The sequence below is a fragment of the Lutra lutra genome, chromosome 1 (genome assembly GCF_902655055.1).
Source record: "Lutra lutra chromosome 1, mLutLut1.2, whole genome shotgun sequence".
Classification (NCBI taxonomy): Eukaryota; Metazoa; Chordata; class Mammalia; order Carnivora; family Mustelidae; genus Lutra; species Lutra lutra.
This window is the reverse complement of record NC_062278.1, coordinates 87,447,385-87,519,473: the sequence shown is the minus strand read 5'-3', so window position 1 is coordinate 87,519,473 and position 72,089 is coordinate 87,447,385. Positions and strand designations below refer to the sequence as shown.

General features: G+C 40.7%; 1 protein-coding gene and 1 pseudogene across 2 annotated transcripts; both read left to right on the top strand.

The window, feature by feature from the left end:
• The first annotated feature begins 21,018 nt into the window (after nucleotides 1-21,018).
• On the top strand, nucleotides 21,019-22,412 carry LOC125099881 (ras GTPase-activating protein-binding protein 1-like; annotated as a pseudogene).
• Nucleotides 22,413-26,905: 4,493 nt separating this feature from the next.
• On the top strand, nucleotides 26,906-59,897 carry SPTSSB (serine palmitoyltransferase small subunit B). Of its 2 annotated transcripts, XM_047729498.1 has the most exons (4): nucleotides 26,906-28,518; nucleotides 38,641-38,737; nucleotides 48,674-48,798; nucleotides 58,529-59,897. In XM_047729498.1, exon 4 carries the CDS (start codon nucleotides 58,561-58,563, stop codon nucleotides 58,789-58,791), a length of 231 nt encoding a protein of 76 aa, XP_047585454.1. In that variant the 5' UTR covers nucleotides 26,906-28,518; nucleotides 38,641-38,737; nucleotides 48,674-48,798; nucleotides 58,529-58,560; the 3' UTR covers nucleotides 58,792-59,897. The 2 variants fall into 2 exon arrangements, with proteins under 2 accessions (XP_047585454.1, XP_047585448.1); XM_047729492.1 differs by lacking the exon at nucleotides 48,674-48,798 and having other exon boundaries at nucleotides 26,912-28,518.
• Nucleotides 59,898-72,089: the final 12,192 nt, after the last annotated feature.

Here is a 72,089-nt window from a genome sequence, read left to right as displayed (position 1 = left end):
TTACTAGTATATACTTACTAATATACTATTACTAATATACTATACTTACTAATGTACTATAATATACTATCACTTATTAGTAAGTATATATATCACTTACATATTCTTTATAATTCTGAGCCTCCTGGCTGTAAGTTAAAAACTCAGTAACTGAAATGAGAGAGCAAGCTGTGAAGAGAAAGACCTTTGGAGCCAATACTGGCATGTCTGAGGTTAAAGCAATTGTGAAGGTGGACACCATTATCTGCAGAACATACCAGCTCCCTCACAAACCAGTGACCGTTCACTGCATGTCTCAACCAAAATGTCAAATTCAAGGTTTGTACACACACGGCCTGCTTTGGTCTCCCTTACCTCACAAGGCCTTTAAAGAACTCAGGAGCCCATATTCTTTGCCCGTCTAGATTGTCTGTATAAATCTTGACACAAAGACAGCCATCTCCATGGTAACCATAGATAAATCTAGACATGAGAGTGGCTTTGTATCACTTAAACAGAAATGAGAGAATCAGGTTCAAACTGTCTGACTTTTGATGCTAAAGATGTTGGATTCAAAAGAGAAAGTTATTTTAAATCTGTCCTCCATACCATTTAAATCAAGCAGACATATGATTTTCCCAGAGTTGAGTAGCTCTTGCTACTGATTGCGGGGACTTTCTGCTGCTGGTGGTGCTTGGGTACAGCAGGAGGGGTGTGTTCAGCAGGCAACAGCTAAAACACCACACAGCTTAGGAAGGCCTCCTAGTGAGGTCCAGAGCAGAGTAAGCCTCAGTGCCCCATTTAGAAATATTTGCAGGGTAGAGAAGAGAGCAGAGCATTGGCAAAAGTAAGGGTCTAGGCCGACTGGTTTTCCCAGACAACTGTGCTCCCTCCCACCCCTCTGCTAGAAGGCCAAATTTTCAGAGCTGTTTTAACTGCCTGGAAATCACAAGTTAGAGATGCAAGGAGAACAGCAGGTCAAGCCCAGCCCTTGGCTCCCTGGGGAGCTCAATCTAGGTAGCCCTGGTGCAGGAGGCACCCATAGTTCCAGCCTCGGCCAGGAGGCTCAGGCCCCTTCCCCGACTCCACCCTGCCTTCCCTGACAGATCGTGGTGGCCATTCAGCAAGGCTGGTCTCCAGGAGCAAAGCTCCTTCTGCTCCAGAAAAACAGGGACTCTGGGCGGAAATGGCAGGCTGACTGTGGACGTAGCTTAGTTTTTCACTTTAAAATATTGAGATATGTGATACATGGCCTGCTTTCATACTGCTAAACCTGATCCAGTGTCAATAATCAATTTCTGAGAAACACCAAGTCAGGGAAACATGTTCACCAAAGTCCAGTGACTTTGAAATTTTTGTAATTTTTGCAAATTTTTGCAGTTTTTGCAAGCAGCAAAAATTCAGAATATGGAAACTCTACTGGACAAATAAACAAATTGCTGGGGGCGGGGAGGAGGGGGGAAGGCAATACAAACAATAGATTAAAAGAGGCTTGAGAACCTCTTCAACCAGCCATAGGGTTCAGCCCTTACGTGGAATGGAGCGAGCTGACTAGGACAGTCACTCATGAGACATTCTGGTGATTTTAATACTGATTGGATGTTTGGCAGATCTAAGGAATTATTGTTAATTTCTTTAAATACGTGGTAGCAATATTAAGGTTACATTTTTAAAATTATCTTTTAGAAATATATACTGAAATATGAATGTATGACATGATACGATGTGTGGGATTTGCTTCAAATCCTCTGGCGGCAGGGAGAGGAGCGGGGGGATGGAGATGAACTAAAAATGGCCGGAATTGACCCCTGGTGTAGCTGGAACGTGAGATATGAGGGCTCCTGATACCACTCTCTCCAGTCTTACATAGATTTCCCTTCTTCCCTCCTTCCGTCCTGCCTGTCCTCCCTCCATACACTAGACCAAAGAAAAACAGGAGTAAGTTCCTGCAAATAAATGCAATGTGTTCAGATATTTGAGGAACTTAATCTTTTGGGTCAGATGCTTTCCCCATGTTAAATAGAGGTATTACCTATTTCAAAACATTTACTATATCAAGACAGTGTCTGAGAGAAAGCAACTCTGAATCCAGAATGTGCTTTAATTTAAATCTCACCTTACCAGCTGGGCGACCTTGAGCAAATCATTAAACCTTGTAGCACTTCCCTGGCAGTTTTCTCACTTGTCAACCTGTAATAAAACCACTTGGTGTGCTTTATTGTGAAGATCAGCAAGAATCTTTGAATGTGATAGGCTCTTAGCACACAGAATTTACAACAATTGGTTAGGCACTGTTATTCCAATTATTTTGGCAAAGATTTAAATTCTTTGTCACAGAAGACCTAATTCTTGATTTTCAAACTTTCACATTTCACCATTTTATTAAAGGTTTTGTTGCATTTATTTTGACAGTTAGATCCTCCTTTTAGTCTGAGGTAGTGGCTACAGAAAATAGTAAACAGTTTAAAGTTCAATGTTAAATGTTGCTCCAATAATGAAATCGCCCTTGACTCTTAAATTTTACTTTGTTCTTATGCCAACCTGTGACTGGATATTTCCTTCATATACATTTGTCCATAAGAGTAAACTTACATCAGTTGCCATAAGAAAAATCAGTCCACTCCGGGAGTTTAAAGAATGAATGTAAAGGAGGAATATTTATCATCAACACCCCACACCCTGCTTCCCCTGCAGAAAAGTGGGAGAAGTGTCTCTGCTCTGTGGAAGCCCCACCCCTCTATTGGCTCTTGGCTTCCCTCTCCTCTTTACCTCCTCAAGGACACCACTCAGCCATTCTCCCAGGCCTCTTCAACACCTTCATTCCCTTGAGTATAAAATACAAATACTATTTTCTACTTGAGAAACCCAGCTCTTCCTTGACCTCATGACTCCATTCAGGCCCTGCCTCATTGCTCAGCATTCTTGGCACCAAAACTCTAAAGTCCTCCCTTTCTACTCCCTCACCCACCCCTCTAATCATCTTTCATCCCCACCACACCCGAGAATCAAGTCTTGTCAAGGATCTTCAGCCACACCAAACCCCCAAAAGCCAGTTAATGGTCTCCATCCAACCTGACCTCTCAGTGCATTTTGACCCGGCTATCCACACTCATCTTCCCAATTTTTTCTCTTCTTTTCCACTGTTTTCTCTTAGCCTCTGAGGCTCCTTACTCCTTGTTTTCTTATTTCAACTCCCTTTTCCTTCTTCTGAACCCAGTTGCCAACCGTGGAAGCCCAGGGCTAGGTCTTCAGCCCTCTTTTCTTCCAGTCCTTCTGTTCCCACCTGTCCCCACACCCACCATAGATCTCTTCTAGGCCCATGAATTTAAATGCTACCATTCACTCATAACAACCTTATTTTTAACTCCAGCCCTGCCTTCTCCTCCAAGCTCTGGTTGCATAAATACATTTTTTTTAAATGCAAGTATAATTGACATAGTGTTATATTAGTTTCAGGTGTATAATATAATGATTTAACAAGTCTATACGTTTCTCAGTGCTCCTCACAATCAGTACTCTTAATCTCCTTCACCTGTTTCATGCATTCCACCCCCCCCCCCCACCACCTCCCCTCAGGCAACTACCACTTGTCTGTATTTAAGAGTTTAGGTTTTTTAAGTCAGGAAACTACAGGTCGGCAAGGATGTGGAGAAAGGGGAACCCTCCTACAGTGTTGGTGTGAATGCAGCTGGTGCAGCTACTCTGGAAAACAGTATGGAGGTTCCTCAAAAAATTGAAAATAGAGCTAACCTATAACCTAGCAGTTGCACTAGTGGGTATTTATCCCAAAGATACAAATGTAGTGATCCAAAGGGGCACGAATGTTTATAGCAGCAATGGCCACAATAGCCAAACTATGGAAAGAACCTAGATGTCCATCAACAGATGAATGCATGAAGATGTGGTGTATATATATCTCACACACGATGGAATACTATGCAGCCATCAAAAGAAAATGAAATTTGTCATTTACAATGACGTGGATAGAACTAGAGGGTATTTTTTTTTAAGATTTTTTATTTATTTATTTGACAGAGAGAGATCACAAGTAGACAGAGAGGCAGGCAGAGAGAGAGAGAGAGGGAAGCAGGCTCCCTGCTGAGCAGAGAGCCCAATGCGGGACTCGATCCCAGGACCCTGAGATCATGACCTGAGCCGAAGGCAGCGGCTTAACCCACTGAGCCACCCAGGCGCCCAGAACTAGAGGGTATTATGCTAAATGAAATAAGTCAATCACAGAAAGACAATTATCATATGATTTCACTGACATGAAGAATTTGAGAAACAAGACAGAGGATCATAGGGGAAGGGAAAAATGAAACAAGACAAAACCAGATAGGGAAACTCTTAATCTCGGGAAACAAATTGAGGGTTGCTGGAGTGGAGGAGCGAGGGAGGGATGGGGTGGCTGGGTGTTGGACATTGGGGAGGGTATGTGCTATGGTAAGAGCTGTGATTGTGTAAGACTGATGATTCACAGACCTGTACCCCTGAAACAAATAATACATGTTAAAAAAAGTCTAGGTTTTTTTTCTCTTTTTTCCTTTGTTCGTTCATAAATACAATTATTTAATTAACATCCACATTTGGGTATCCAATTGGCATCTCAAAGCTAACATTTCCAAGAGATTCCACATTTTCCCTCAATAAACCCCACCTCTTGATTATGTGCATGAAGGGGGAAAGGATCTAAGGACACCAATAGTTTTGCAAAAATCACTTTAAAATATTTGGGTTCTGTAAATCATTCAACAAACAGTATGTTACAGATGCTGAGTTAAGTGCGGAAGATCCACGAGAGATGAGACAGGACCACCACTGTCAAAAAACTCAGTATGGTATGTAGCCATTACTACTTACAGTTGTCCAAACTTGGCATCTTGTTGCTTTGCGTTTCCTCATTTGAAACATAATAAAAATAATTATACTTTTCTCATATGATCGTTATGTGAATCAAATAAAATACTATATATAAAACTATTCCAGTGCCTGGCACATAGAACCCACTGAATAACTTTTAATTTTTTTTTTAAGATTTTATTTATTCATTTGTCAGAGAGAGAGAGAGAGCACACACAAGAGGGGGAGTGGCAGACTGAGGGAGAAGCAGGCTCCCTGCCAAGCAAGATACCTGATGAGGGGCTCAATTCCAGGACCCTGGGATCATGACCTGAGCTGAAGGCAGACGCTTAACCTACTGAGCCACCCAGGCATCCCAATAAGTGGCTAAAATCGTTATGTCCTGTTGTCTCCTGAAATTCCAAGTGTCATTTTCTTTATGCCTCAAAGGGAGACAGGAATATAAATAAATATGGAAATTATGCAAGACACTTGAGAGTCATACATAAATTAGTGTAAGTTCTGAAAGAAAATGTTCTCCAACAAAAAGCCCAAACCAAACAATTGCTACATAAACATCCGCTGCAGAGGACATCTTTTTCTCCAGTCTATGCTTATTGCCTTTATCTTATTCATCTCTGTCTTCTGGTCCTCTCTTCCCTCTCAAGTATCCTTCATGAAAAAAGGCACTCCACGTCGAGAGACATCCTCATTCTTTCTTCCTCCTACACACGAAGGATCTGCTACCTTAAAAAGCTGAGCCAGCAGAGTGATGGTGTCTAAATGCCAATTATGGAAAGTCATAAAGGAAGCCTATCGTTTTGTTTCCTGTGTCAATACTTGGCAGGCACTCTGATTTCCAGACAGTAGGATTGTTTTGCCTCCCCGGCCACAAGCGAGGAGTCCTTAGAAGTCTGTCCTTCCCCTGGGTAGGCTGAGGGACCCGGGAAAGGAAACTGCCTTGAAGCAGGGCTGTTCTGCAGGGTTCAAGGTACCTGTGGAGCTCAGCTGTTTTCAATCGTGGTTCAGAATAGCTCAGTCATGTCATGAGCTGTTTGAAAATTCCCTTAGAAGCTCTTACTGAGGGACGCCTGGGTGGCTCAGTTGGTTAAGCAACTGCCTTCAGCTCAGGTCATGATCCCGGTGTCCTGGGATCGAGTCCCACATCGGGCTCCTTGCTCTGCAGGGAGCCTGCTTCTCCCTCCGCCTCTGCCTGCCACTCTGTCTGCCTGTGCTCGCTCTCTCTCCCTCTCTCTGATAAATAAATAAAATCTTAGAAAAAAAAAAAAAAAAGAAGCTCTTACTGACCAAGCTAATCATCCACCTGTAGTTTCTTCTAAGACTCATCCCCCTTTTTGGTAATTTTAATGTATCCTAATATGAAGTCATCCATATAGCAAATCTTATAGATTGTTTAAGGGTTTTTGGAAGCACACTGAACCTTATATATATTTTTTTTTCTTAAATTTTATTTTTTATAAACATATATTTTTATCCCCAGGGGTACAGGTCTGCGAATCGCCAGGTTTACACACTTCACAGCACTCACCATAGCACATACCCTCCCCAATATCCATAACCCCACCCCCCCTCTCCCAACCCCCCTCCCCCCATCAACCCTCAGTTTGTTTTGTGAGATTAAGAGTCACTTATGGTTTGTCTCCCTCCCAATCCCATCCTGTTTCATTTATTCTTCTCCTACCCCCTTAACCCCCCATGTTGCATCTCCTCTCCCTCATATCAGGGAGATCATATGGTAGTTGTCTTTCTCCGATTGACTTATTTCGCTAAGCATGATACCCTCTAGTTCCATCCACGTCGTCGCAAATGGCAAGATTTCATTTCTTTTGATGGCTGCATAGTATTCCATTGTGTATATATACCACATCTTCTTTATCCATTCGTCTGTAGTTGGACATCTAGGTTCTTTCCATAGTTTGGCTATTGTAGACATTGCTGCTATAAACATTCGGGTGCATGTGCCCCTTCGGATCACTACGTTTGTATCTTTAGGGTAAATACCCAGCAGTGCAATTGCAGGGTCATAGGGTAGTTCTATTTTCAACATTTGGAGGAACCTCCATGCTGTTTTCCAGAGTGGTTGCACCAGCTTGCATTCCCACCAACAGTGTAGGAGGGTTCCCCTTTCTCCGCATCCTCGCCAGCATCTGTCATTTCCTGACTTGTTCATTTTAGCCATTCTGACTGGTGTGAGGTGATATCTCATGGTGGTTTTGATTTGTATTTCCCTGATGCCGAGTGATGTGGAGCACTTTTTCATGTGTCTGTTGGCCATCTGGATGTCTTCTTTGCAGAAATGTCTGTTCATGTCCTCTGCCCATTTCTTGATTGGATTATTTGTTCTTTGGGTGTTGAGTTTGCTAAGTTCTTTATAGATTTTGGACACTAGCCCTTTATCTGATATGTCATTTGCAAATATCTTCTTCCATTCTGTCAGTTGTCTTTTGGTTTTGTTAACTGTTTCCTTTGCTGTGCAAAAGCTTTTGATCTTGATAAAATCCCAATAGTTCATTTTTGCCCTTGCTTCCCTTGCCTTTGGCGATGTTCCTAGGAAGATGTTGCTGCGGCTGAGGTCGAAGAGGTTGCTGCCTGTGTTCTCCTCAAGGTGAACCTTATATTACAGAGTACTGACATAAGTACTTTTTTTTTTTACCAAAATCTTTGCATGCCTGTAAATTATTAGAAAACTGAACTCAAATTTCACATCAAATCCCAAAGTGTGTGACCAAGAGTGCTATTCTTCTTTCACAGGTAGAAAAACTGAAACCCTGAGACATTACGAAATCCGTGACATGGCAGGAATGGGGTGATGGAAGCCTGATATAAAACGCTTTCTCCTTTTGTTTTTCCTGTGGACCTTCTTTAAGCATGAGGTCTCATCAGCATCCTGAACAAGGGGCATCCTCTTGAAGAGATTTGCATTTTTCCTGACAAGGGATGACAAGGACACATTTAGCTTCATGCCTTCTCCCAGCCCTCTTAAAGCAAGAGAGTCCCTCTGTGCCTCTCCTCTGATTTATTTTTGTGAGGACCTCACTGACAAGTAAACTTTCTTGCCTCTGTTCAGAGTCTATAAATAATGAATTACTGTCTCCCAAGATAAAAGGGAGGATTAGCTCTTCCACACAGTGCAAATCCCACAGAAGGTCAACAGGACATTGTGATGCTCCCTTCAGCCCACCCCGAGCACACAAGGGGCAGGTCTTGTGTCAGGAACTTCTTCATCAGGACCCAAGAGAAAAGCCTTAAACTGACTCCTTACAGACGGAAACAGACTCAGGGAGACAGAGTTGCGTGAGCTCCCACAGCAAGTGCCTGGCAGAGCTGGAAGAAAACAGAAGTCTGTTCCATTCTGTGTCCACCCTACTTCCCTTTTGTACCATGGAAGACAAGGCTGCTCAAGCATCTCCAGGACGTCTGAAGATCTGTAATCTAACCCATCTAGACCCCCTGCTCTGGTTCAACCCTTGGGCCAGCCTCAGAAATCCATTTACCACCCCTGAGAAACTAGGGCTTTGCCAACGGCTATCCCAGACTGGGCTGAATTCCTGAATTAGGAGGTGTGATTCTTTCTCCACCAAATATGAGTTAGGGGCAGGGGCGCCTGGGTGGCTCAGTGGGTTAAGCCGCTGCCTTCGGCTCAGGTCATGATCTCGGAGTCCTGGGATCGAGTCCCGCATCGGGCTCTCTGCTCAGCAGGGAGCCTGCTTCCTCCTATCTCTCTGCCTGCCTCTCTGCCTGCTTGTGATCTCTCTCTGTCAAATAAATAAATAAAATCTTTAAAAAAAAAAATATGAGTTAGGGGCAAATCAAGGCTGACTGGTCTTAGAAAATGGGAGGGAAGTAGAGGCTCTGGGACCAGACCAGGTTGTCTGCCTGGAATCATCATTTGCTGGCAGTGAAAGTGAAAAGACATTGCCCCACTTCTCTGAGCCCCAGCTTCCTAACCCAGAAAATGGAGACAGTAGAAACCTGATCCAACCGCATTACGCCGGGAATCAAAACAAGTAATGGAAATAGCCCAGGTGTCCCTCACCAAGAAATCATATAAACAAACTGTGGGTACCCACACAATAGAGTATTACTCATTAACAAAAGGGAACAAATCACTGATACAGGCAACAACACAGATGACTCTCAAAGGCATTACATGAAGGGAAAAGAGACACAAAAGACTGCAAAGATCCAATTTACATGAAGTTTCCTAGCAAGAAAAGCTAAACATTGATGATAGATATCAGGATAGTGGTTGCATGGGGTTGGGGTGGGAGGAATTGACTGAGAAGGGTAATGAGGAGAATTCCTGGGGTGATAGAAATGTTCTGTGCCTTGATAGAAGTGCATGCATTTGTTAAGACTGATAGAAACACACATTTAAGATCTATGCATTTCACCATAAGTACACTGTGCCTCAATAAAAAGGGCGATAACATTTAAAACCTTTGTAAATAGAAGAGCTGTGTACAAATGTAAAAGGCCACAGTCCTCCTTCCGTCACTTCTTGGTCAGACAACCTCATACAAGTGTCTTCTGGTGGCTCCCACCAAAAATCCACTTAGCCGAAATTGCCTTCTTTTAATAACCAACGTTTATGATTGGATCCGAACATAGGGAGTTCTGAGAAAAGCAAATAGCAGACAAGTAGAGGAACACTAAGTTTAGAGATAATGATTCATATTCTAATAGCAAAGTGGCATATGGGCCATTCCACAGCGTCTGTGCATTTCCTCTAAATCAGACTCCTAGATTTCCATAAGAAAGGGAAGTTGCTGTTTAAGATATAGCCAAGATAGCAAGCAGCAATAAAAAGAATAATAGCCACTTGTATTGAATATACTAGCCTCTTTCAAAATGTTTCTGCTCACAACAGCCCTGCAAAGCAAACAGCATTATCTCCATTTCACAGCTAAGAAAACAGAGGCTCAGGAGTGGCTGAGTTACTTGCCCTATGAAACAAGAAGTCAAATTTAGCATGTCTAACTCCATTGCTTCTTCACTCTACCCTGGTAGATACGGAGAGACCCAGTCTCACCTTCTAATTAGTTATCTTCACAGTTGTAGGTAATTTTATATCATTATAGAACACCGTAACAGTGATAGCTAATATTTACCGAACATTTATTATGTCTCGGGAATTCACCATGTATTAACTCACTAAATGCTTAAAATTCAGTAAGAGGTAGATATTATTAATAGCTTGATTTTACAACTGAAAAAACTGGCCATGAGAAATAAAAGAACTTTTCCAAGGTCACATATGTAGTAAGCAGCAGAGCCAGGATTTGTGCCCAGGCTGGCGGGCAGAAGCCACACGAGCATTCCAGTCCTTGCATTATCTCTTATCAATGCCGGGTAAGGGGTGGCTCACCTCCGAGAAACCCAACGTGCGAGGCATAACAGAGTAAGGTTAAATCTCTCATTTTGGAAAAGAGTAGAAAACTTTTCAAGTTTCCTAGGAACAATCTGCAACCAGAGGTTAGTCCTAGATTGCAAAACAATTGCATATCTCCTCCAATTTCTGTCCAACTCATAAGACTAGGTGGGTCGATCAGTACTTCTGCAGCAGACGCAACAACAACAGAATTTAACAAATCTTCACTGACAAGTATCCTAAAAAGCTCATCAAAACTGACCATCTTGTAGAATTTCATTTACCTACCTAATGGATCATCGCAACACCTCCAAAAGATGTGTTCAGACTCTCAGAGGAAGGGCTCACTGTGCCATAAGGGAGAAGGAAGCGTGTCAGAAAAGGAAGCAAGACAAGAAACCCAGGTGTTTCTGATACTTTCCTTCTTCTTCCTCCTTCTAGAGAATTACTGAGCTCAGGCTCCAACTCCTTTCACAGAGCTCCCAGATGTTAGCGGGCATCACAACCACCCGGAGGAAGGGCAAGTTCTAACAAGTCCCCAGGTGAGGTGAGTGCTGCTGGCCTGAAGACCACACACGGAGAACCAGTGCCCTATAATATTTATTGCTAAGAAGCCTCTGTTTAAATATCTCCAACCACAGGGGGCAAGGAGGTGAAATTAACACTACCCACTCACAGCACCTCAGTGGCTCAGTTGGTTGGGCGGCTGCCTAGGCTCAGATCATGATCCTGGAGTCTCGGGATAGAGTCCCCCATCCATCTCCTTGCTTGGCAGGGAGTCTGCTTCTCCCTTTGACCCTCCCTCTTCTCCTGCTCTCTCTCTCTCTCTCAAATAAATAAATAAAATCTTAAAAAAAAAAAAAACTACCCACTCCTTCAAAGCAAGAAGTTACAATTTCACTTACCAGCAATAAAAAGGCACATTTTAATTTTGTTCAGAAACAGCAAAAAAAGCCCAGCTCCAAACTCTCTATGAACAATGTTTGCACCTAGTCAGAAAAACAAAACAAAACATAACACCCTGAAGACCCAGCAGCTGATGTACAGGTTCTGCATAAACATGGGCGGCCTGAGTCTCAGCTGAGCTCATTTAGCTTAACAAGTCTCTAGCTCCAGTTCACAGTCAGCAGAAGAGATCAATAAAGCTCCATAATGCTTTTCCGTTCATCTCTGGACTTTCTTTGCACAAAATAATAAAAGATGAGCAAGGGTCAAGAGTGCAATAGACATAACCCACATCTGCCGGCTCATTAGTTCTCACTACAGTTATATAGAGTCAAGCAGCATTTTTTAAGGTTTCTGTGTTTTTCTGTGGTCATTTTGAAGAGACCCCCCCCCCCCCTCCATGCACACACACCTCAGTTTGTTACAATTCACCAAATCCTAGATATGAAAGGGGCCTTAGAAATCTTTTGGCTTCTCTTCCCATTGTTAGGGTATGGAGTCGACCACCCCTCAATTAGACAGAGAACACTCTTGATAATGCAAGTCACACAGCGAGGTTTATTTGACAAGCTTAAGCTTGGGCCCAAGTATACCAGACAAGCAGAGTAGGTACTTGGACCCCGAGGCTAATTAATGCAGGAGTTTTTATGGCTTGGGGTGGGGGAGGAGGAGAAGTTTCAGACTTTTCTGCAGTAGGCTGATTAGCTGTTGCTGGTTACAGGGTTAGGTACTTTCTTGGAAGTGTTTACAGGGTTAGGTTTTCCTGTTACTAAAGCAGGGTGGGGGGTCTCTGGAACTAAAGCAGGGTGGGGGTCCCTGGAACTAAAGTAAAGTAGGGGAAAGTTCAGCCCTTGAGCCTGAGATGTCTGCCCAAGCTAAGATGGCTGTACTTATGCTAACCCACTCTTACACCATCAGTCTATGGTGCACAAAACTTTCCTACAATATTTTTAGGAGATGTAAATATGACAGTCTTCAAAAAGACGAAGGCAGACCTACCAGAGTAATTTGCAGAGTAACTTTACCTGGATCCCTGACCTATTCACATGATATGATTGCTTTTTATAAAATAAATCCTTCAGGGGTGCCTGGGTGGCTCAGACCGTTAAGTATCTGTCTTTGGTTCAGGTCATGATCCTGGGGTCCTAGGATCAAGTTCTGCATTGGGTTCCCTGATGGCAGGGAGTTTGCTTCTCCCTCTCCCTCTGCTTCTCCCTCTTCCTCTGCTTCTCCCTCTTCCTCTGCCCTTCCCCCTACTCATGCTTTCACTCTCTCAAATAAATAAATAAAATCTTTAAAAAAAATCTTTCATAAGGGCGTCTGGGTGGCTCAGTGGGTTAAAGCCTCTGCCTTCAGCTCAGGTCATAATCTCAGAGTCCTGGGATGAAGCCCCACATTGGGCTTTCTGCTCAGCAGGGAGCCTGCTTCCTCCTCTCTCTCTGCCAGGCTGTCTGCCTACTTGTGATCTCTGTCAAATAAATAAATAAAATCTTTAAAAAAAATCTTTCATAAACTTCACTATTAAGGAAGTAAGACAACTAATAACCACTGAGTATCTGCTCTGTGCAAGGCAATGAGAAACTCCTTTTACAAACATCATTTTACTCATCCCATCAATAGGCAGCTAACTTTCAGCCCAAGTAATCTGCCTATCCAAATGTGCACTGAAACCAGCAGCAAGCCACTCAGGCAACTTTTGTGTCAAATTTAAATGATCCAACAGCTAAGTTGAAAAGTAAATTTCTAACACCTTCCATGTGTTAAATGACTAGCCTTGGCGAAAAGAAACATTAGCTTTAGTAATTAAGAGTAGGAAAGCTCTTTCCCAGTCAAGTCAGGAATGCTATTTGGTATTATGGAGAGGACAGGCATTTCAAAGGACATTGATTATTTCCTCATGAACAACAACAAAAAGCAAACCAAAAGGGCTGCAAGTGATACCTTTAAAAGGATACAGGGACGGATACAGGGAGGGTAGTGATCCTGTCCTTTGCAAGAGGCACAGAAGGTCAAAAACCTCCCCTAAGTAAAGGAGGGCTCAAATACAAGGGTATTATTTATTAGGATGGTAAAAAAGCCCTGTCTCCAGAGTGCATCTACCACTACACCCTTCCTCCCGTCTCTCATTCTCTGTCAATCTCCCTAGCTGAGCCACCCTTCATTCTCTTTTCATTCTAGGGGAGAACTGTCTGTGTGCATCCCCCCTCACCTTTCCAACACCCCATCGTCATTGTCCTCTCTCCCTCTCCCCGCCTACTAGTGGCCATAGTATAGAATTGAAGTCTTCAATTTCATAGTCCTTGATTAGAAATTTTTATAGTTCTTCCTTAAGAATGCCTCAGCTTTTTTTTTTTAAATGAGCTCCAGTCTTATTTAAAACTTCAAGGTTTATAATTACTAAAATTGTCTTGAAATCTGCTAAATCCAGAAAACCATGTTCTACGCCTCCGTGAAAGATAATTTTAAGATGAAATCGGGAAAAGCATGATTTCTGCAGATCTGGAGGAGTACGCACCACAGGAGGGTATGCGTCTAGGAATGCCTGACCTCTTGCAAAGCCAATCACTGAATTAAAAACAAAAAATCAAAGTCTTGATAAAAGAAAAATTCCAGTAGAGAAGACTTGGGGCAAATAAAATGTACCATCTCTGAGATACAGTGACTCAAACTATTACATTGTTTCAATGTAAAGAATGAAAACCTGAAACAGAAAAAAAAATGTTTTTTTAAGAGAAAAACAGTTTGTCTTAATATAAGATATTTTTCAAAAGTACAGGGAAATTTCTAGTGCTCATTTTGTTTCAAGTATTGATCTACCTCTTAATTGCTTCTTTCTTTGCTATTATTGATTTCAAAATCAGAAGGAGGGCTTTAGCATTTATTCATTTATTTATTCCTCAAATGCCTGGGGGGAGAAAAGGCTTCTGGCAGAAAGGATAGTGTTTTCTTGCCCCTGCAGCTTCTAAACTTAAAAGAGACAGGCTCTGAGCCAAATGCCTCAAAAGGGAGGACACAAATGTTGATATATTGCTGACTGAAATAACTTGTCCGGCTTATGAACATCAAGTACCAGAAATCTGTGCTCCAAGATTCCTTGCAGCTTCCGAGCTACTGCCAGGTTCTACCCTGGGTCCAAACTCACAGTTCCTTAAAATCAGGTCTTTGGTTGCTAAGATCAATGAGCCTGAGTCTGGCTCTCTTCTCCTGGGACTGAAATGTCCTTAGTTCTTAGAAGGACTTAAGTTTGAGTTCATAGTTTCCAAAGACCTGTCAAAGAGACTTCTGAGTAAACCCTCCACAAAAAATTGTGTCCCATCCAAACAGCGACTGCAGTAGAAATAACTTGACCCTTATAACCTGGAATTGATCGTCCATTATTTACACAATAGTTGGAGGAGAATTCCTAGGGACTCGATTACTCAAAACCAATTATTCTATTACTCAAAAATCTATTACTCAGCTTTCCTGAGAAATAACACTAATATGATTCGTTTCTTTTTAAGAAACCATAAGCCTCCTTGAAACTAAGATGAAAAAATAAACTCTTCCAGTTTTTCTTTAATATTCTCCTCAATTAAACTTGGATATTAGTGTGGAAGTGCAGCTTCATGATAAAAGCTTTGCCTTCCTACTATTTGCTATATCTAAGAAATGTCTAAATAGAAATGTGGAACTGCTTGATTTCCTCAAAAAAAAAAAAACCTCTATTATTTTGGTAATAAAATATCGGGGTAATGTGAAATAAAATTCAAGGAATGCAGGTATTTTACCGTAAATATTCATGTTACCTCCTACTGGGTTTTTACCAGAGCTGATGGCAAGTTAAAAGTGAAAACAAAATAAAACAAAACAACTTTTTAAAGATTACCTCTTATTCGCTAGCTAGGTCACTTCCTCTCTAAGGCACTTGCTCTCTCATTCTAACCTCAAATTCAGAGTTCAATCCTGTGGCTCAGCAAAAGCATGAATTTTATGGACCTCTAAAATAATTTGAATATAGTGGCATTAAAAATGTTACACCCACATAGGCCCAGGCTCTAGTTCATGGTATTCATTAAAATATTTCCCTTTCCTTTATTTCATTGGTTAGATTCTCAAACAACTGATAAGATAATAACAATGTGGCCAAGAGCAGTTCAACTCCCATCTTCATCTGCAAGTTCTTTTGTGTTTCACTCCCATCTCAGAAGCCCCCTATCCCTCTACCTACATTTTCCTGCAAAGAAGAAATCACAGATTTTAACCTGGCTTCCTTGAGGAATACTTCCTCATTTCTTTTTTAACCATTTACAATTGAAAATTTCTTCTTCTTGGGTCCAGGCTGCCATCGTCATTCCTCAAGCTCAGACCTGAAAGGTGTCAGTCAATCATGGTGATTCCTCCTAGGCCACAATGTCTCATACCCTTGTTGACAGGCATTGCTCTTATTTATTTACTTACTTACTCACTTACGTATTTATTTTATGTAGGCTCTACCCCAGCACAGAACCCAACGCTGGGCTCGAAATGACCATGAGATCAAAACTTGAGCCAAGATCAAGAGTTGGACATCTAACTAACTGAGCCACCCAGGTGCCCCTGACAGGCATTTCTCTTAATGCATCTCCTGTTTCCTCCATCAAAACTCTCAGTAGGCCTCCTTTGACCTCTCTTTCTTTCTTTTTTAAATTTATTGAGAGAGACAGAGACAGAGACAGAAAGAGAGAACATGAGTGGGGAAAGTGGCAGAGGGAGAGGAAAAGCGGGCTCCCCGAACGCCCCCCCCCCCATGGGGCTCCATCCCAGGATCCTGAGATCATGACCTCCACCAAGGCAGATGCTTAAATGACCAAGCCATCCAGGTGCACCCCACTTTCTGATGAGAGTTGTGTGATCAATAATATCTAACCAGGTCTAGATCTCTCCTCTTGGTTCATTTGGTTGCCTCACCTTGAAAATGTCTTCCTGGTTTGTAAGTGTTCTCTGTGAATGCTAGATAATCTGCTCTCCTTTCAGTTGCAGTAATTTATTTTTTTATTATTACTTTTAAATTTTTGTTCCAAGTTTTTGTTGGAATCCCAGTTAGTTAACATATAGTTTAAAGTTAGTTTCAAGAGTAGAATTTAGTGATTCAATACTTACATGTAACATTCAGTGCTTATCACAAGTGTCCTCCTTAATATCCATCACCCATTTAGTTGCAGTAACTTAATACCTGTGTTATCCCATCATGCCCTTCTCTATCAACTGCTCAACCGAATGCTTAATGGGATGCACAAGTCTAAAGCATGAGGAGACACAACTTTCTAGGAGGTGTCAACTTGTAAAAGAGAGATCTACCTCTGAAACACAAATAGAAAAGAGAGTCTAGAAGGTTTGCTATATGTTTAACTCCATCTCTGGTAGTCAGACTTTAACTTCTATTAAGTCAAGAGTCTTGTATTTTCACATCAATGAGTCACTGAAATGTGACATGGAGATAACTATAAGCCTTTTCTCACTTTTCTAATTTAGAAGCTAAAAAAAAAAAATACATCATCTGAGTGAAACCCTGCTTTTAGCCCTAAAGGAGCTGGATGATATGACAATATGCATTTTTAATGTAATTCAATAAAAATCATGTAGTGCCACCCTCCTTTTCCCCCCAATCTTCTCCACGTGCTTCTGGGTTTAAAAACTTTCAGAATTAATACAATACTAGTGGGAAATGTTGAATCATGGTCTCATTTTATGTTTGACATGGACTGAGTATCTTCAGCCATGCCAATTAACTTTCTTGGCCTCCATGTATTACCCATTAGTTAACTTTCTTATAGTAAAGTTGGACAGGAGGAGTTACCTCTTATTTAGCATTTTTGTTCTATTTGGGTCTTCAACTGACTAGATGAGGCCCACCAACTTTGGGGAGGAAAATCTGCTTTACTCAGTCTACAGATTCTAATATTAATCTCATGTAGAAACACTCTCAAGGACACATTCAGAATACTGTTGGGACACATTTCTGGGGAACCTCTGGCCCAGTCAAGTTGACACATAACACTTATCATCAGAGTGGCCAAAATTTTTGAATGATCCAACCATTTTACTTTGGATTTTGACATGTAACCAAATCTTTGCCTAGAACAAACTTACTTTGCCTTTCTTTTCTAAGGCATTCACTGACTTTTTTTTTTTTTTTAGGGCTTTTGATTTAGCAACAGTCTTCTCTGACTTATTTTCTTATCCTTAATTAGTTGGAGTAAGACTCCTCAGCTATAATTAATAGCTGTGTAATGAGAAAAGGAGAACTCCAGCCCCATCATTGCCCATTCCCCACTAAGTGAATTGTCACCCATCTTCAACAAAACATTTTCCTCTCTCTTTTATGTACTATGAAAATTCACAGCTGCTCTAGCATTGTGGCATTTTTCTGTGGAGAATTTGACAATCATTGTAAAGGTATTATTTTAATTATGATCAAATGTAACTTTTGGGTCAGGTTGCTGTTAAGGATAAAAAGAACAAACAAACCCAGAGTGAAAATAAGAAATAAGAAAATAAAGCAACAAGAAAAACCAGATGTCAAGAGTAAAAAACAACAGGCAAAGAATCTCATGGAAACACAATGGCAACTGGAAAGTAGCCAGGGTCCTTCTTTGGGCAGTCTGTCTCAGTCTTCAACATTTGATCTAGTGACCTAGTGACCTGTATTTTAAATTTATATGATAGCTTAATGGGAGGCATCAGGGGAAATTGGTGAAGCATCTCACAAACCACAGAGTAATCACCTAAGAAATTCTTCCCAGCAAGACTAGACTTCTTAAAATCAGGCAGGTCACAACATGCCTGTGTAAATGAAAACAGAATCTCACCACAAATAGCAACCAACACTGATATTGATCTCCAACATTTTATTTTTTAAATGGCTGTGATATGCTTTTACCTATCATTTTTTAAAAGCAGCATTATGGAGATAAAGTTCACATACCATACAACTTGCTCATTTATAAAATACAGTTCAGTGGTTTTTTAGTATGTTCATAGACTTGTGCAACCATCATCACTATCTAATTCCAGAATATTTTTATGGCCCCAAAAAGAAATTCTATATTCATTAGCAGTTAACTTTCTATTCTCTCACTCCCACCGTTCACCTAACCTTGGACTCGAATTGAAAAATGAACTCTTTTTTATTTATTTATTGTTATTTTAAAATAAATAAGCTCCACCCCAACAGGGGGGCTTGAACTCATGATCCTGAGGTCAAGAATCCCACACTCGGGGCGCCTGGGTGGCTCAGTGGGTTAAAGCCTCTGCCTTCAGCTCAGGTCATGATCTCGGGGTCCTGGGATCGAGCCCCGCATCGGACTCTCTGCTCGGCAGGGAGCCCGCTTCCCTTCCTCTCTCTCTGCCTGCCTCTCTGCCTACTTGTGATCTCTGTCTGTCAAATAAATAAATAAAATCTTTAAAAAAAAAAAAAAAGAATCCCACACTCTACCAACTGAGCCAGCCAGGTGCCCCCAAAATCAACTCTTTTTGAATCTGGGGTCTGCCATCTTTTGGACTGGAATTTACATCATTGGCTCTCCTGGGTCTCCAGCTTGACAACTACAGATCTTGAGACTTGTCAACCTCCTTACTAAAATGAGCTAATTCTTTACAAATTGTCCCCCTCCCTCCTGCTGCACCTCCTCTTTCTCTTTTGCTCTCACTCTGTCTTCATAATTGGATCTATTTCTCTGGAGAACCCTAATACATCCACTTTAGATCAATCTGTATTTCAGACATTGAGAGTTCTGTCATTATTCTTTTTAAGATTTTATTTATTTATTTGAGAGAGAGTGAGAGTGAGAGAACACAGTAGCAGAGGGAGAGGGAGAAGCAGGCTCTTCACTGAGCAAGGAACCCAATGTGGGGCTTGATCCCAGGACCCTGGGATCATGACCTGAACCAAAGGGAGATGTTTAACCAACTGAGCCACCCAGGCACCCCGAGAGTTCTGTCATTATTATCCTTAACTGATGAATCAATCAATTTCTCATAAAATTGGAAGCTGTTATGTTTAAGCTAATTTCAACTTTTTTTTTTAAAGATTTTATTTATTTATTTGACAGAGAGAAATCACAAGTAAGCAGAGAGGCAGGCAGAGAGAGAGGAGGAAGCAGGCTCCCCGCTGAGCAGAAAGCCCGAAGCGGGGCTCGAACCCAGGACCTGGGATCATGACCTGAGCCGAAGGCAGCGGCTTAACCCACTGAGCCACCCAGGCGCCCCTAATTTCAACTTTTAAAACCAGAGTTATTTTATCTTATTTTTTCTCAACTGTTGTTTCAGTAAGTCTTTTAAACAGATGAGGAAGTGAAGAGTTCTATATCTGAATATGTGATATTGAATTAAAGTATAAATGTTTAATGTTGGTCTGAAATATTAGACTAAACAATGGGTTTCCCTGAAAAGGTGGCTCACAGAAAACACTGTTGAGTAAGTGATAGTTGGCACAAAACGGGAGGAAGGGGAGAAGATAGGGAGGGAAAAGGGGGGCTGGGGGAAGGAAGAGGAAGTTGTCACCAATTATTTTCCTAAAAAACTAGCTTAAAGCTGTATATGATATAAAAGATTTTAATAAGCAAAAGAGATGTATTAGGCATTTTCTAAGGGTCAGATGCTTAGCTAACTGCTTTATATGCGTTATAATCTCATGGAACTGTCAAAACAATAGTAAAGAACACTTATGAGACATTTCCTCAGTGCCCGGCACACTTCTGAGTGCTTTTTTTGTATATTAATTAAGTAACTTAATATGTTAATTATCCTTTGTGGCAGATGAGGAAATTGAGATTTTGGAGAAGTTTAAGTAAGTTATCCTCATTCACAAGTTAAGTGGTCATGGATTTAAATATGGGAAGTCTGGCTCCTATATTTGTTCTCCTAACCAGGACAACACAGCCACCTTCTTTGAGAAAAGTGATATATGAGAAGTCATGGAAAGATTGTTTACAGTGAGCCAACAGAGTATTGGGCAAATGACAGGTTTTGACATCCAGCTCTTAAAGTTGTGTCACTTTAGAAGAGTTACAACCTCTCTGACTCTTGGTTTCCTATCTATAAAAATGAGATAAAAGCTCCACCCTGCCTACTAGTGACAAGACAAAGAGATAATGCATGGAAGCCTTGGTAGTAATAGTTTAATAAATTATAGTTATATCAACATTATTATTTTCTTTATCCATGTTATTATTATTATTCTTTTGAAGTTTGACATAGTGCTCAAAGACCCAAGCCATACAACTTTCCTAGCTAGACCTTGTTTTCAACCTTACAGTTCTAGTTCATAAAGAAAATAAAATTCTATGTTGATAGATGTAAACTGAAACACAACAACTGATAGTAATGGAGGGTATCAGGTGCCTCTTTATAACAACGTAACTGGGGCGGGGGTTGTTTTCCATTTAACAGAAAAACAATTACCACTTATTTGGAGAAAACAATGATAAATAAAAAATTACTAATGAGGTTCCTTATACTAACTAGAAGGACACTGAGATGGGTTCTTTTAGTTAATTAATATATTCCAGTAATATATGTGAGTACCTGTACCATAATGTGGTTCTGGAAATGTTAGCTGGCTTAGCCAAAGGTGCAGAGTTGCTGTAAAGCTAGTGGGTGACTCAGTAAAGACTAGCACACATCAGCTTAATAGACCTTTAGAATTCTCAGTGTTACAAAGAGTTCTACTCTGGGGACCAAGAGTATTTTATGTCATCATAAAAATAAGTAGTGCTAATCTAATAATGTTTTTTAAAAATAAGGGTTAAGGTGTGGACTCAGTTCGTGAGGAGATTTTGCCTTCTGCTGTGCTGTGGAGCAAAGCTTGTTCCTCTCCCGTGCAGGTTGAATTGACCAAAGCCATGGTTATGCAGAAGCCTGGTCCCTGGTGGTCAGGCAGGAATTTGTGAGACAGTATTACACGCTGCTGAACCAGGCCCCAGACATGCCATACAGATTTTATGGGATGAACTCTTCTTATGTCCATGGGGGATCAGATCCAAGTGAAAAGCCAGCAGATGCAGTCTATGGACAGAAAGCGATCCATAGGAAAGTGATGTCACAAACTTTACCAGTTGCTGCACTAAGATTCGCCATGTTGAAGCTCATGCCACCTGAATGATGGTGTAGTGGTCCAGGTGATGCGGTTGCTCTCTAATAACAACCAGACTTTGAGGAGATTCATGCAGATGTTTGTCCTTGCTCCTGAGGGCTCTGTCACAAATAAGTTCTATGTTCACAATGATCTCTTCAGATACCAAAATGAGATTCTTTGGTGGCTTTGTCAATGAGCCTCAGGAGGAATCTGAGGAAGAGGTAGAGGAATCTGAAGAAAGGCAGCAGACAACTGAGGTGGTACCTGATGATTCTGGAACTTTCTATGATCAGACTGTCAACAATGACTTAGAAGAACAGTTAGAGAAACCTATGGCTGAACCAGAGCCAGATCCTGAACCTGAACCAGAACAAGAACCAGAGCAAGAACCTGTGTCTGAAATCCAAGAGGAAAAGTCTGAGCCAGCACTAGAAAAAATTGTTCCTAAGGATGCTCAGAAGAGTTCTTCCCAGCACCTACAGACATACCTCAGATGGTACAAGAAAACTTGAGGACATTTTCTTGGGGATCTATGACCAGGAAGAACATTCCACCCAGTGAAGCTGTTCCAATTACCGGGATATCATCTCATGTTGTTAAAGTACCAGCTTCACAGCCTCATCCGGAGTCTAAGCCTGAATCCCAGATTCCACCACAGAGGCGTCAGAGGGATCAAAGAGTGGGAGAATGATGAATAAAAATTCCTCCCTAGAGGAGATCTATACCAATCCATGAGGCTGGTGAGCAAGGTGATGTTGAACCCCAAAGAATTGTGAGACACCCTGATGGTCACCAACTTTTCATTGGCAATCTGCCAGATGAAGTAGACAAATTGGAGCTTAAAGATTTTTTTCAACGTTATGGGAACATGGTGGAGCTACACATTAACAGTGGCGGGAAATTACCCAGTTTGGGTTTTATTGTGTTTGATGATTCTGAGCCTGTTCAGAAGGTCCTTGGCAACAGGCCCGTCATGTTCAGAGGTGAGGTCCATCTGAATGTGGAAGAGAAGAAGACCCAAGCTGCCCGGGAGATAACCGCCTGTGGGGACCTGGAGGCCCTCGAGGTGTGCTGGGTGGTGGAATGAGCGGCCCTCCCTGAGGGGGCCTGGTGCAGAAGCCAGGATCAGGAGAGGGAAGGAGAATTGCTGCAAGGCAGTGAATTGCTCTTCACTGATCTTCAAGCAGCACTACAGATCTAGCTCCTGCAGAATGGTGAATTTCTTACACCAGCATGTGGTATCCTGGAGTTTGACCCCAGTCTGTGAAAAACTGCTTAAGTTTATACAATTTTACTTTTTATGTTAATGATGTGTGCTCCCTCTCCCCTCCTTCCCTCTCCTGACCTTTTAGTCCTTCACTTCCAGTTTTGGGGAATGATATTTTAGGAAAAGATTTAGATTTTTAAAGAAGAGAAAAAGACTGAATTTCCTTGCTTTACTTTTGCATATACAGGCTGAATTCTTTTTTTTTTTTTTTTTTAAGCCGTTTCCCCAAAGGAATGTGTCTGGCTTATTTCTGACATTTGGTATGTTTCATTCATTGGAATAGTTCTTATTTTCTGTGTGTTTCAAAAGCCTGTGAGAAACACAAGATTTGATAAACATTTTGAAGGCAGGAAAAATCCAAATCGTTTCTTCTTTGAGAGTCATGACTACCTTCTGGTGTGTAGAAATTGTCATTGGAAAAATTGGCAGTTTTGATTCTTGCTGGTATGGTTAAAAACTGAGTAAAAGGTGTTAGAATTTTTTTTTCTTTTGATATGTGATCACAGAACAATTATAAGCCTACAGTTTTTACCATTTAAATTGTGGGATAGGTTTTAAATGTCTAGGATGCAACTAATTTAGATGTCTTTTGAAATAGTGTTGTTTCATGTTTAATTTGTATTTGTAAGAAAAAAATGCCCAAAAAACAAAAGAGAAACCCCAAAACCCAAATAACACAAAACCATAGCAAAACTGTTGTGTCTTCTATTTATCTTTGATTCCAGCCTTGTTTAAAGAAAAAAAAATTTTTTTAAGGCTAAAAAAATAAATAAAAATTTAAAAATACATAAAAACAAGATAAGGGGGTACCTGAATGTCTCAGTCAAACATCTGACTTTGGCTCTAGTCATGATCTCAGGGTCCTAGGATTAAGCCCCGCCTGGAGCCCTACCTCAGGCTCCAGTCCCCAGTCAAGCTCCACACTCGGCAGGGCATCTGTTTATCCCTCTCCCTCTGTCCCTCCTCCCCTTTTCCCTCTCCCTCTGCTCCTCCCCCATCAAGCCCACCCCCGCAAACCACCCCGCTCAAGCTGGCTTACTCTCTCTGTCTCAAATAAATAAATAAATCTTTGAAAAAAATTTTTTTTTAATTTTAAAAATAAGAGTTAATCTGCACATTATGAAAGTAAACCAGGAAGAAGTCAATAAAATTTATCTCAAATTTCTGGTTTTGCTATTAAATACTCCTCTTACTGGGCTTCTTACATTCTCTCCTCCTGAAAATAAAATGTACATAAGAGAATAAGTGTTGATAAGGAAAGAGATTGCTGATATAGTTAGTTGGGGCTTTATTCTTTTCTCTTGATTTCATTGGCTTTCCATTATCTTCTTTGTCTTGTCCAAATAGCTGTAGATACACACTGGATAGTGTGTGTAAAGACAGTGTTTGAGGTTGCTTTAGAATAATAGATGCTCCTGAGAGTCTTTTGTTAAACTGGTCTTACAGCGGCTCTGGGGGTTTCTGTATTGTTCTTCGGGGGCTCTTTATTGCTAAGAAGTATCCTTTCAAAGGCAAGAATTGTGTGTATTATGATATATCTCATGTTTGTTAACAATTAATGGGATGGTCACATTAGTTCCTTAATGAAATATTACTGCTTTTCCAATTTCTAGAACTACTGACTCTGGTTATTAGTATGATCTTTATCCTAATATTCAAACAGAGACCGTTTAAAGGTTAGGTCCTCCCATGAGAGACTTCAGCCTAAGCATCTGCATATCTGTGAAACTGGAATCAATGAGTTGGAGCAATGTCACTCATGCTACTAGAGGATAGCCCCATAAGAACTTCAGAAATGTATTAAAAATGAAGGAAAGAAGGGAGGGAGGGAAGGAAAGACAGAAGGGCAGGTGGGTAATCCTGTTTTTGCCATGCACTTTATAAGAGAGGGGCTGAGTTAATTTTTAATTCAGGAGGGTCTTTCTAAAGTATTCCAAAGGTGCTCAGTCATGATGCTTGGATTTCTGAATGCTAAAGAGTCATGGAGAAGGTGGCTGAGTCACTGAAAGAAAGGGAAGGAACACAGAGCTCTACTAACAAAATAGAAAAAATGTCAAAATACAGAAGATAAGTTCCTGAATGATGGGTATTTAGAGAAGGCAGAATGGAGGAAGGAAGGGAAAAGGAGAGGCAAATGGGGAGGGAGATGAAGAACTATATGAGTACTTTGTAAACGGTGGTTCATTTAATCCTTCAGAAGAACCCAATGAAGTCAATATTATTCCCGCTTCTCAGATGAGAAAATTAAGGTATAGAGATACAAGAGAATTTGTCTTAGACTATAGTTTGTTAGTAGAAAAGCTGGTATTTAAACCCAGGGGTATTTTGTCCCAAAGTCCGTAACTTTTACTATCGTGCCATTCTGGTTAAGTTTGGAAGCTTGAGAAAACTCACATTTCACACTGTTCATTTTGCTCCCGTAGGAGTAAGACGGTTCTCAGCAGATGCATACCAGATCTGGTAACTGACAGCTGGTTATTCCAAGTGGATTCTCACAACTTTTCTCCTTTCTGGTATGCTGAACTCCAGATACATTCCACACAACCTCGTACAGCTTTACAAAGTGATGCCATTCCCTTCCAGTATTTGTCCCCAAACCTTCCAGGTTACCTAAGGAAATATGCTCTTCTATTACTTTTAACTTTTACTACTTCTAAAAGATTTCTACTCCGGCAAGCATGTGTTCTTCAGGTATTCAACAGCTGCTTTATGATAATGACAACAAAAGGCCTTGTTCAAAATGTTCAGTTGATACAATTATAATTACTTCAAATTCTCATACTATTGTATTCTAAACAATTCTGCCTGGTTCTTTAAAACTTATTCCCCTTTCTACAAGCTGTGGTGTGTCTTAACTATTTCTTATCTCACCATTTGTAGTTAGCATAAAGGGAGAATCCTCTTCATGGAGAAAGAACATTTGCGACTTGAAAAAAAAAATCGTCCTTTTCTGTGGTTATATACCATCTTTCTTTCCCAATGTTACTTGTGTCTTTGTCCCTTGATTTTTTTTTTTTCAGTGAATAAGTTTGTTTGTTTGGTTGGTTTTATGGATCAATTCTCCTGGATTTTTACTTTTCTATTTCATTAATTTCTGCTTTAGTCTTTACTAGTTAATGTAATTCTTTTGCAATTTTTTCTAAGTTTCTCGGTTTGTATGTTATTTTGCAACAAATACATTTAAGGTTTATGATTTCTGCTTTTCTATATTCTCATTTTGTTATGTAGGATTTTTTTCTTGTTTCTAAAGATTTTGTAATTTCTCATTTGTTCTTCTCTTTATTTTTTTAAGACTTTATTTATTTATTTGACAGACAGAGATCACAAGTAGGCAGAGAGGCAGGCAGAGAGAGAGGAGGAAGCAGGCTCTCTGCTGAGCAGAGACCCCCCGATGTGAGGCAGGATCCCAGGACTCTGAGATCATGACCTGAGCCAAAGGCAGAGGCTTGAACCCACTGAACCACCCAGACACCCCTTGTTCTTCTCTTTAATCTAGATTTAAAGCATTTTTAAATTTCCAGTTGTAGATCAATGAGAAGGAATTTTTCTTTTTAATTGTTTTGATTAATTTTATCCTCATTGTGCTTCAATAGATGATGTGGTCCATCTGATCACTATCTTTTAAAAATGTGATTTTTATTTTATGATCTAGTTAAGTTTCTTCTTTGTTTAGATAGAAAAAAACCAACTATTTTCCATTGGGAATGAAAAAACCCACGTATCTTTTATCTGTGTGTGGTTATATTACACATAAATCATTTAAGATCTTTTTTAATAATGGCAGATGCTTCTGCCAAATGTACCAGTTTCTCCCCACCTCCAGTTGAAGTAATTGCAAGGTCTCTCCTACCCGTTTCACAAAACTTGGGCAGGGAGAAGTGAGGCCTGTTTCTGTACTTCCACAAATGTACAATCACCTGGTGATTGTCAAGATCTAGTAAGGAAACTAGATAATGAGGAATGAGACCTAAAAAACGAGTGCAATGGTACTGGCCCTGCCGCACAACGGGCTTGGTGACCCTGGGCGAGTCGCTTTTCAGGTTTTCTATTTCCTCATCTATTTCCACACCTCAATGGTGTGGTCCTACTTGCTCTGCCGAAATTACAAGGTTTGTCAGGAGAAGCAGCGAGATAAGGATGTGAACAACACAAAGTGATAATGAAATAAAAAAAAATACTAGCCGTGGTTGCCAGTATTTAGATACAGTCCCAGGGAAGGAAAACATAAGGATGTAAAATCTGGCCAGTACCGGCTTCAGTTCCTAGCGGGTCCCTTCCCTGACCCCCAACCACCGCCAGCTTCCTTTGGGGACGCAGTCCCTCCTGCGTGCAGAACATCCCTCGCAATAACGGAAGTCTTCCTCTTCGTGGCACCCGCGGCTTGGAACCTGCTGGAAGAGTGTTGGGCAAATGAGCCGAAACCTGCCCGCAGCTCAAATTCGCGCTTCAGCACGACCAGCCCTGGCCGAGCATGTGCAGTGCCTCCTCCCTCGGCGGTGGGGGTTGACTGGCAGTTGTGGCCCAAACGCTCGTTAATCGGAAGAGGCTCTGGGCCCCCGACGCCCCCGGGTCTGGGGCCGAGGCTCGGTGGCGGAGATACCGGGCCTCTGCGCTCTCAGCCCGCAGCCCGCAGCCACCGCGTTAAACCTAAGCACCCTACCCTCGGGAGAGAAGGGATCGCTGGGGTTCTGGATGCGGGCTTCCAGGGAAGATGCTCTTCGCGGTCCCGCGCCTCCTCGGGAAGATCGCTGAGAGCGGAGCGCGAGCGCGGGGCACGCCGGCCCCGGAACGGCGGCAGCCCGCGCCGCGCGTGTCTGCGCCGCCGAGCCGCCTCCCAGCTCGCTTTCCCCAGTTTGCGTTCCTGCTGCAGTCCGGGCCCGAATTAACTCTCTTCACTTGTGAGTGAGCACACACAAGTTCCCCGGGCACGATCCTTCCATCTGCTTCCCTGGGGGAGCCCAGTTTTTCAACGATTAACCTCCCAGCCAAGGGGCGGAGGGAAGGTGGCAGGATGGTGGGAGCGGGGCGGGGAGAGGCGTTCTTGCGCGTTCAAAGGCAGCAAAATTAGCTGCCGGCACTCAATGGGTTTACTTTCTTCGATTTTTGACAAACAAATGCAGGGGGATGCCTGCTCGGCCGACTGCCGCCCCGGCCCGGAGCCCTGGGCTCACTTCGCAGCCTGCTGCCGAGTTTCGCACCGCAGTCCTGCTCAGCATCCGCCGAGCTTCGCCCCCTTGCCCAAGTCTGCAGATGGATGGATGCGGGGCGCAGGCTTCTCCTGGTCAGGTTAACGCTGGCTCCGGCTAAAGCCCCGAAGCGCCCACCTCGCGCCTCCCGTTTATCTGCTCGCCCCCACCACCACTACCAAAGGACGTGCCCCTCTGGTAGTGTCGGGGCTCCCAGCCCAAGAGAGGGGGAGGACACCTCCCTCTCCCCTCCTCCCCATCCCCGCCGCGGCTCGGGGTTTTACTGCAGCAGCCGGAGGTGACAGCGACGCCTTAGCCTCCTCCGTTGCTCTCAGAGCCCTGGCTTCCCCTGCATCCGGAAAGCGCCCCCTCCCGAAAGGCTGGTCCTTGGAGAAGTGCTAACGAGCTGCAGAAAACCAAATTTAAAAATGTAGAAGTCGCTGGGCTGCATTCCTCCGAGGACGAGCCCGATCGCCCAGGACAGAGAGTGGCAGCGTGTGGGAAGTTGGGACCGTAGAGCAAGGGGGGGGAGGGGAGTGGTGCAGCCGGCATTCTCTTCTGGAAGGAATCGCTGGGAGCAGTGCGGTTGGACACAAGTTTGCGTGGGAGTGTTTTCCTTTTGTCAATAATTAATCACCGGAATTGGTCTGGCAGAATTGGAGTTTTAGCAATAGTGCAGAGGGCGGGGCCGAACACCTAATTCCAGGAGGCTCTGAGGCGCCGGGCGCAGTGGGAAGCTCGCAGCAGCTGGGGAGGAGCCAAAGCTTGGGCGCTCACCTAAGCCGCAGGGAGATACACCCAACCCAACCGGGAGGTAAGCATCTTCCAAAATATACGCTTGAACGCTGAAGTAGCTTTAGTAGGAGAGAATTCCTGTCTCTACCGGGGAGAAATTAATTCTAGTTTTAATGCAATTTATCCGTTTATTATTTAACTGCATTAAAATTTTAAGAATTGAATGGGTTTTTCCATTTGCCTTAGTAACATAGTTGCCTTTCTAACGTAGTTAGAAACTAAGAGGTTTTCACTCAACAGAAGCCAAACTTTATTACCGAAACTTTCCCAGCCAAAGAAGAGAAAATTACTTTGTGAATTACTTTCGTATTTATCTTTGTGTAGTTCAGTAACTATTCAGGGAAATATCTTTGGGAGGTGCTCGGTTTCATTCTTAAATATTCTAGTGTTGTGTTCTTATATAATACTTTTTGCCTCTAAAGCTACTTTAGGCGATAGTACACACAAGACAACTACCCAAAAAGTGAAGAACTTCCAATTTTAACATTTTCTCGCGATTATTAAGCAGTGTGTATTTTCTCAAAGATGCTTACGTGATCATTCAGAAGTAACCAGACTTCTAAACCCCAGGAGGAAGGAATAGTTAACTTTGCCATGGGAGTGGGGATGTGAGGAATGGAAAGAAGAGGGTTTTAGATATAAGCAGAAGTTCTATGTCTGTGTCAACTAAAGTGACATTCAACTGGTTGGCAATTAACATAGATGAGTTCAGCCCCTGATTCAATAAAGATTTGAAGAATTGTTAAATATAAATCTTAGCCCTAAAACTACAAATAAGTTCATCAGGGAAATTGGGAAAGTTGTTTTTCTAAAATTTAGTAGTATGATCGTTCTTTTGAATTAATTAAGATATATGGTCATTTTTGCCTGTGAACTTTTTAGATCAATGCATAAAACTAATGAGGTTTTAATAATTTAGTATGCATATTTTAATTATTCCTATGCTTTCAAAAACAGGCATCATCTTGATAGCTTTCAATGGCTTTGATGGCTTTGTATATAGATTACTAGAGCAATAATAAGCTCTCATATGAAATGTACTGTCAACCTCAATATTCAAATATTTCTATTCAGCCACTTAACAACAACAAATTAAGAATAGTTTGTCAAACTAAATGCATGAGCATTCTAGAATTTGACTGGATATAAAGTGAAAAGTTAACCAGGCCTCAACTACAATCAGTTTTCTTATCCACTGTTTGTAAATTTACAAAATTTACTTTTGTAAAAACTGTCCTTTGTAATTCTCTATTTACTATGTCAGCATAAGCTATTTTACCACCAAGTATATAAGATGCAACATTTGCATTACAAATTATCCAAATGGAACTCAACTTCCGGAATGGTTGTGTAAGGAGGTCCATGAACCCACTTTCGTAGCAAAACAACCACTGGCAAAAATTATAGATAAACTAGGTTAGTCTCTGGAAATTGTTCTGAGGAAATAAAACAAATGAAGAAAACCTTATTCAAGACAAACTATTGCAATTCAGTAAGAACAATAAGAGTGTGAGGTATTTCAACCACAACCCACTTCCCTGCTGCCCTCCAGCTAGCAGATGGTGCTCCATTCACAGGACTCCCTCTCAACTTAGATCCCAGTCTAGGGCTATGGTAGAACCCTGGGAAAAGCAGGCTACTGGCATCTTATCACCCACTTTGTGTTGTAGAAGCTTTCTTCTAGGCATGAGCAGGCAAGAGGTCTCAGGTTCTTCTTCCAATACTCCCATTCTTAAGGCATATGAAGAAAAATTCAACATCTAAAAGACAAATAAGCCATACAAAAATGGGCAAGGGAATCAAAGAGACATTGCTCCAAAGAAGATGTACAAACGGCCAATCAACACATGAAAAAGTACTTACTATTAGTAGTCATTAAGGAAATGAAGATCAAAAGCATAAGGTACCATTTCACACCAACCAAAATGGCCATAATAAAAAAAAAGACAGATAATTAACACTTGTTGGAAAGGAGGTAGAGTAATTGGGACCATCATTCATTGGTGGTAGGAATATATAATGGTGAGTTACTGGGGCAGGGGTACCTGGGTGGCTTAGTCAGTTAAGCATCCAACTCGATTTCAGCTCAGGTCATGATCTCAGGAGCCCATCAGTCTCCAAGCTCAGCAAGGAGTCTCCTTGAGACTCTTTCCTTCTACCTCTGTCCCTTCATCTGCTCACACAAACTCTCTCTTTCTCCCTCTCTTTCTCTCAAATAAATAGATACATCTTTGAAAAACAAAAGTTTAACACAGTGTTAGCACATAACCCAGCCATCCCCCTTCTAGCTATATATCCAAGAGAATGAGAATGTACATCCATGCACACAAATGTATGAATGGTACACCAAGGTTCAGAGCAGCATTACTCATAATAGCCAAAAAGTGAAAACAATCAAAATGGTCACTTACTGATAAAATGTGATACAGAATAGAAAAATGGAATAGTATTTAGCAACAAAAAGGAATGAAGTACTAATATTTGCTACAGCATGGATGAACCTTGAACAGATTATGCTAAATGGGAGAGGACCATATACTATGTGATTCCATGTATATAACAGATCTATAACAGGCAAACCTATAGAGACAGAAAGAGCGGAGTTGGGGAGGAATGGGGAGTGATTGCTAAAGGATACACGGGTCTTACTGGGGTGATGAAAATGGTCTAAAATTGACTGGTGATGTTTATATCACTGTGAGTATACTAAAGACCATTGAACTGTGTACTTTAAATGGCTAAATTATATCTCAATAAAGCTGGTTTTTCAAAATAAATTGGCCAAGATACTCAAAACACAGATGGATTTAGAACTTGGGAGTTCATGAATTCCCATATACCACTAAACCAATGGCTTACATGAGGCTTTTTTTTTTTTTTTTGCTTTCTAAGATTTTATTTATTGATTTGTCAGAGAGAAAGAGAGAGAGAGAGAGCACAAGCAGGACAAACGGCAGGCAGAGGGAGAAGCAGGCCCTCTGCCGAGCAAGGAGCCTGACATGGGACTTAATCCCAGAATGCTGGGACCATGATCTGACCCAAAGGCAGATGCCTAACTGACTGAACCATCCAGGTGTCCCTACATGAGGCTTTTTCCCAAGGGCCACACTGAAATATATGAAATAATCAAGAGTGGCTCAGGTGTTACACAGCTCTGTGATTTGCACATGTTTACACACTCACCTGAGTTTTCCTCTGTTTAGAAATAAGTCAAATGTAGGGGCACCTATGTGGCTCAGTCAGTGAAAGGTCCAACTCTTGATTTTGGCTCAGGTCATGATCTCAGGGTCATGATCTCAGGGTCGTGAGATCAAGCCCTGAGGGCTTGTGCTGGGCATGGAGTCTGCTTAACATTCTCTCTCTCTTCCTCTGCCCCCCTCAATACCACCCCTCCTGCCCCCGGCATAAACTCTCTCTCTCAAAAAAATAAAAAATAAAAAATAAAAAAATTTTATATATATATATATATATATATATATATATATATGAAAGTAGTCAAATGTCACTAGTGTAGTCTTATAGAGGATTGGCTTGTAAATGCCCAATCTTTTTGGACTCACCAACTTGCTATATTAATTTAAGCCCAATGAGGCCAGTTGTTCCTCCCATTACTAGATAACTCTAGTCCTTTATCAGTTCTTCAGGCCAGTTGTTGAAAGATGTCACACTGAGGGAGAGAAGGAGGTTACTTAAATCCCAACCAAGAGCGAACTTTGCCACTCAGATTAGCCCAGTTTCATTCCCCCAGATTGGCCCCTGAAGTAGGAGTCTTGGGGGGACAGGAAGAGCTGGAGCAGCCACTCTAGTTTCAGAATACACTGACATGTCACTGCTGGAAAGCATTTCCTGTGATGTGACATCTCAAATACAAGAGAAGCTCTCAAATAATTCATATATTCCTCTAGTCACCTTTATGTTTTGAGTTCTCATAAACTGCCTGATCTTGTACCAAGAACCAGGGAACTGGATGATAGTGCTTTGTCCAGAAATAAGGATATAAAATTAGTGAGTCTCTGAGTTCCATGGGGCTGGTAAGCAGCAGCTAAACTTGTTGCTAGGAATAGTTAACGAGTACACTGAGCCAAACCATACCCTTAGCCTTAGGGATTCAGGTAAGTCTGCCTGCATCAGGAAAACTCAAGATTTTCTATTCTCATCAGCACAGCCTTATCCTTCCATGTATGTTTAGAAGAGTATGCCGTGCTGATGAAAATGGGTTCCATGTGGCTTTTGACCATCAGAGCTTTAGTACAGGTCCTATTGTCATATTTCATCCAATTAGAAGATTTACACAAAAAAATGTCAAAGATCCAACCAGTTGTCTATAGATTAAATACATGTAAAAAAAACCTTGATCACAGTTATTAATATTGCTTTGTACGGGATTAATAATTCATTTATCTAACAGATATTTCTTGTGCACCTATCTTGTGCCAGAACAACTCTAGGCCCCGAATGAGTAATAAAATAAGCTCCTTCCAGGAGCTTCAATTCTAGAGGGGACATCAGCCATTTAAAAAAATGATTAAAAAGTAATTATGATTATAATAAGTGAATTACAGTGTATGATAAGAGATAAGGGCTCTGGAGAAAGAATTAAGCAGGGAAGGGAATGAGGTACAGTTTTAAACTGTAGCATCATGCAAGGAAGTAAAATTGTGTAATTAGATAATGTAAAGATGATGTAGAAACCTGGCTACGTGTCTCTGAGGTGGACCATGAAGATTACCAGCTCCAAGTGAACTCTTCCCCTCGGGAGTCTTGGTTTCCCCTTCCCATTAGCATTATTTTGCTACCTTGGCTTTGCTATTCCTTCATTAAGGAAAATACTAGTCTTGACACAGGCACAAGGAAGACATAGCTTAATACCTGCTCCAGAGAACTATAATTCAAATAAAACACCACCTTATGATAACAAAAATTCTTGTTGAGGGAAACCATTAGCCTGGGGTTTCGGTTTTCTTTTCTTTTCTCTCTTTCTTTGCCCTAGATTCTTGTAGTCTGCCAGAGGACAGTGTGGTAAATAATTAAGAACTGCTTTCCTGAAGTTAACATCTTTTTGAACAGTTGGGGTTGAGGGGAGGATGAGGGGAAGAAAAATTTCCAGGTCATTTTGGAAAGGTGAAGGGAGAACAGAACTTTCAGAGAACAGAGCATGGACTCCCACAGATCATTTGAAAAATGTGGGGAGGGAGGAAGCAACCAGAGTCTCCACTTTCCTGGACTGTCCCAGAATCTCTACTCAAGGCTCCCGTTTTAAAAGACACCTGAGGACACATCGTTCTAGGAAAAGACAATGGGTGTGGCAGCTCGCCTGGAATAGAGCTTTTTAGAAAATGACTTAAAAGGGAGCAGGGACTTGATGTTTTAAAGTCAAAAAAAGAGCATTTATTTCAGGCTTAGAGGAGAAGCATTTAAGCATGGTCAGAGTCCAGTTAGAAATAAGTCAAAAGACTCCCTGTTATAATGGGGGTTATTTTGGTGTATTAGAATTCTAATTTATTTATTCTACAGATGTTAATTGAGCAGTCCCCTGGGTGCTGGGGGAATAACAGAGGGGAAGACCTTGTTTCAAAGATCTTTCTTTGGGATGCCTGAGTGGCTCAGTCAGTTAAGTGTCTGCCTTCAGCTCAGGTCATGATCCCAGGCTCCTGGGAGCAAGTCCAATATCCGGCTCCTTGCTCAGCAGGGAGCCTGCTTCTCTCTCTGCCTCTGCCTGCCACTCTGCCTACTTGCGCTCTCTCTCTGTGACAAAAAAAAAAAAAAAAAATCTTAAAAACAAAAACAAAAACAAAAAACAAAGACCTTTCTTTGTAGAAGTTACATTATATGCCTTTTGCAACAAAATAGCTGAAGCACAGAGTGATGAGGATAAGAACTTTTTGACCTGCCTGTCCTGACACCTCCTTCCAGACTGGGTTAGCACCTCCTTCCATATGCTTTCCTGTCATAGTACTTATCACACTGTGTGGGGATGCTAGCCTAACTGTCCTTTCTCCTCTCTGGAAAGTGCTAGAGGAGAGTGACCTGTCAGTCTTAGTCATCATTTATATCTCTAGAACATTTTTTTTAAATTAAGGACTTATTTATTTATTTCAGAGAGAGCAAGAGTGAAGAGCCTGGGGTGGGGTCAGAGGGAAAGGGAGGGAGAGAATCTCAAGCAGACTCCCAGCCCCTGCCCCACCTGTGTGATGAATATTTGATTGGATGGGTGGGTGGGTACATTAATGATTTGCCAAGTTAAGACCAAAGCTCTTTGCATAGATAGGCAGTCCCCCAGAGTTGTTAAGAGTTGTGTACTCTACATTAGTTGTGAGACTCTAGGTCAGCTTTGAAATTTCCCAATGTCAGGGGCACCTGGGTGGCTCAGTCAGTTGAGTGTCCAGTGATTTTGCCTCAGGTCATGATCTCAGGGTCCTGGGATCAAACCCTGCCTTGGGCTCCACACTCGGCAGGAAGTCTGCTTCTCTCCCTCTCTTTCTGTCCTCCCCCGCCCCCGCATGAGTTCTCTCTCTCACTCTCTCAAATAATCTTTAAAAAATAAATAAAATAAAATAAATTCCCCAATGTCTCAGTTTCCTCATTTGTGAAATGGTTACAGAAATAGTGCCTCTACTATAGTGTTATTAAGTGAACTACATAAGGTAAGCTATAATATAAAGCAGTTAGCAACGTTCTGGGACATAAGTTGTTCAATAAATACTCTCTGCTATTATTACCAATATAGAATGGCAGTTTCCTGGGGGACAGTTTGCTATTCAAATATTGCATTCCTGCCCTTTCAGCTGCATTGTAAGATCAAAGGATGTCAATTAGGAATTCCAAGCCAAAGTAATCATTTGGAATTGAAGCTCTCTGAAAAGATTAAAAAGAGAATTTGGGAATTAATATAAGTAGGATATTGAACAAGAAAATTAGACTAGAAAAAGAAAGGAGGAAAACAAGCTCAAGATGGTAGGTCCAAAGCAAATTTTTTGGAGCGATAATAACCTCTACAGCTCTCACACCCAGACCTCCCCTTTAGACAGCCCAAGTACCAGCCCAACCCTGCTCTGGAACACACTCATACCTCATAAAATGTCAGGCCCCTTACACATCAATAGATGTTCACTGATGCAGAAGAACGAAAAGTGAAAAAAAAGTTATTTGAAGTGGAGTCTTATCTAACCCTGAAAGTGTTAGAGCACCCTCTTCATTTTTTTTTGAAAATTGAATAATCCTCTTTTTGTGTGAGACCTTTGTTCAGAATTATCATAGCACCTCTTCACAGGCAACTCCTTATTACCTTCTGAATGAGACCAAACGCCAGCCTGTGACCAACATATGGAATCCCAGCATCCTCACTGCTTCCCTCTGTACTGGCAAACAGAATGCACGTGGTCTCTCTCCCAACCATAGTGGAGTCTCATGGCTTTCGTCTTCTCCTAAGAATAGTAAACTGCTGCTCCCTTACTAACTCATCAACTGGGAAGTCAGTTTTAAATAAAAGTAGCTTAGAATCACTCTATTGATGGAAAAACTAGGCCTAGAAAGAAGACATAATTCTTTAGTTACCAACTCTTTTCATTCCTCAAGGCTGAAGATATGTTCTCTACTCCACAAGGGAGATCTTGGTCCTTAAATTTTTAATAAGGTGTTTTATTGCCTCAATTTTTCAACAAAGAAAAAAAATCAATCAGGTTAGCCTAGTTCTGGTTTTGATGGGCAGGAAAATCAGGTTATCATTTAGGACAAAGGAGTTGTTCCACAGGTTTCCTCCATTTAGGAGAAAACAAACATTGGCCACAAACACAGGAGAGGTGATATGGAACCCCTATGACCTTCAGAGTGAATTCTTCCTCCTAGACTCACCGAAGTCACCATTTTACCCACTTACATCATATGTCTCTGAAGGGTTCAATGGAGTCACCTGGAAGGAATCTCACAGAGGAAATAAAATGCATATAGAAAATAAGAGGAACAATTAGTAACTGTAATAAAAGTTACTCTCTCTGAGCCCTTACTAAGACCAGGCACCATTAAGCATCCTTTACCAATGTTATGCTGTATCATCTTCACAGCAACACAGAAATAATCATCTCTGTGTTACTGACAAACTAACCGATGTTCCCAGAGGTTAAACAATATCCTGGATATCACACAGTAGCAAACTCCGGCTTGCCATTTTCAAAATCCACACTTTTATCACAGACCAAAAATATTTAATGAAGTGAATCATTCTCCAGTGGGATATTGAATTCTATTATACAAATAGGATCTCACATTTGATGAAATCTTAGTAATTTCTTCTTAAAATCTTCCTGATGATTGATAATAATCCTCAAAAGATGTGGTCCAGTCTCTGCTTCAACAGTTTCCCTAATGGAAATATCACTACTTCAACTAGGCAATCACTTTCCCTTTAGATAGCTCTTATTATAAGTTTTCCCTGAGATTCACCTCTGAAAACAATAAATTACAAAACTTCACCTCCAGGATGCCTATAACACCATTTAAAACCTTTCAGATCTTTTAAGACCTCCAAGACACGTTTCTCTTCTCAAATCTTCTCTCAACATTGCCCTTGAAAATCTTCCAGACTATTTAGCTTCCCTCAGATGTGCTCAACTGGCTGCTTTTAGTAACTGCTTTTAGCAGCTGGAAGAAGGATGCTAATCAAAGCCAAGGACTGTAGCCCCCTTTTGTCATCTGTGGCACCTTACTCCTATAAATATATAAGGATACTGGCACTGTGGTTTGAATCTATTCTCCCAAAATCCATGTTGAACCTGAACCTCCGAAGTGATCATAGAAGGAAATGGGAAGTCATCAGGAGGTGCTTAGATGTTGAGGATGGAGCCTCTCATGAATGGGATTAGTGTTTCTATAAAGGGGTTACAGAGAGATCTCTTGCCCCTTCCACCATGCAAGGACACAGTAGAAGGTGCCAGCTATGAACCAGGAAGAGGGCCTTCACCAGAATGTCTTCTTAGTCTCCAGAACTGCAAGAAATAAATTACTATTGCTTACAAGTTACCGAATTTGTGGTATTCTGTTATAATAGCCCAAATGGACTGAAACAATTAGATCACTTATTTATTGCCCAACATTTTACAACACTAATGGCTCGTAATGAACTTGAAGTCAAATTAAATTGTTTAGTCGTTTTTACTTGAACTGATCATCAACCACATTTTCCCCCCATCTGATCCTTGGACAGTTAGCATTTTGAATTGAAGAATGAGGTTTTAGATTTCCCCCAAAAGTTTTACCATACTTGGAACTCTGTAATCTGCTAAGTCTTTTATAACTTCACCCCATAATTTGAGCTTGTCTGCAAATTTGATCATGCATAATTTCTATGATTTAATTCAGATGGACAAAAATGCTACCAAGGTCAAGACAAAATGCAGACCTGGGGGCCTCACCACTAGAGACCCACTCCCTGACTTTATGATGCATTACCAGTTACGGAGCACTTACACAAACATCTCACTTGATTTTTACAACTACCCTGTAAATCAGAAACTATTATCATTGTATGTGAGGACAAAAATTCAGAAAGATGTTCTGACTTGCCTAATGGAACACAGCTAATAAATGACAAAATAGGAAAAAGCCTAAGGCTTCTAACCATTTCCAGAGCATTTTCAAAAACAGATTTTTAAATACAGTGGATTAACCTAATCTCTTTTTCCTTTTTCTCCCCACCATGGATATCAAAAGAGACTTATAATTAAAATCAAAACCATTTTCCAAAAAAAACCCAAAACACAACATTTTCTACAAACAAAATCTCACTTAAAACCCACCATATAAAGCAGATTAAAAGCTGGCTGTTCTGATAGAAATGAGGTACAAGATTCTTAGCCTCTGTGTCTGTCCCACTTGGGGTATCCCCTCAACCCCCTGTAGATGGTAACGTGGCGTCTCGTAGTCTCCCAAGCACATTCCAAAGTCACTAACCAGTGGCATGTTTTCAAACTGTAACCTCTGAAAGCAGCTCTTAAAATATGGCTAGCTTGTCATACTTTGCTTTTATAATACATTCTAGATTTTTGTGGGAGATATCCATTCAGGAGGTTCCATAACCTTTACATGTAACAGAACTATTTTGAAGTTTGAAGGCAACTTTGGATTAATCCAAATCTTTATTTCACAGATGAAGAAACAGCAACCCAGAGAAGAGAAGTAAACCACACAGGATCATTCCACAGAGGCACAAAGGCAAGAACCAGGATCTGAACCCTCCTAGGCTGGTAAATTCTTCTGATTATATCATGGAGTCTCACTTTTAGAAATCTGACCCTTTTGATGACAAGATGACATCTTTAACAACATCTCACTTAAGCAACCAACAAACATTATACTCTTGATATCAGAATGGCATTTAAGATGATACAAAGGAATAAAATGTGGCAATTAGCTTTAGTAATGAGGTCTTGAAACAGCGGTTCTTAGCTTCAGAAATCACAAGTTCCTTTGAAGTGTGTGCAGAAAAATGTTTATGCAAAATTTGCAAACATCTCAAGGGGTTTCTAGATGCACCCCACCACCAAGTGCTTGGCCTCTAGTTTAAGAACCTCTGGCCAAGGGACGCCTGGGTGGCTCAGTTGGTTAAGCGGCTGCCTTCGGCTCAGGTCATGATCCCAGCGTCCTGGGATTGAGTCCCACATCGGGCTCCTTGCTGGGCAGGGAACCTGCTTCTCCCTCTGCCTCTGCCTGCCTCTCTGTCTGCCTGTGCTCGCTCGCTCTCACTCCCTCTGTCCCTGACAAATAAATAAATAAAATCTTTAAAAAAAAAAAAAAGAACCTCTGGCCAAGCCCAGAACAAGTGCCGGGGCCAAGACTGCGTAATGCCAGCTCCTTTCTTATTTATGGGACTTCTGGTTAAAGGCTGCTTCTGTTTCAGAGTCCTTCATCTTTTATTTAAATGAAGTGGCATCTTATCCTGGAAGACCTTTGATATAAGAGAGTAGTAAGTTTTAATAAGTACGTAATTAAACAGGACAAATTGAGAAATACGAGAAAATGAAAACATTTTTCTTTCAAAAATATAAGTAGTGAAAGTGAGGATGACCCGTGCTTGTAATAGGACATTCATTTTCTTTCTGTTTCTTTTATTCTTAAGAAAGTAAGAAAAAGGGGCACCTGGGCGGCTCAGTGGGTTAAAGCCTTTGCCTTCAGCTCAGGTCATGATCCCACGTCCCAGGATCGAGCCCCACATCGGGCCCTCTGCTCAGCGGGGAGCCTGCTTCCTCCTCTCTCTCTGCCTGCCTCTCTGCCTACTTGTGATCTTTGTCTGTCAAATAAATAAATAAAATATTTTAATAAAATAAAATAAAAATAAAAAAAGAAAAGAAAGTAAGAAAAGGAAATAAAATGAAAACAACTTAGATTACCACTAATTGCGTGACCACTTTGATGAGATCTATGGGAAAATGGGAAACAGAGTAGGGGTGGGGACAAAAAGAAATAGATTTACCTTCTGAACTGATTGTTTCTTAATCCTTCCCTTTGCCACAATGTGTTAAGAGATTTGTAGTTCTGAAATGGCTGGCAAAAATGTCATTTTAAACAGATTGGGAAACTCCAATATTATTTTAAAGTTATTAATAATGAGGCCTGTTTTACTAAGTCAGAAACACTTATTGGACACTTAGCATTTGTGCAGCACTCTCAAGCATGACGTGATAGGAAGGCTGCTTGGAGTGAGAAGGTCCTGGGACCGAAACTCATTGTTGATTCAGCTTTGGCTTTGGCAATAAGCAAGGTGCAAAAGTTAATGAACTTCAGTTTCTCATCTTTAAAATGAAGTGATATATTTTTTTACCTCCTTAATGACAGCCACACCAGAACTGAATAAACATACTGAAGAAGAATATCTCTAGGGGCACCTGGGTGGCTCAGTGAGTTAAAACCCCTGCCTTCGGCTCAGGTCATGATCCGGGGGTCCTGGGATTGAGCCCCACATCGGGCTCTCCGGTCGATGGGAAGCCTGCTTCTCTTCCTCTCTCTCTTTGCCTACTTGTAATCTCTGGCCATCAAATAAATAAATAAAATCTTAAAAAAAAAGAATATCTCTAAAAGTGGCCTCTAATTGAATAACTGATAAAGTTCAGATGCCTCGTCTTCAAGATGAGCTTATTTTCTTTTCATCTATACCTGGTATCCATAACTAAGGCAATGATTAGTAATATTAATAGAGTGTGCAGTGTGTAGTAATGTAGTGTATAGAACAGCATGTAGTAATCATAATACTTAATATTCACTTAGCTCTTCATACGCATTATAGTAAATACCTTATATTTTTTAATCTTCCCAGAAATCTTAGGAATGAAGTTCTGTTATGATTTCTAATTCCCACTTGAGGAAACTGAGTCAGAGTGGTTGAGTAACTTAGCCATGGTCAAACCCAGATATGATTCAGGGCCAGAGCTCATCACTACTCACCATACACACTGTCTCTCGGCGAGATTCTCACCCAGCTCCACATGTGTTCGCTGTGAGACTTTTGCCCTCAGTTTCTTCATCCTTAAAATAGAAGTCCCTTAAGTTAAGCATCTAGCCAGTACATGTCACAGTGTACTTAATAAATGTTATTTCTGTTCCCTGAAAAGCATTTCATATTATAAAATTCCAGTGTTTTTAAAGAAATCTGAATTTGTTTCCTAGGCCTGGTATAACACAGTACTATAACATTGGTGGCTTAAAACAAGAGAAATGTATTCTCTAGGTAGCTCTGGAGGCTAGAAGTCTGAAATCACCGTATTACCTGGGCCACACTCCTTCCAAAGGCTTTACGTAAGTTTTTCCTCTGCACCTCCCATGCTGGGATTCATAACATAATTATAGCTACAAGGACCCTTTCCCCTTAAATAAGGTCATATTCACAAGTTCCAAGATGTGGGCATATCTCTTTGGGATTCCCCATTCAACCTAATATGATATATATATATTTTTTAAGTTTTATTTATTTATTTTTTCAGTGTTCCAAAATTCATTGTTTATGCACCACACCCAGTGCTCCATGCAACATGTGGCCTCCTTAATAGCCACCACCAGGCTCACCCAACCCCCCACCCCCCTCCCCTCCAAAACCCTCAGTTTGTTTCTCAGAGTCCACAGTCTCTCATGGTTTGTCTCTCCCTCCGATCTCCTCCAACTCACTTCTCCTCTCCATCTCCCAATGTCCTCTGTGTTATTCCTTACGCTCCACAAGTAAGTGAGACCATATGATAATTGACTCTGCTTGACTTATTTCACTCAGCATAATCTCTTCCAATCCCGTCCACGTTGATACAAAAGTTGGGTATTCATCCTTTCTGATGGAGGCATAATACTCCATTATATTTATATGGATCATATCTTCTTTATCCATTCATCTGTTGAAGGGCATCTTAGTCTTTCCACAGTTTGGCAACTGTGATCATTGCTGCTATGAAGTTGGGGTACAGATGGCCCTTCTTTTCACTACATCTGTATCTTTGGGGTAAATACCCAGTAGTGCAATTGCAGGATCATAGGGTAGCTCTATTTTTGATTTCTTAAGGAATGTCCACTCTTTTCTTAATTCAAATACGCTTATGTCTTGGGAGATTCCCTCTGGTATTCTTGACCGGCCAGCTCACATTTATTCAAAGAGAGAAAAGAACATTTTATCTCACCTAATTTAGGCCTATAGTTAAATTAGTTATAAAATCTGCCAGCTGAAAAAATTTTTCTTAATATACCCAGTTGCCATTAGCCTTCCCACATTTACTTGAAAATCAACAAAGTCTTAGGAAACAAACAGTTGTTACCCATTTAAAAGAACAAGCCTGGAGCTCAGCACTTGTCCACTTTTCACTAGAATCATGCAAGGTAGCCATGTACTTGGGAACAGGTGAAAGAAAATGAAGTCAACAATAATATGCCTATGCTGTTCTTGCTAGGAGAATGAGAAATCCATTTGGCTAAATGGCCAGTGAGACTTTTTCTTTTAGTATATCATTTAAGTAACTCAATTTTAAGTACAAGATCATAAGATTTAGAGAATTTAATTGCCTAAAAGCAACAACATGTTTTGACATGACTCTATAAACACCTGTCTTTCCTTTCTTCCCTCCTCCTCTTCTCCCTTTATTCCTTACACCAGAAACTAGCTGACCTAGAATGCCAACCAACCCACTAGGGAGGTGCCCCCTGCTCTGGGCCTTGGCAGAGAAAACACCTAAACAAAGCTAAGTGTATTTCCATGACTCTTGGAGTCAGCCTAGATTTCCACTCATTTGCCTAAAAGCAGTAATAACTGAGACACAGAAGCAGCTCAGTTGAGGACAGTGAAAAAGCAACAGACAATATGACCACTGTCACAAAAATCATGCCTATGGGAATTCATTGTTACTGGTCACCAAAATAAGAAAAACAGTGAACTCATCACCAGAAGCACTCCAAACAGTGTAATAAGAAGTGAAAAATAAACCAGAAGAATGAGAAGGAGGAGGAAGGATGGAAATTAAACAAAACCAAAAAAGTTTTATGAGCAAATATTCAATGCTATCAAAAAATTAAAATTGCAAAGAAAACTACTATTAGAACATACTCCTGGAAGTATCTTTGTTGACCAGCTACCTATCAAACAGATTTCCATTGACAGAACTCTGGGAGCAAGTACTCAGCGGGTATGATGGTGACAAATCAGTATTATTATAGTAACTCACATTCTTCAGCCTCTAATTCTTCCTTAAAAATAAGTTTTCTGTTTCTGAAGACACATCAAATATAATGACAATAGATAGGATGAGATAAAGGCTTAAATTTTCATGGTCAGACTTCTAGCTCCTAAGAAAACAAAGTCCTCAGAAACAAATAGTAAACACGTAATTCCTTTATCAAATTGTGGGTTTGATGGCCAAAAGCTGGGGAAGAAAAGACAAAGGCAAAACTGTTACGGCGTGCACGGAATACAATTACCTAGAAAGGGCTTTGTAATGACAGTAGAAAAGTTTCAGCCAAACAGTTTAACTACTTTTCCACTCTTACTCCTTTTCAAGTGCTCCAGGCACTGATGTCTTATAAACCCCATATTTCACATCACTGTCAAAAACGAATAAGCATATCATAGAATTTACAATTCCCACAAATACTGTATTCTATATACTGAATTTCACTGATGAGAACAACACAGGTAAACATGTCATCCCTCTTCTCAGAAGGTTCTTTGTAGTTTGGCAATTCCCAGTTTTCCTCTTGTATCCTAAGAAAGTCAAGAAGAGAAACCCACTGGGACTTCAGAATTATTATTTGAAGACATTTGGGGTTATTTGTTTACTCAGCTTTGGATGGTACATCTATGTGATTTTGGTCAGCTAGTCATGCCCCACTACAAATTGAGAATCTCAATGTAAAATATATATATATAAAATATATGTGTGTGTGTGAAAATGAAAAAATATATATATATATTGTTCAGACTATTTTATTTTTTTAAAGATTTTATTATTTGAGAGAGAGAGAACAAGAGAACAAGCATGAATAGGTGGAGGGTCAGAGGGAGAGGGAAAAGCAGATTCCGTGCTGAGCAGAGAGCCCAATGAGGGACTTGATCCCAGGACCCTGGGATCATGACCTGAGCCTAAGGCAGAGGCTTAACCCATTAAGCCAGCCCTGTTCATACTGTTAAACTGTATTTTTTAGAGTCTCATGCTCTACCGACTGAGCTAGCCAGGCGACTAAACTGTATTTTTAAATTTCAGTCCTCCATAATGTTTAGAGTTACTCATTGACATTTAAAATTTTTAATTGCAGTAAAACGCACTGCATGTAACATAAAAATTTGCCATCTTGACCATTTTTAAATATGTTAAATATTAACCATGTTTAAATATAGAGCTCAGTAGTGTTAAGTATTGCACATTGCTGTGCAACCAGTTTTGGGAATGTTTTCATCTTGCAAAACTGAAATTTCATACCCATTGAACAACTCCCACCTTCCCCCTTCCACTAGCTCCTGGTAAGACCACCATTCTACTTTGTTTCTATGAGCCTGACTACTCCTGTAAGTGAAGTCATACAGCATTTGTCTTTTTGTGACTGGCTTATTTCACTTGGCATAATATCCTGGAGTTATCCATGCTGTAGCCTGTGTCAGAACTTCTTTCCTTTTCAGGGATGAATAATATTCCATTATATGTATCTACTACATTATTATTCAGCCATTTATTCATCTACCAGTGGAAATTTTAGTTGCTTCCACCTTATGGTTATTGTGAATAATGCTGCTTTAACATGTGTGTACATTTAATGATTTTTAAAAAATTATTTATAAAGACTTTAAGGCCACTGTTAATTCTGCAACTCTGTTTACATTTTACCTCTAAAAACAACTGGCAGATCTTGAGAATAGTATCTTCAGAAGGAAAAAACCACCCAGAAGCAATACTCTTTCCTCTTTCCTTCATTACAGGATAACAGGGTTTCTTCTTCTTTAATAAAATAGTAATAATGAGGTTCACCTTAAGAAATGACATTCTAGTTAAAAGCTTGGCTCAGAAGCCCTACTCTCCACTCCAGTTTTGGCAGAAATAAACAGGGGTCCTTGTTCTTTTTCTGTATGAGCAAATGAAAGGACACCAGGAACAACACAAGATATATCATCCTGCTGGTTACAAATTTCTCTTCTGATTCATGATATCTACTCAACACTAATGTACTTACTGCTCTTTTTTAGTTTCAAAATATTTATCTTCTTTTTGAGAGCTACACAACATAGAGACTGATCTAATGTGAACTTCGTATTTCTTAAACTATTATGAAATTTTCTGTTGAAGTCAAATTCCAAATTTTCTTTCCCAAGCAGAAGTCCTTAATCCCTAAATCCCTCTGGAACCTATTGGAAGATGCCAAACAACAAGGATTACTTTGAAATTACAGTTATTTAACACATGCCATGTTGCCCAGCGATCTCAGTTGATAATTGGGCTAGAAATACATGTTTTCTCTGCTTTTGTTAGTGTCAGTGACAACTGGAGGCAATAAGTTCGGTTCAGATAGCCACAAAAAAAAAAAATCTGCTCTTGCATATAATTCAAACCAACACTGCACCAACAAAAACATGGCTAAAATTCTTGGTGAGACTTTTTCCTTTTAGTACATTATTTCAGTAACTCAGTTCTAAGTAAACGATTAGACAATTTAGAGTAGCTTAATTGCCCAAAATGGTAACAGGCTTTGGCTTACAATTGTTTCTTTCCTCCTCTCTGAGAAGCCCAGAATTATTCAAATCCATCACTTCTGGTCTGACTTCTAATATTAACCCTGATATCAGCATAAGGCATTGGTTGGCAAAGGATGGCTGGAGAGTATTCTAAGATGGAAAAGAAATTCACAGGAAAATGTTAAGCAAGGATGGAACTTTCTGCGAGGTGCAGAAAACACTGGAGTCATCTGCAGAAAACTTAGAGCAAGATATGTGGAAAGTGGGAAACCAATAAACTGCTATTATGCCTTATTCTTACATAGATACAATATGAGGTTTTGCCATTAATTGTAGGAACTTTGTATCTTTGTGAATCAAACTGTGTTCACATAAAGCAGCAGCTTGCAATTAGGTCCCCAAGATAAGAACTATTACATAAGATTGTGCAGGCACAGCTCACACAATTGTATGTGGTCGCCCTGCCCAAGACGCATTTGAAAACATGCTTAGAGATTGGAATGCCTCTCAAGTAGTGGTTTGTGGTAATCACTTTATACATGTGTTGTTTTATTTTTTCAAAAACATTACTAGACAATTCAATTAGCGAACATAATAAGGGTTGAGGTTTTTTCCTTATAAAATATACACAGCACTCCATTATAGGTAACCGTTATTTCACAAAGACTCCTTGACTCTATAACTTTGGAAAAATCTTGCAAGTAGTTTAAAGGTGTACCAATTCACAAGAAACAACAAACACTTCTAGGACCGTGATTATGACTTCTAAAGAACTCACAACTTACCCCTACATTCCCTGCCGCATCACTGAGACACATAAAGGCAATTATGATTATCTTAATTTTACAGAGAGACTGGGGCCCAGAAGATTTTGGAACTTGTTCAGGAACATGAAGCAAAATGAATGAATGAATGAATGAATGAATGAATGAATGAATAGAAAAGAATAAAGCTACAACACAATTCAGGTCTCCAGATGTTCCCATCCTGGGATTTTTCTCTATTAGAACAATTTTCTACCTACCAATCTTAAATTACTACCCACCTAGAGTAAGCACTTGTAAAAGCCATTTTAATGAGCTTTAAAACCACTTCACAAGTACTTTTTTTATTCTCCCCAGAGTCCATGAACTTTTAACAGTATGAGAAGGAAAAAAAAAAGCATTTGTTACATTGAAAGAAAAATTTAGTACCAGCTTCTTTCCTTCCTACAAAAAGACAGATTGTACTGAATTTGCAAAAAAACAATCTGCCTAAAACTCTTTGCCTGAGAACAGACAATGAGAATTCATAAGTACTTTTAATGTAGCCCACACTGTGTTATGGAAATATTAAATAAGTATAAGCGCATTCCCTGCCCTCATCCCACTTACAATTCAGTCAGCCAGCCAACCAGCTCACCAGCCAGCATGCAAGGATCCCCCATTCCAGGCACTGGAGATAAAGAGATGACCGGGGCATGTAGTCCTCATAGTCTAGTAAAGAAACAGACTGTACATGGCTAGTTATAATATGGTATAAGTGCTGAGACATTGCTCCAATTAAAACACATAAACAAAAGCAATATATTTTCCTCAGGAAGGGTAATTTTCTGAGAATATTTCATAGAAGAGAGACTACAGGAGCTAGGTCCTGAAAGTAAACAGGACTTTATCTAGAAGAAAAAGGGCACAAGATCATTTCTAGAAAAAAAAAAAAAGAAAGATGAACAAAAGCATGGAATCTTAACAGTGAATGGAATTTAGCAGGAGAGTTCAGATTTGCTGCAGGAGAGGTAGAAAAATGAAATCGTGAAGGACTTTCAAGGAATATTTCATATCATAGTAAATGGAGAACCATTGAAGGGTTTCAAGCAAAGAAATTAATCTGTGATTTTAGAAAGTTAATTCCAAAATCAGGATGGAAGATTGTAAGGTGAAAAGAAGATAGGTTTGTAGGCTATTTCATTAGTCCAAGCAAGATATGGAGAGAATCCATAGCGCTGCCCAATAAAATTTGCTGCCGTGATGGAAATGTTCTCTATCCATGCTGTCCAATATGGGAGCCATGAGCTACATGTGGCTACTGAGCACTAAATATTTAAATTGCCCCATGTGACTAGTGGCTGCCATATTGGTCAGTACAGAGGCATCTTAAAGTAGCTGGCACTTGAGTTAAGCCTTAAAGCTGGGTGTTTCCAACTGTAGGTTATATCTGGTGTAGCTCGCAATTGGGATATTTTGTAATGACTTAAGAGAATAACATAGAATGCAGTAGAATTAAATCAAGTCAAATAGAGCAGAATAGAAAAGAAAGTAGCATGCACTGTAGAGTAATCCTTTGAGAGATTTGTTTCAGTCATAGAGCTGTGTGCATATGTGTACTCTGGATCACGATGCAAAATGTACTTTCCCTCTATATTCTGTTCAAAAATGAGAGTCGCTCCTTTATGAAAGGGTATTATTTAACTATGTTCAGAGTTATTGGCAAGATGTTCCCAGAAGAACAGAGTTTAGTTCACTGAAGTTTAGAATAGGGAGAACTCTGGACCTTTCAAGACTTTCCTAATTATTATTTTGCCTTCAAAAAATTAATAGACCATATTGTTTAGAACAGCTTTAGACTTAGAGAAATATTGAAAAAATAGTACAGAGAGTTTCCACATACCCTGCACCCAGTTTCTCCTATTAAGATCTTACATTAGGGGCGCCTGGGTGGCTCAGTGGGTTAAAGCCTCTGCCTTCGGCTCAGGTCATGATCCCAGGGTCCTGGGATTGAGCCCCACATCGGGCTCTCTGCTCAGCAGGGAACCTGCTTCTCCCTCTCTCTCTGCCTGCCTCTCTGCCTACCTGTGATCTCTGTCTGTCAAATAAATAAATAAAGTCTTTAAAAAAAAAATCTTACATTAGTATGACATGTGTTACAATTAATGAGTCAATGTTGATACACTATTAAGTAAAGCCAATACTTTATTCATATTTCCTTAGCTTTTACCTAATTTCCTTTTTTTCTATTACAGGATTCCATCCAGGATAACACATTACATCTAGTTGTCACATTTCCATAGGCTCCTTTGAGCTGTGACAGTTTCTCACACTTTGCTTGCTTCTGATGACCTTGAGATTTTTAAGGAGTACTGATCAGGTGTTTTGCAGGATGTACTCTATTGGAATTTTGTCTGATGTTTTTTTCTCATGATTACACTGAGGTTGTGGGTTATTTGGGGGAAGACTACAGAGGCAAAGTGCCATTTTCATGCCATGATATCATGGATACATACCATCAACAGCATTTATCACTATCAATCTTGGCCTTGATCCATTGGCTGGGGTAATGCTAACCAGTCTTCTCTGCTCTAAATTTACTTTTTTATCCCTCCCTCTTGTCAAACAGTACCCTTTGGGAGGAAATCACTCTGCTCTTTTAAAAATGAATTACCTAGGGACCCCTGGGGGGCTCAGTTAGCTAGGCGGCTGCCTTAGGCTCAAGTTATGATCCCAGGGTCCTGGGATTGAGTCCCCCAATTGGGCTCCCTGCTCAGCAAGGAGCCTGCTTCTCCCTCTGCTTCCTGCTTCCCCTGCTTGTGCGCTCTCTCTCTCTTTCTCTCTCTCTGACAAATAAATAAATAAAATCTTTAAGAAAAATAAAAATAAAAATGAATTACTTAAAGGAAGGCTTGAACCTGAGTAAATCATATTGAGTTCTTTCCAAAGAAATCTACTTCTGAGTACAGACACAGTCTCTTTTTAGATACAGCATCTCCCTCTGCAGCAGGCGGGACACTTTTTTCACATCTCAGATTTTCAGTTTCCAAGTATGAAGCTCACACACACACACACACACACACACGCTGAGTGATTGATGCAAAGTTCCAAAATAAGTCAGAAAGGAATTAACCAAATCAATTACAGAGCCTTCTGACTTTTTTCCTCAGCCCTAGATTCTGGCATTTTAGGAGTAAATTTAACCCAAAATGTGTTAGGGGTTTGTTTTTTGTTTTTGGGGGTTTGTTTTTGTTTTGTTTTGTTTTGTTTTTTCTTTGCCCCCAAGAGGGAAGATTTATTTTTAGCTAATGTTTAGAAAGGGAAATCTCACACTGAGAAAATCTGGTAATTTGGAGTACCTTCTTTAGGTGGAGGAGGGTTGCAAGATCAGGCCCCTGCAATTTCCGCAAGGTCAGTTCCAGCCTGCCCCACCACCTGTTGCTTCCCCCTCAGTGCAGCTGCTAACCTACTGGCATCATGGACAGAAAACAACAACACAGAACTTCCTGAGCAAGCCCGGCGTCCTTTCTTTCCTTCCCTCCACATTCCCTTCACAACGCTCTTGTTCCATGACTCATACATGTGGGTTCATGGGAACACGTGGGGTTTGCTTGTTGCTCTATGTGTTCTTTCTTGTCCATACAGGCCAGAACAAAGCCCTGCCCCTGAGTAATGTGGGTCATAAGTCCCAAGTCCTCTCCGTTCATTCTGAGAGAAGAGGTGAAATTTTATCTCCTTCCTCACTATACAGAAATCTAGTGAGGGGGAGAAAAGTTATCATCTATTGATAAAAGGGCAGTGACATTCTGAAGTAAAAAATAGTCACTAACTCTCCTATCAATTGTGAGATAACTTCTTAGGGGATTTCCAAGCCCTTATTATTTTCCAGGGCCCCAGTGTCCCTGTCTATCACTAGATTCCCTTCAGGATTTAGTCCCTTCCTGTGTCCCCAGGACTCTAATAATCCTTCTCCCTCTTCCTCCCCTCCACTTAGTAACACTCTGCTTTGCCAAGTTGGCTAAAGCCATTGGTAAAGCCAATTATCAGAGCTTCCCCAATAATCACAACAAACCAATTTATTATTTTGCGCATTGTGGCATGGGTAAAAATCATGCTAAGATGTGTATCGCAAACAAGAACTTTAATTTTTGCCAGTTCCCAGTACCATTTGCAATAAACAGGCATCCATATCCTCATTTGGTCAGAGGAGCATCTGATCTGTGGGAATTCAGGGAAGAGTCTTGAGTAAGGGAAGAGTAGAGTCTGGAGAAACAGAGGGTAGGGCTGAGATCTTCCAGATATCCTACACAGCTGATTGCATTGTCCTTGCTCAACTCTGAGTCCTTTAAGACCACAGAAAACCTTCACTGGAATTTTCCTTTCATTCATCCAGTGTCAATTGCCAAGACACAGGGTGTCCCTGACCTGGTCCAGTCACTTCAATTCGGTTTGACAAACCAACTTCAGTGTCAACCAATTTAATATCAATTTGATGTCAGCCCCATAGACTTGGTCCTTTTCTTTAAAATGAGTGATTTGGTCTAGGGGATCTCTACAGTTCATCCAGTCATTAATTAACATTCTAAATTTTACTTTAGCTACTCAATATTTGTGGTAAATATTATCTCTAATGTATGCTGGTGGAATATACTCAGCTGAATTATAATCCTCAAGGGCAATGACAATGGTTACCATGGAATCTCCAGTTCCTAGTGCAATTACCAGCATGTCAGTAATTATTTTCAGCAAACAAAAGGGACAGAGGGAAGAAGGGAAGGTTTTCTCCACTTAGACTCGATCTCCCGATCTATGTGATTCCTCCATACACAAGCCCATTGAATTGATGCTTTGCTTGCATTTCTGTTAATCCTTCCAATAATTCTAAACAGTAGGGATTATTGTCTCCATTTTACAGGTGAGGAAATTGAGACCCAGCACAATTAAGTAACTGGGCCCGGGTCATACAGGCAGTGTGTGGAAGAGTCAGGACTTGAACCAACGTCTATCTTTATTCCCAAACCCATACTCTGCATTATGCAAATACAATAAAAGCACTTTCCAAACTATAAAGGATCCTTTGAATATATAAGTTGTTTTGTTGTTGTTGTTATTAGAGAAACTCTGATAAATCAAATCCATTAGGCACCTTAGAATGTGGTCCCACACTGGTCCTCAGGTTTGTTTTTTTTTAATTTTTTTCAGTGTTCTAAAATTCATTGTTTATGCACCACACTCAGTGCTCCATGCAATACCTGCCCTCCTTAATACCCACCACCAGGCTCATCCCACCCCCCAACTCTCCTCCCCTCCAAAACCCTCAGTTTGTTTCTCAGAGTCCACAGTCTCTTATGGTTTATCTCCCCGTCCGATTCCCCTAATTCACTTCTCCTCTCCGTCTCCCAGTGTCCTCCATGTTATTCCTTATGCTCCACAAGTAAGTGAGACCATATGATAATTGACCGGAAGAGATTATGCGGAGTGAAATAAGTCAAGCAGAGGGAGTCAATTATCATATGGTCCTCAGGTTTTTAAAGCAATGGCCCAGGGAAAGCCTTTCCTTAGACTTCACCATCCATTCCTCCAGGTAACACTGCTGCCCTTTGCTTCACCCCCTACTTCTTTCTTGGAATTTCACTTGCTTTGTGTTCCACGGGGTCTCCCAGCCCTCCCAGTTCACTCAAGGCTGTACCCATCTCTGACAGTCTCAGCTGTCAGTCATACCCATGCAGGCTCCCAAAGACACATCACTATCTGCTTAAGCAATGCTGCCCCTAAAAGCACAGTGTCCTTAAAGATCTAGGAAGGTTTTAAAAATTGTCAAATTTAGAGAGAAGTTTTTTGTTTTTTTTTTTTTTTAAGAGGCAACAAACTACACTTTCCCTCATTTCCATGTATAGAAATCATCTTTCAAAGCACACAACTGAAAACAAGGAGATCTGTTATGTGCTTGAGTAAAGTTACCATTTTAAGTCCTTTGTTGGAGTAGCTTTGCCGGGATACGGCATTAGGTCTTCAAGGAAGTGAGCAAATGAATTCCAAATTTCATTGTGAGAAATTAAGATGTTAAGAGGTTTGCTCTCATCCAGTTCTAAGTTACCTATGGGTAATTCGTTTCATGGCATTTCTGCCATCTTGTTTCCCCAAATTCAACCTAGTCTCCTAGTTTCCTTCTTAGCATCTTTCCATGTCCTTTCCCCCATGTGTTTCTCATTCCTGACCCCTCATCCACCCCGCATCATCAAATACCCCAAATCCATGTGTTACATGGTGTACTGTGCTGCCTAGAAAAACATCTCCTGGCTGCAGTGCCATTTTGGGGATGGATTCCTTCTGAAGCCATTGCTGTTCAGAAAAAAATCACACAGTAGTATTCAAAATGTATTCGTTAATGAGTGAATTCTTCTACCCACATTACTCCTCTTAAAGACTTTCTCTTTTCTAAATCTTGGATATAGTCCCATAGGAAATTTTAAAATGGGCTCAAAAGGAAGCAGAAATATATTACCTAATCAAATCTAGAACCTAAATATAGTGTTATTCTAACAATAGATTGTAACAGATGGTTTACAATAATAACCAACTCTCTCATCTCACTTTTTCCTTTTTTTAATGTTTTATGAAATGTTATCCCATTTTATTCTGTAAAAATGCACATAGATTCTGGAACCTACTATAATTCTATTTCCCTTTTTTTTTTCTGACTGCATTAGTAATTTTTTTCTGCTAAAGTGTGGCTGACATACAATGTTATATTAGTTTCAGGTATACACACAGTGATTCAGCACACTCACCAGCACTCAGCACTGTAAATGTAGTCACCATACAAAGTTACTACAGTTAATCATTGACTGTATTTCTTATGCTGTAATTTTCCTCCCCATGACTAATTTATATATTTACCTTCCCACCCAGGAAACAAATAAACCATCTTTAAAATTGCTTTTCATCAATAAGGGAAAAAAGAACCAAAGTGAGGGGAGAAATCAATGCCTTTTATTGAGTTTTAGGCTTCAGGAGGCTGAAGTAAGATGTAGTGGTACAAACACTTTATTATTATTGTTGTTATTATTATTATTATGTTATGTTAATCACCATACAGTACATCATTAGTTTTTGACGTAAAGTTCCATGATTCACTGTTTGCGTATAACACCCAATGCTCCATGTAATCCGTGCCCTCCTTAATACCCATCACTGGGCTCACCCATCCTCCCACTCCCTTCCCCTCTAAAACCCTCCCAGAGTCCATAGTCTCTCATGGTTCTTTTCCCCTCCAATTCCCCCCACTTCATTTTTCCCTTCCTTCTCCTAATGTCCTCCATGCTATTCCTTACGCTCCATAAATAAGTGAAACCATATGATAATTGACTTTCTCTGCTTGATTTATTTCACTTAGCATAGTCTCCTCCAGTCCTGTCCATGCGGATGCAAAAGTTGGGTATTCATCCTTTCTGACGGCTGAGTAATATTCCATTGTGTATATGGACCACATCTTTATCCATTCGTCTGTTGAAGGGCATCTCAGCTCTTTCCACAGTTTGGCTATCATGGACATTGTTGCTACGAACATTGGGGTGCATGTGGCCCTTCTCACTACATCTGTATCTTTGGGGTAAATACTCAGTAGTGCAATTGCTGGGTCATAGGGTAGCTCTATTTTTAATTTTTTGAGGAAACTCCATAGTGTTCTCCAAAGTGGCTGCACCAATTTGCATTCCCACCAACAGTGTAAGAGGGTTCCCCCTTCTTTAGAACCTCTCCAACATTTGTTGTTTCTTACCTTGTCAATTTTTGCCATTCTCACTGGTATAAGGTGGTATCTCAATGTGGTTTTGATTTGAATTTCCCTGATGCCTAATGATGATAAACATTTTTTCATGTGTCTGTTAGCCATTTGTGTGTCTTAAGACGTTGGAGAAGTATCTATACATGTCTTCTGCCCATTTTTTGATTTATTTGGTTTTTTTTTGGGTGTTGAGTTTGAGAAGTTCTTTATAGATCTTGGATTCAGCCCTTTATCTGTAGTGTCATTTGCAAATACGTTTTCCCATTCCATGGGTTGCCTCTTTGTTTTGTTGACTATTTCCTTTGCTGGGCAGAAGCTTTTTATCTTGATGAAGTCCTAAAAGTCCATTTTTGCTTTTGTTTCCCTTGCCTTTGGAGATTTGTCTTGAAAGAAGTTGCTATGGTTGATGTTGAAGAGGTTACTGCCTATGTTCTCCTCTAGAATTTTGATGGATTCCTGCCTCACATTGAGGTCTTTAATCTATTTATAGTTTATCTGTGTGTGGTGTAAGAGAATGGTCAGGTTTCATTCTTCTGTATATAGCTGTCCAATTTCCCCAGCAACCATTTATTGAAGAGACTGTCTCTTTTCCACTGGCACAAAAACAGACACATAGATCAATGGAACAGACTAGAGAGCCCAGATATGGATCTTCAGCTCTATGGTCAACTAACCTTTAACAAATCAAGAAGAAATATCCAATGGTACAAGCACTTTTGCATGTCCGAACTGGCTCCTGAGAGAGTAGGAAGTGACACAGGGGCCTGGGAAAACTGGCAAGGAAAGAAAAGCTTTTAAAATCTCGATTCTTTAAATTAGTAGTAGTGTACAACCGAAGTCTTACCAGGTATCCACCTCTGGTGTAATGCGTGTTGGTGTGCTTCAGATTTAATGTTTGCCTGTTTGATTGATGGGTTTTTAACAGTTGAAAACAATGAACAGTGACTATCTCAGAGTTTCTGTGGCTTAGGAATCTGGCACAACTTAGCTGTGTGCCTCTGGCTCAAGGTCTCTCATAGGATTGCAGTCAAGGTGGCCATCAGGGCTGCTCAAGCAAGAAATCTAATTTTAGAAGAGAAAGCTATACCCAACACTGGGTGTAGAGACTACTTGAAAAAAAAAAATTAAAAATAGAAGAGAAAGCTATGACCAGGCAACTAATTATGTATATTTTTAAAAGCTAAAATATAGAGAGAAAAAGTCAATGATATTTCTAAATGAGTAGTTTATCTCATTTATAAAAGTGAAAAGAGTATTCAGAATATTTTAAGCAGATTTTTGGTAGAAGGTTGATTCTGAATGAGTAACGCCCTTGGGACAGCCAAAGTATAGATTTTTTGAAATGTCTGGTCTTTAAAATCATTTCAACTTGGCTTTAGAATGCAGAGAAAGCCATGTGTCCATATGAACTTAATGCCTTATTCTCCTAAACCCACCACAGCCCCCTTCACTCATAGGATAAAGCCAAAGTACTTAGCTCATCCAAATAGGCCCTGCAATGCTTGGCCTAACTCTGGCCATTCCCTTCTCTTAAGTTTTCTCCTACTCCCACTCTCCATCCCCATATATCTATGGCTCCATTCCCTGAGCCCCACAAACATCTGTCAAACCTCTTCCCACCTCTAACTTTTGCACAAACATCGGTTGATCCCTCTCTTGGCCATTCTCCCCACCCCCACACTACCCATTTTATCTGTATGACTTACAGTCATCCCTCAGATCTTATCTCAAGCATCTCTTCCTCCAAGACTTGCTGAGACTGGATCAGGTTTCCCACAGCCTCTCATACAATGCTCTTTTCCTTAAAGGTATAATGTAGTTGGTAATTACATATTTGTGTATACCACTTGATTGCTACCTGTCTCCTCAACTGGACCCAGCTTCCTAAGGGGAGGGTCTGGGCCTGTCTGAGCCATCAGTCTCCCACCTTTTCCTACAGCCTGGACATGAAACCTGATGAATGTTTTCTCACACTCCGGAATGGTTACCCAGTGCCACCCTGAACCCTATCTAGGTAATGAAGAGGAAGCAAATATGGGTAGCCATGAGTGAGATATTTAACAATTAAGGTTAGTTTGAAATATACAGTTGTCTAGTAGGACAGTCTAAAATCTCAAATAGTGATACCTCCTAATTTTCTCCATTTTGGTCTATCAGTAGAAAATGTTGGTTGCTTAGATAATATTGCTCACTGAAATGACCACTTATGTCATTCATTCCCTCTGAGACCTAACTCTATTGGCCTTGCTCTTTCTCTGCAACCAGAGCTAGGACTTAAAAAGAATATTGAAAGTGACTTCTTAATCAAGGTCCACCTACCAGGCATAAGACATTTCAATCCAATTACGTAGTTCCCACTCTGGCTTCTAGGACAGTTGGGAGGCTGACTTTTCTTTTCATAAGAAAGTACGACGACTTCAGTTTGTATTGTCTACTTATTTGGATTATCCTGGCCATTATTATAGATAATCATAACCTGGTAACACAAAGACTTTCTATTTTAAGTTTTTGTGGAAATTACCCTTATCAGAAAGAGTTACTTATCAAGGCCAAGCTGTCGAAAGTCAACAATAGCTAACCATATCCTACTTAGGTTGGAACTGTCGTGAGCTATAATTTTTTTTTTAAGTTGGTTACTCATCATTCATTTACTCATTCATTCAGTACATATTTACTTATGACCATCTTTGTGGCCAGGGTTTAGGATGATGAAAGTTTTCCCCATATCCTGAGGAGTACATAGTCTAATGGAGCAAAACATCTTCTCTTTACTCAAAGAGAATCAAAGAAAAGAAAGATATTTTTAGGTCAGAAGATAGAAATGATCTTCAAAAACTTTAACTGTGATTTGAATAGTAAACATAGTCAAAGTGGACTTAGATGATGTGGCACCATGATATTCTTAGGAGTAAGTAGAAGGGGCACAAAGGTCAGCTTATATTCCCATAGTGTCTGTGAAAGTTTATGGAATCTTCCCAAGAATCTTTTTAAGAAATAATAGATGCCCTTCTTTCTAGGAAGTTTTATTTTATTTTTTTTTTAAAGATTTTATTTATTTGACAGACAGAGATTACAAGTGGGCAGAGAGGCAGGCAGAGAGAGAGAGGAGGAAGCAGGCTCCCTGCTGAGCAGAGAACCCGATGCGGGGCTTGATCCCAGGACCCTGGGATCATGACCTGAGCCGAAGGCAGAGGCTTTAACCCACTGAGCCACCCAGGCGCCCCACTAGGAAGTTTTATATGCATGTGATTGTAAGTGTAATTCTATCTGGGGACCAACAAACATTTTTATAAGGTTTTCATAAATTCTCTACCCAAAACCCAAATGATCACCCAACTTTGGACTTCCCATTTGTTTCAGAGGTCCCCAAGACCTCCCACATACTCAGTGACTCACTAGAAAGACTCACAGAGCTGAATATATATTTACACTTACAGCGGACTAATAAGGACTGTTCCAGTGAAAGGTTGTACTACAGGATCAGCAAAGAAGAAAGATACAGGTAGAATTGGAAAAAATCCATTTACAGGCTTCCGATGCTCTCTGCCTCCCATGAGTGGATAAGACCAAGTGTGCTGCTTTCTCCACTAGCAAAAAGTACAGTGATACATACGCAATATTTCTGCCCAGAGAAGCTCATTAGAGACTCAGTCTCAAGATTCTTACTCAGGCTGGTTCTGTGGATACCCTCTGCCTAACGATCACCAAAATTTCAGACTTCCAAAATAAATCATGTATTCCCAAAAACTATGGTGTTTGCACAGTTTAGGCATAGTGAATCACCCTTATCCATTAGGGAGTAGAGAGAACATTCCAAAAGCCAAGTTCCCGGATGCCAGCTGAGGGTCAAAAACTTGCAAGCAGACCCTTATAAAGACAGCATCCTCAGGCTTGCTGCATTAACTCTTTTCTGCACACCATTCTTTAAATCGTCTTCCAAAATACATGTTGTAGGAAACAGAATATTCACACTTCTCACTCTTTACATACATAGCTAAAGAAAATGTGGTTAGCCTTGATTTTTACGTATTTTCACTAGACTATCCACGGCAATTATCATTTTTAGATAAATATTATATTATTAATAATATTGCTCCCATTAATCCTAGTAGTAATTATTATTCATAGTGGCAATATTATGAGTTCCTATGATTAATATACTGTGAATTATTTCTATATAATATTCATATAGACAATCCATCCAGTGATCATTGACGTTCTTTCAAAGGTTTTAACATGCTGAGATCATGAAACTCTAAGGAGAGTCTGTTCCTCTAAGGAGAGTTTGGTTCCTCATTTTATTTTTCTTCGGATCTGTTAACAGGACAGACTTTCTGCAGCTTGAAGGAGCCAACCATGGATTTCAAGCGTGTGAAGGACTACTTCTCCTGGCTCTACTATCAATACCAAATCATTAGCTGCTGTGCTGTCCTGGAGCCCTGGGAGCAATCCATGTTCAATACCATTTTACTAACCATTGTTGCTATGGTGGTGTACACCGCCTATGTTTTCATCCCAATTCACATTCGTCTGGCTTGGGAATTTTTCTCCAAAATGTGTGGCTATCACAGTACAATTTCGAATTGATCTTGTTTGCATTCTGTGACTTGGCATTGCCTATGTATATGTTGCTTACAACTTACCAATTTATGTGAATACTATGTCTTCTTTCACTGTCTGCTCTGAAAAGCTCTCTTCTCTATGCACTCTTATATCTTGCCTGAAATGTGGGATAGAGGTTCTTTCATACACTCTACATTGTGCATCAACCATATAACACAAACATCTTACCTCACATGCCAACCATATTCTCTCAACTGAAACCTACAACTTTAAATTTTTTTTTAATCAGGAAATTTCATAGAAAATTCTTCTGAAAAGTCGGCTCATAAGAAACCTACCAGAATCATTTAAAATGCTCCCTTGATACTTATTCTGTACTAAAGGGTATATTTTTAAAAAAAAAATTTGTTCATAAGCTCCTGTCAAAAGTATCCTATCCTTGTTTACAACATATAAAAAGACATGAATAAATTATATGGGCCTCCTAAAGTCTTATTTTCTAATAAATTGCTGATACCTAAAATTCTTTTACTTCAAGTGCAAAAGAATAGGCTGGAGGCAATTATCTCTTTTCAGACATGGTTCATGAATTATTTCAAATGCCTCTAAAAGTCTGGCTTTATAAGAGTTTAAAATCAACAATGTTCTAAGAGTTTAAAATCAACAATGTTGATTTTAGATAACCCAGTAAGTATTATAATACAAAAAATATTAAGTGTAAGGAACAAAATATAATCAAAGTAAATTCAGATATTGTGACTTGTGGGGCTGAACCTTGCCTTGCATGATGCTGGGGAGGGAGGTGGGAAGAGAAAAGAAACTGCTTTCTTTCTGTGATTTCACTCAGTGGAGGTGGTGGGGGGAGTACGTACTGGGCTACAGGAAGAAAAGCTAATAAATAGGCTGGAAGTAATATTCTACCAGCAGGAACTCGACAGCTCCAGTTAAATGCTTTGATATAGTGGCTCCTTTGCACAGCGAAAACAAAATTTATTAAATTTCCTTCAAAGTGTTTATCTTAAAAACAAATACAAGTTTTTAATTGTACTGCTGAATCAAATGTGAATGCCAAAGACCAGACATTACAGTTTGTCTTTCCTTTCAATAAATATTAAAGTTCATAATTCTGAGGGTAAAAATGTAAATAGTTTTTGGACAATATTTGCACCCATGTTTGTGTTATGGAAAAAACATTTCCAAGGAAGGCTAGAGAGAGAAAGATTTTTGGCATGCCTGATTAACGTGCATGTTTGTTAAAAACAAAATGAAGCAAAACCAAAAACACATGTTTTAAAGATAAACCAGATCTGAACCTGGACTTGTTGATTTTTGAAAAATAAAATTAGGTTTAATTTTGTAAATAAAATACTCACCTCCAGATTTGCTTTTTCCTCATATTGCACTATCTAGGTGCTTCCATCCGCATTTGTCCCCAAATTTATCTTTTCTTACTAATCCACTGGGACAACTAATCTTAAAACAGCAGGATAAAACAAACATTTATCAAGGGTCTTCTCCATAGTGAACCCATTTTCCATGTTGAAGTAGATATTAATGTCTCCCAGTTACAGGTATGTGGAACTTAGAAAGAGGCATTTCTTGTTCAAGGTCTTTTAGCTCCTAGAGGCAAAGCAAGGAAGCAAATCCAGGGCGGGGCCACTTGGGTCCCAGAAGTATGTGCCACATGCAAGCTCATGGGAGGACAACGTGAGCAAATCAAAGATGATGGGATGGGGTCACCGCCAGTTAGAAAGCAGAACCACATCGATTAAAGAGGCAAGGACTCGAGGAGACAGCTGAGGTCAGAGGAACAGAAGCCCAGGTCCCAGTTTCCACATTTGCTGCTTATCCAGGTACTGTGTTCACGGATTTCTATGCTGTCCAGGCCTATATGCCTATTTTGAAAGATTGCTTTCACTTTTAAATATTTAACAGAGGATTCGCAGTTAAGCATGAACTTGGACACATTCCCAGTTCACAATGATTCAACACCCTTATATACATGGACCCCTGCTAAGTACTCTTGGAATCCAATTACAAAGATACTGCCTTGACCTTCTTAAAATCCTCCTTCTAAAAATAAGAGTTAAAATAAATGTGAAGAAACACAGTAAACCTTCATAAAGGATATTGCACAGCACTGTCCTAGGATGTCACTTTGAAGGTAAGCATTTTCTCTGAGGGTTCAACAAATGTAATCAAACATAGTATGGGAGGAAAAAACCTATTTGCACGCAGAAGGGAAGAAAAGCCCACCTGTTGTGCCTGCTCTGTCAATTTGCTATTAGGCAGAGATGCTCTTTATGGTGACCATCGTTAGCCTAGATAACAAACACTTTTTATATGCTTTTTCTTTTCTTCTGTCATTTGTATGTTTCAATGGTGATCATGGAACTTTAAAAAAAAAAAAAAGATAGTCAAAAGTTTCATGGTTAAAATGGGCTTGCAGGGCACCTGGGTGGCTCAGTCAGTTAAGCGTCTGCCTTCCACTCAGGTCATGATCCCAGGGTCCTGGGATCCAGTCCCACATCAGCTAGATGTGGGACTGGATCCCAGTCCCTGCTCAGCTAGAAGCCTGCTTCTCCCTCTCCCTTTGCCCACTTTGCAAGTGCTCACTCTCTCTCTCTCCATCAAATAAATAAAATCTTTAATAAAATAAAATGGACTTGCCTTTGTCACTCACTAAATTTGGAATCATAAAATATTCCTGCCCCGATATTGGTCAAGTCAACAACTGCTTTTACCTATTTGTGCAACAAAAGAATACAAAATACTGAGAAATCAGGCAGTTATAACACCAAGATAACACTGGTCAGTCTTTGTTAATAAGTTGCGTGTACAAAAAAGAAAAAAAAGAAATCACTAGTTTTCATCTTCTACTTCTTTCCTCTTCCATTATTACCATATTTAGATTCTCTCTCTAGCAGAGCATGTGCCCCTGGAAGGCAGGAAACTTGTTCTTATTTCTCAGTCCCCAGTATCTAGCCCAGTGCATAATCCAGAGCTTAGCAGGTACACATTCTAGAGCACATCACATAGTTGCCCATACCCTGTATCCACACAGAAATAAGGAAGCTCAGTATTTGTATTGGGCCAATCTCAGAATGAACAGCTTCCATCTCCCAACCAAAAGAGTAGCACTCATTCATTCATTCATTCAGCAAACATATTAAAAGCCAACCATGTACTGATAAAGGAATGGAGAGATGGATAGATATCTGATGAAGAAAGCCTAGTAGAAACTACGTGGCAGATATTCATATGTCTGTTGTAAAATTCTCTTAACTTCACTGCATGTTTGAAAGTTGGGTTTTTTTTTTTAAGATTTTTGTTTATTTAAAAGAGAGAGAGAGGGAGCCAGAGAGAGAGAGAAAGAGAGCATGAGCATGGGAGAGCAACAGAGGGAAAAGGAGAAGCAGGCTCTCCACTGAGCAGGGAGTCCAAGATCGAGTCCAGACTCGATCCCAGGAACCCAAGATCACAACCTGAGCTGAAGGCAAATGCTTAACCAACTGAGTCACCCAGCACCCCTGTTTGAAAATGTTTATTTAAAAAAAAAAAAATGCTGGAGGAAAAGTCTACTATGTTCTAGTTATTGAGCTTGCCACTGGGAAACAAAGATAAATGAGACAGAAACAAGAACATTCCCAAATTCATGAGTCATACTATCTGGTATACAAGATGAGACAAGAAAAAAAATAAGCAAACAAAATATTTATGAGTTGTGGTAAGGTCTTATGAAAGGAACAGCAGCGTGCTGGAGAGGAAGCAACAGAAAATCAGGGAAGGTAGCGCACTTTGGGGACCCAGTGAGACGTAAATCCAAACTTCTCTCATTGTAGGATGGCAGGCAGGGAGATGAGGTGGGAAGGAGGTTATCTCACCCAATAAGAGAGGGATACTGGCTGTTGTGTGAGGGTAGGAGGGAGAGGCAGGGGTCAGAGTGGAGAGACCCCATGCAGGAGAGGGCTGAACTAAGGGGGCAGCAAGAGAAGCAGAGACACAGATGGCCTGATTTGATATATATTGTGGATCTAGAAAGTCAACACATCTTACTTATAGATCAGAGCAAAGGAGTAATTCCATTAAATACCCAAAACCTTTTTCTTTAAACTCCAAAAGAAACTTCTTCTCATTTTGGTAAAGTTATTTCCGGAGCTGATTAACTATCCTAGGAGAGGCTGAAGGAAGCCAGCTTCATATATTTTTTCTATTTTTCCCACTGTATCTCATCAAGAGTCCTTATACTTCTGACTGGAAAAAAAGGACTCCAATTTTCCACCATGGAACAGAATGTTATTCTCTAGGTACTTTGCATCATCAAAACGGACTAACCAAATATCAGTAGCATGGTTGTTCCTAGGGATTAAATTATCCCAAGACCAATTCTAGAGCTTGAAAACACTCTGAAAGCAAACTTCAGGGCTCGCGTTCTCTTTGATTCATTCCTGAATTATTCTGCTGACAACAGTGAAAGTAATAGTACTGAGAAGATTTAATAGTAGTGTTATCAGAGCACGGCTGACCAATTTTTAATTTCAGTTATTTGGCTAGAAATTATGAGGAAATAGGAGGCAGAAGGAGTTCCAAAATAAAATTACAGTTGCCTTTACTATAATGGCAAAGCCTATTTCTGTAGCTTTTTTGTGAACAATGATGACGTATTCCATTAACAAAATTCACATTTCTAATCATTTCCAGATGGAATTCAAAACTCAAATTGCTGCTTTTTATTATTGTATTTTTTGTTCCTAACAGAGGCAGCACTTAACCCAGATGTCTGATTGTTTGGGAGGGGAGACTACAAAATGGAGGAAAGAGTGCCCCAGGTCCCAGCCTCCCAGCCTCTGCCTGGCACAGACACACACACACACACACACACACACACACACACACACACACGGTAGTGGGTAAATTCCCTGGATGGCATGCAGCAATAAAGGAGAGCCCCATGTCACCCAGCTTGGATTCCCACTCAGCAATGAGACTGGAGAAAGGGACAAGGAGGAAGAAGAGTCAGAGATTGGAGGAGGGGAGGGAAGAAGGAAAATGGAAGGAGGCTTATCCCTTGTTTTCTGAGTTCACAGTGGGAAAGTCACACCTCCAAGTAAAGTGTAATGCCTCTCTTCCACCTTCATCCCTCAAAGAATTTCCCTAATCTCATATATTTTTTCCTAACATGAGCCATATCCAAACGTTTTACATCTTGTTCATATTAATATTTCAGTTTCTTTTGTTAAAATAGTTCACCTTTGCCCATAGTTTAAAAAAAAAAAAATCTTATGAATAATCAGGCAACTGATCCTCTCTCCATCCTCCAGTGGGTCTTGTCTTCCCTCCCCTTTGGCCTGGCTTCTAAGTTTCACTCCGTCTCACCCCATCCCAACCCCACTATGTCACTATTTTTCAAAGTTCGATAACCTCCTTAGAAATTAGGGAATGGACTTGAGTCTCTCCAGAGAATCTTCAAATTAAAAAGTCTACAGTCTCTGAAATTCTAGTGACTTTCAGCCTCTCAGCTTCCTGAAGCTTTCCCAGGTTACTGATAGGAACCTGACCTTTCTCTGGAATTCCATGGCCTCTGTAACCCTCGCAGTAATCATTGTTATGGGAGAAAGGTAGGACAGTCTATAAATAAAAACAAACAAGCAAACAAACACACAAAATCCCAAAGAGCGATCAGTCCTTTACCTCAGATTCAGTTGAGAAAATCTAGCTGGTTAAAGGGGTGGTGGGTTTACAGGAGAGGCCTCCCGGGGGGGATTCAGCTTGTAGGTTGCTTCAGTAGCCACGCCTACTCTGCAGCCCCTCCCCTACCCCCACCCGCTCGCCTCTTCCGGGCTCTCCCGCAGCCTACTCTTACTTGCAGCCCCAGGAAGGGTTCACTGTCATTCTCAGCGACCTCGGTTTTCATCACTGGATGAACACAAAGGACTGAGGAGAGGAGGACAGGCTCTAAGTAGAGTCTACAAAGAGGGAAGCGGTTGGGTTCTTTTCCTCCTCTAGCTAACAACTAGTATCCACTAGTAACCTCTAGTAGCTCATCTTTCACACCTTGTTATGCAAAGGCATTACCATCCTCCCAGCCGGGAATTGTACTTCCCTGAGCCAGAAGGAGTAACTGGATCCAAAGGAGAGGAAAAAAGGAAAAGTCTATTACCCAGATAGGCATGTTCTGTGTCTCTCCTACGTCGGTTCCTCTGGAGTCCTGCGCCAGTTGCTTCCAGAGAGCACAGACCATGTGTTTTGTGTATGTGTTTTGTTTTTTGAGTGTGTTTTTGGCCCCATGTAATTTTGTAGAAGATCATTCAATGAGCTGATTGATGAATAAATTAAGTCCTTTTGACAATTCCGGGCCGGGAAGCATAGAGTCCTATATCCACACATCACCTGTCCCTAGAGTTTGTGTTGAGTGATTCACCTCTAAGGAGAGCTTTTAAACTCTGAATGAGTAGGTGAAGGTTTTGAGAAATTACTGAACCTCCCTTAGATTCTCCTACCTGTAACTCCTCTTCTCCCCCTACATTTTTCCTTCACAGCAATCCCGGCATGCTCACTGCAGAAAGAAGGGGGATTTTTTAAAGGCTAATCGATGAATTTGCTCCTCAAGACCACACGGTTGGTTCTCATCTGCGGTTATACATTAGAATTGTGTGGGAGCTTTAAAAACCACCAGGGCCTGGGCCCACCCAAAATATTAAACCAAAATCCCTGAAGGGGATCCCAGCCTGGTAGTTTCAAAAGCTCCCCAGGTGATTCTAATATTCAGCCTAGACTAAGAACCACTGTACCGGGGGCTTCACTAAGTGCTAATTAAGTCACTAAAACCCAGTTTAAAGCTGGACACTCCACTGAACTCTCGCCTGCTAGTTTCCCCAAACATGTCTATGACAGGGTCAAGCCTCCATGCTTCTCTAGAAACAGTCTTTTTTTTTTTTTTTTGAAGATTTTATTTATTTATTTGACAGAGAGAGATCACAAGTAGGCAGAGAGGCAGGCAGAGAGAGAGGAAGGGAAGCAGGCTCCTTGCTGAGCAGAGAGCCCGATGCGGGACTCGATCCCAGGACCCTGAGATCATGACCTGAGCCGAAGGCAGCGGCTTAACCCACTGAGCCACCCAGGCACCCCTCTAGACACAGTCTTAATCGTAACAAATATCACTTCCCTACAGGTTTTCTGTCAAAGTACTTAAACACTCCCTTAAGAGCTTAAAGTGCTAAAGAGTTAAGAACATCACACTCCCCACCGGATTCCTCTCCACCTAATGATGTCTTCAATCATTTCAGCATGCATCATTTAAGAGCAGTAAAATAACACAATTTATGCTTCTAGGCTTAAAGCTCTAAGTACACTCAATCTGCCGCTGATGAGCTCGTTGGAGCTTTTTCATTTGCAACCTGAGTCCAAGATCATGTCACCATAATTCGGTTAAGCCAGAGAGATAGTGTCATCAGCCCTGCAGCAGTGCACATAAGGCTTCTCCGTTTCACCCTAAGGTTGGAAGGCACCCAGGCGTCCCGCGGATGCGGGATTGCACCTTGCTTCCTTTTGTTTTAATTACCTGCGACTACCTGTCCTTGACATAATAGATACATAGTACAAGAGATTGTTAGAAATCTAAAACAAACGGAGACCAGCCTTAAAAATTCCCTGAGCGGACAAAACCAGTTTAGTCATAGAAGCAAAGCTTAATTTAGCTTATATTGCAGGATTAACTTGACTAGGTCATTTCTTGCTTATGCCTCTGGAAATCATAAGCAGAACAGTTTCCCAAAGTTGGTATGAGTTAACGACTAACCAATTCCCCATCATTTAGGAAAATTATATTATAAACCAATAACTGCGAAGAATACAGAGTCACTGCCTTTCTACTATATAACTTGTTTTATAACGATACACCCCTTAGGGATGACTGGGTGGCTCAGTCAGTTAAGCATCCACCTTGGGCTTAGGTTATGATCCCAGAGTCCTGGAATCAAGCCCCACATCGGGCTTCCTGCTCAGCGGGAAGCCTGCTTCTCCCTCTGCCACTTCCCCTGCTTGTGTTCCCTCTCTCACTGTCTCTCTCTTTCTGTCAAATAAATAAATAAAATCTTTAAAAAAAAAAAAAGTGCACCCCTGAGCCTCATTCCATGTTTTGGTTCAAGTGCTCTCAGTTTGAGAACCGTCTTTTCGATGTATGCGCAATAAACTTTTACTAATTACTGCTTAGATGATCCCTGGTTTACTTCTGTTATTCATGAACTTTCGACAATACAGGCACACACATATTTTTAAACCATCCAAAGCTATACCAACATAGTTGGTGACAGAAGTCACTCTAATTAGAAACTAAATTAACCAAGTGATAACATGTACTAGAAAAATGAGTACCAGTGGTGGATGATGAAAAGATAGATGCTAACCGGAGACCAGAAAAACCCAGGTTTTCGTTCTTGCTCTGGTAGCTGCCTGTCCTCTTGCGTGGTTCACTTGGCTTCTCTAGGGCTCCAGGTTTCTCTGCTATGAGATGAGACACTCACCTGGGAATGACACATATGTTTTTGCCTTTTTTGGTTCTTCGGTCACTGGCAGGGCCTTCCTGGAGGGTGTGTTGAGAAACATTCTGAGGCTGAATCAGCTCATTGGACAGAAATCCATGATCAACTCATCAGTGTCTATCAGGAGGTCAGCAGGAAAGTGAAGCTTAATTTCCACTTGGCCGAACCCCAGAGAATTACTGTCCTAACCCAATACAATGGATGGAGACCAGTAGAAATGAAAACAACAATTTCCGCCACCTTAGTGCTAATCTTTATAGCCATATATACATATTGGCATCCAGCTGTCTTTACCCAGTCACACTTACCTGTCAGCTCCAGTTCAAACTTTGTCTCTTCGGCTAGGCCAGCCATAGGCCATGATGACAAAGGGTAACATAAGTGCAGCGTTCTATGTGTCAGGCACTACTCAAACCATTTTGTGTAGGTAATTCACTTCATCCTCACAGCAATCCATTCAGGGAGATACTTTTATTACCCCCATTCTATAGAGCGGGAAAGCTGAGGCACAGATTGTGTGAAGGACCCGCTCAAGGTTACACAATCACTGAGAGAGCTGGAATTTGAACGGAGGCAGTCTGTATCAGAGGAAATGTGCTTCACCATGGGGTGAAATGGCATCTTCTTCTGAGCATCCGTATCAATCATCCCCCTAGACTATACTTTTTAGACGGAATTTTACAGAGGGCGACCATACCATCCTGGTTTGCCCAGCCAGTGTCTTGGGTGGGGGTGGGAAAATTCAAAGGCTTTCTACCTGAGATGATGCCTGAGTTACATATTAAAGAATCAATAGGAATTGGCCACCTTAAAATTAGTTTATTCTCCAATATAAACATTCTCCCATTCCAGTGGGCTATATTGCTTGGACCCCAAAATACATTCTTTTTTTCTTTAAGATTTTATTTATTTATTGAGAGGGAGTGAGAGAGAGCATGAGCAGGGGGAAGGGCAGAGGGAGAGAGAAAAGGAGACTCTGCTCTGTCCCCATTGAGCAGGGACCTGGACACAGGGCTCCATCCCAGGACCCTGGGATCATGACCTGAGCCAAAGTCAGATGCTTAACCAACTGAGTCATCCATCCCCCACTCTTTAAATACATTATTTCATAAACAGAGCTGACCATCCCTCCCCAAAACTCAAAAAAAAAAAAAAAAAACCATTAAGTTATGTGCAAGAATAAAATGCAGTCCTGTCCTAACTGCAGTAACTTGCTTTACCTATGGAAGACTTAAAATGTCATTTCCGGGTGATGTTCTTGGATTGTTAGAAAGGGAAGGAAAGACTTAATAAAATTCTTGATTAAGAAAGGAGAAAACATTTCAGGACACCGGAGAGTGAGGGAAATTGTTCCCTCTTACAGGCAAGAGTTTCAGAATCTCCAATAAATCAAAGGTAATGAGCTGGTAACTCCATGAGGATATAAGGGAGAAGATGCTAGATTTTGGTGAGTTTCAGATAAAGACTGGTTCCAGTTAGACACGCTGAGCCCTACTTTAAGGATGGTTGGGCCAGAACGACAGCCCACTGATCAAAGAAAATAAAAAGGGACGGCATTGGAGCCCTGTTTTTATTTGTTTCTGGTTCGGTAATCATGCCTTTCATTTAACAGCCATATTTTTCCAAATTAATTATAATAATGAATAACTTTCAACCTGACCATGACAGTGACTTTACTTGATGAACATGCAAAGATACAAGCCTTGTAAGACAAATTTACCTGTAAGACCTGAAAATATTGAGAAACTCAGAGAAGAAATGACAAGGAGACCATGGTTGCTTCTCACTTCTTCAAAGCCTGGGTTGACTCTGGTTTAATTACCATAATGAAACACTCAAACCAGACTTAAAAATTGATCTGATTTGAAGATGGTCGTGTATCTTGGAAACTTAAAGTTACCTGCCTCCCAGATGAGAGGCAGGAGAAAAAATGGTGAAATCTATCAAGATGGTGGGATCCTGACTCTTCCGGAGACAGAAACCAACTTAGAAAAAAACAATAAAGCCAGGGCTCCTGCATGGCTCAGTTGGTTAAGTGTCTGCCTGGGATCGAGCCCTGCATCTGGCTCCCTGCTCATCCGGAGACCTGCTTCTCCCCATCCCAATCCCCCAGCTGTGTTCCCTCTCTCACTGTCTCTTTAAAAAAAAAAAAAAAAAAAAAAAAAAAAAAAAAAAAGGTGTCTTCCTTTGGCTTGGGTCATTGAGTACTGCACTGGGCTCCCTGACCTGCAGGGAGTCTGCTTCTTCCTCTCCCTCTATAAACCGCTCCCCACTTCGCACTTGTGCTTTCCCTCTCTCTCTCTCCCTCACTCTCTTTCAAATAAATAAATAAAATCTTAAAAAAACAAAAAAACAATAAAGCCATTCAAGTGGGAAGCCTGGGTGGCACAGTTGGTTAAGTGTCTGACCTTTACTTTTGGCTCAGGTCATCATCTTAGGATCCTGAGATCAAACCCCACATTGGGCTCTGCTCAGCATTGAGTCTGCCTGGGATTCCTTCTCTCTCTGCCCCTCCTTCTCCTCCTCCTCCTCTCTCTCTCAAATAAATAAATAAGTCTTTAAATAAAAACCAGAGGTGATGTCAGTATGTTGGGCAGAAGTTAAAAACGAAGATCAAGATCTGGGCAAAAAAAAATAAATAAACTCGCCAATTGTTTGGATTGGCAGGAACCAGGAGAACAGAAATAGGATGTCAAGACCAAGTGGGAGGGCGCCTGGGCTCAGTTGGTTGGTTAAGTGTCTGCCTTCAGCTCAGGTCATGATCCCAGTGTCCTGGGATCCAGTCCCAAATTGGGCTTCTTGTTCAGTGGGGTGCCTGATTCTCCCTCTGCCGGCCACTCCCCCTGTTTGTGCTCGCTTGCTCTCTCTCCCTCTCTGTTTGTGTGTGTGTCAAATAAATAAATAAAATCTCTCTAAAAAAAAAAAAAAAAAAAAAAAGACCAAGTGGGAAACTCCAGAGCCTGGAGTGGAAATGGAAATAGTGCCCAGAAACTCCATCATTCCCACTCCTGGTAAGAAATGTCTGTCTGGGGTTCTAAATTCCAGGCTGCCCCTGGGAGCTGGGGTGGAGGGAGCATTTGGTGAAGGTGAGCCAGCTTCCCAGGTTCAATGCTATACACCAGCTCCACTACTTCCAGAGCACACTCTTGGCCTAATTCTAGGCTTTGATATGCCTTAGATGGATCAAAAGATTCAGAAGGGCAGCAAAACAAGTTTCCACTTGAAGTCACCTAACATCAGTCCACAGTCAGAGTGGACCTAAGAGTTACAGCAAACCCAGTGTGCTCATTTGCACACTTCTCTGCAAATTAGAACATTTTTCATAAAGATGTCGTGGCCTTTCCTTTATTAATTTGTTTAGCAAAATGTGTATTCACAGGACAAAGGTGACCTGGACCACAGCCTTGTTTGAATGATTACAAGTCCCATAACAGTATGCCTTGTTCCTTTTTCAATTTTTCATAATGTGTGACATGATTTATTTCATGTCAATTCTCCCCTTAGACAATAAGTGCCACAGGGGCAAGGGCTGTCTATTTTTGTCCACTACTGTATCCCTATCACCTGAAACAAGACGGGGCCCCAAGTAGTCCTCAATAAATGTTTGCTGAACAGATGCTTCTCACTCAAGAAGTTGTAAGGAACAAAAGGGAAAATATACATGAAGTAGCCATCACGGCACCTGGCAACTGAATCAGCACTTTTTTTTTTTTTTTTTTTTAAATGGAGTAAATGAATGGAGAAGGTTTTACTTCACTCTCCCTTGGTGCCCTGTCTGGTTACTTTCCCATTTTTCAGGTTTCTTTTTTCTTACTTTTCACACAGGTGCTTACCACTTTCACTTCCTCTGTAGCTCCTCTCCCACCTCTGCTACTTTGGCTCCACTGAAACCATCCCCTCAAAGCTGCTTCCTGGCAAACTCCTTGAGACTCTCTTCAGTGTCTGCGACACCACCACATATTCTCATGCAACTTTTCCAGTACATTCTCCCTGTCGCTGACACTTGATTTTGTCCTATTCTCTCTGTGTCTCAGCAGGACTCACACCTTGACCTTCGGCCTTTTTGTTTCCATTAAAACTGGACTTAGCTGGTCTTGGCTTCCACTTATTTTTTCTTGCAGATGACTTCAACATTTTAGGATCTTCCATATTTTGTCTGACCTGTAGTCCCATAGTCCCAGCACCTTGAGAAACTCGCCCTTCCTTGATGCTCCTAGAACCTTTTCATGCTCTCTACAATCATAACATACATGTCTATCTCTACCAGACTTCCCTGGGATACTATATGTGGCACTTAGCGTAATTCCTGGCACAAAACACATGATGCTTCTTCAATGAATGAATGAATGAATGAACGAGTTTACAAAACTATTACTAAAACATTTTCATTCAGATCTCTTATAATATCTCAAACTTTATACCAAAATGATGCCTTTTTCCCCTGAATTCGTTTGCCTCCTGAATTTCCTGCGGTCAGGAGTACTGGCATCCGCTTTCCTGAGCCTAAAATTCTCACATTCTCTATGACTCCTCTCTATTTCCCTCATATTTATCAAAACTTGAATGTTTCCTATATATTCTGTGTTGTGTCCATTCTCCATCCCCACAATCAACATGCAAACCTAGCAAGGCCTCGGGTCCCATCTAGATCGTTACAAGAGACTCCCTGTTTCCAAACATATGAAGACTCTATTATCTGCTACAGGCTTGTAATCTAATATTCTTGACCTGGTTTTCAAGAATCTCCATAATTCAGTCTCCCTCCTTCCCTGCTACTGATTG

Coding starts and splice junctions, on each gene's coding strand:
- SPTSSB (XM_047729498.1), top strand. CDS start 58,561: ATGGATTTCAAGCGTGTGAAGGACTACTTCTCCTGGCTCTACTATCAA.